The sequence below is a fragment of the Malaclemys terrapin genome, chromosome 15, assembly GCF_027887155.1.
Source record: "Malaclemys terrapin pileata isolate rMalTer1 chromosome 15, rMalTer1.hap1, whole genome shotgun sequence".
Lineage (NCBI taxonomy): Eukaryota > Metazoa > Chordata > Testudines > Emydidae > Malaclemys > Malaclemys terrapin.
Window position 1 is genome coordinate 7,638,545 of NC_071519.1, and position 63,890 is coordinate 7,702,434.

The 63,890-nt window shown below is 50.2% G+C and overlaps 1 protein-coding gene and 3 non-coding genes across 4 annotated transcripts; 3 read left to right on the plus strand and 1 right to left on the minus strand.

The window, feature by feature from the left end:
* Positions 1-7,297: 7,297 nt before the first annotated feature.
* On the plus strand, positions 7,298-7,370 carry TRNAV-UAC (transfer RNA valine (anticodon UAC)). The gene has a single exon. It is a non-coding gene; the product is annotated as a tRNA-Val (tRNA).
* A 4,141-nt stretch (positions 7,371-11,511) lies between these two features.
* TRNAS-UGA (transfer RNA serine (anticodon UGA)) lies at positions 11,512-11,593 on the plus strand. The gene has a single exon. It is a non-coding gene; the product is annotated as a tRNA-Ser (tRNA).
* A 7,759-nt stretch (positions 11,594-19,352) lies between these two features.
* Positions 19,353-19,434, plus strand: TRNAS-AGA (transfer RNA serine (anticodon AGA)). The gene has a single exon. It is a non-coding gene; the product is annotated as a tRNA-Ser (tRNA).
* A 3,963-nt stretch (positions 19,435-23,397) lies between these two features.
* Positions 23,398-57,809, minus strand: LOC128823064 (zinc finger protein 239-like). Its single transcript, XM_054005137.1, has 2 exons — positions 57,731-57,809; positions 23,398-29,111 (listed from the first exon to the last, which is right to left on the minus strand). The coding sequence occupies exon 2, from the start codon at positions 29,101-29,103 to the stop codon at positions 27,973-27,975; it is 1,131 nt and encodes a 376-aa protein (XP_053861112.1). The 5' UTR covers positions 29,104-29,111; positions 57,731-57,809; the 3' UTR covers positions 23,398-27,972.
* Between the last annotated feature and the right edge of the window lie 6,081 nt (positions 57,810-63,890).

A 63,890-nucleotide genomic window follows, 5' to 3' on the forward strand; every position in this document is an offset into this window, starting at 1 on the left:
AAGGGCCCTTTACATCGAAATAAATAGCGTCGTTGTGTGGACGGTTGCAGGGTAAATTCGAATTAAAGCTGATAAATCCGAATTAAAGTCGTAGTGTAGACCAGGCCTGTGTGTGCAGTGTGGAGGACAGTGGCAGTGTGTGTGTGTGGAGGACAGGGGCACTGTGTGCTCACATGGGAATTCATGGGGAACTCACCCCCCTTGCTGCAGCATTTGACTTGTGCTCGGCGTGAATGTAGCACTGTTGAGTGTCAGGCACAGGCTGCGTGACCCCCTCCATTTATCCTTGGCGCAGATACAGCCCAAGCAGCGCTAGTGCAAACTTCCCTCCTGCTGCCCTCCACCAGCATCCGCAGAGCCCATCTGTCGGGGCGGGGGGAAATGTCACTCCATGGATCCTGGTTCTCAGGCGGGACTGCCCTGGGATGAGGGGTGTGTGGTGTGGCCACATCCATTAGGTCACCAGACTGAGCCAACTAATACCCTTGGCATGCATCCACTGCAACGATGGGGCCTTTTAACACAAACCGTCCTGGCCCAGGGTGGGATCCGGCTGTCACTTCTGGTGTCTAGGCCCCAAGCACTGGGCGTCACTCAGAAGTCGTTGTTTTTTCTGATGAACGTGTGGGAGAGGGGGAAGGTGGGAGCCCAGCTGGATGGAGAAGAGGGATTCATTCTGCTCCCTAACGAGAGAAGGAAACACAGCCTTTGTGACACCCACCCCCCAACTCCTTCCTGGGGCTCTGGGTGAAGCCGGAACATTGGCCTGAGTGGCCAAGAAGAGGTTCCAGTGCTGAAGGGAGCAGGACTTTCAGCACAATGGTACAAGGACAACCACGGAGGGACTTGAACCCTCAGTCTCCTGATCCAAAGTCAGATGCCTTATCCATTAGGTGACGTGGTCACACAAGAAAAATCTCTCCAGGTACTTTAGAGAAGACAGACACTGTGTTTCTCAGACTCAGGTCACCCAATGAGGGGGGCCAAGACTCTCTGTGCACAAGACACATGTGAGACTTAATTCTCTGGAGCCAGGTGCAGGACTTTGGCAGGAGGGTTAGGCATGGGGGATTGGGGTGCAGCGGATGGACCGGCCGTCTAGGTGTGGAGATTTAGTTGCACTGAGGCACAGGAAGAAGGAGGAGGAGGAATCCTGCTAATAGGCAGTGGCTGTGGAGAAAAAGAGGTGGCGATTCCCCCATCCTAAACGGGCTGGCTGGCCTGACCCTTCTCCCCTCTGCAGAGTGTGGCGGGGGGTGCAGCTCACCCCTGTGGGGCAGGAGGGTGCAGGTACAGGGCACTGGGCTCCGATGCACCTGAAGGGCAGCTCCAGTGGGGCTGGGCAGGGCCTGTGGTTTCCGTTCTGCATTGTCTGGTTCTGGGCCGTTGCATAATCCCAAGCCACGCCGCACAGTGCGCCCCGGGAACGGGTGGGGGGCCAAGCAGATGATCCAGCATGAGGGGGGAGAGGATATGTGGTTGGAGGGAGGGAAGGCCTTGGACTGCAGTGGGGGAGTGCAGAGCAGAGGTGACACCCCAAAAACCTGCAGCAAAGGGATGGACAGTTGGGGTGGTGATAGAAGAGGCAGCGAGCCTAAAAGGGGAGTGGGGGTCTAGTGGTCAGAGCTGGTGGGGGCTGGGCGCCAGGACCCCTGGGTTCTATCCCTGGCTCTTGGAGCTAAGCGGGGTCTGGAGGTGAGAGCAAGGAACTGGGAGCCAGGACTCCTGGGTTCCATAGTGGTGGCTGTTTTTTTCCTGTGTCTCCCTCCCTAGAGATCCCAGCCCAGCCCCCTAGCAGAATCTGAGTGGGGGTTGGGGGTTGCCCTTCCACTTCAGACTCGTGATTTGAACCTCTCCGTCCACGGGCTGTGACATCACAGAATCCCCCCCCCCCAAGTCACAAAGTAGAAGCCCCTCCCTCCCATGCAGAGGAAGCTAGTGGGTTTCTTGGGGGTCTCTGGCAGAGGTGACAGCACCCACCAGACACCCCCTCATGGCTGCAAGGAGACCCCCCTGCACTCTCCTGGACAGCCCCCTGCTATGAGGGGCCTGGGCAACCAGCCAGGGTCAGGAGGTGAGGTGGGGTCGCAGTGGCAGGAAGGGGGCACAGCTGGGGGCTGGTGCCAGGTTGGGTGCTGGCTACACGGGAAAAAACCACATTGCTCTGTTATATATTTCCCAAGGTTACGGGTGAATACTGGGTTTGGAATGACTTCTGGGAAATATTTTGTTTCTAAACAGACTCCAGATACCAAACGAGAGTGCTAATATACTCCCCCTGCACCCCTCCCCCATTACCCCAATATCTGAACATCTTCCTAATCTGCAGGGTAGTTCTCCTCCCAGGCTCGTGCGAGGAGGGGAAGCACCACCAGCCCCATTTCCCGGACGGGAGAACTGAGGCCCAGAGAGGCTGAGTGATGTGCCCAAGGGCACCCGGGAAGTCTGTGGCAAGGCAGGGGGCTGGGACTGGAGGCTTTTTCTTAAGCATCTTTCTGCGTCCCGGATCTGCCCTGCTTCTGGGTCGCTGAGTGGTGCGGGGCAGAGCCTCGGGGGAAGGGGCAGTGTGAGGGGAGGACTTCAAGAAAGGGGCGGTGTGAGGGCAGGGATTAGAGGGGAGGGGCAGTGCGGGGGCTGGGATTATGGGAAAGGGGCGGTGCGAGGGCGGGGATTGGGGGTAGGGGTGGTGCAGGGGCAGGGTATCGGAGAGAAAGGGAAGCTCAAGGGTAGGGCCTGGGGGGAGGGGCAGTGCAGGGCCAGGGTCTCGGGAGGCTGGGAATGCGGGGAAAGGGGCAATGCGAGGGCGGTGCCTTGGAGGAAGGGGCGGGGCGGGACTTTGGGGAAAGGGGCAGCGATTAGGGGGAACAGGTGGTGCAAGTGCAGGACCTCTGGGGAACGGTTGAGGCTGGGGCGGGGCCTCAGGGAAAGGAGAGGTGCAGGGGTGGGGATTAGAGGGAAGGGGCAGTGCAGAGGTGGGGCCTCAGGGAGAGGCCCGGGGATATGGGGAAAGGGGTGGGGACTAGCGGGAAGGGGCGGTGTGAGTTCAATGAGGAAAGGCCTCTGGGGAAGGGGCGACGTGGGGATGGAGATTGGGCAAAAGGGCTGTGCAGGGATGGGGCCTCGGGAGAAGGGGCGGTGCAGGGACAGAGCCTCGGGAGAAGGAACAGTGCGAGGGTGGGAAAGTCCTGGCGCTGGCAGTACCGGGTTTACCGTGGCGCCGGGCCCAGAGTCAGGAAAGCTGCCCCCACCCCTGCTCTAACCCACCCTGCCTCTTCCCGCCCCTGCTCACTGGGAACCGCCCCGCACCTCTTGGGCTGGTGGCCATGGCCTCCACCTGTGGGGGTTCAGGCTCCACTCTGGCTACAGCAGCCATCAGGTGACCCAAGGGAGCCTGGCTAGGGCTGGTGGGTGCAGTGGCAGTTTAGGGGGAGGAGAAGCCCCGACCCCAGCAGGAGATGGAGCAGTGAGGTCCCCAGCTACCCTAGTGGCAGAAGCTGCAGGGCTGAAGCCCTGACCCCCCTCTTTGTGGAGCTGACCTGAGCCCCTCTCTCTCCTGCCCCCCTGTGCGGAGCTGGCCTTAGACCCTCTCTCTCTCTCACAGGGGTAGTGACAGTGAAGCCCCATATCTGAGTGTTATGACCCTGTGTGGTGCTGCCGTTCACCTGCCCCTCCTATGGTCTCATCTTTCATTGAATCCAGTATTTTTTAACCTATCATCACCACAGAGGTATCCCAGATGCCTCAAATACAGAGTGTCCCTCTTAGAGACACCGAGGACTGGAACTGATTTCAGCTGCTGGACAGCTCTGCTCGGTTTTTATACATTTGCATAGGAAAATGCTGAGTGTTTAAATTCATTTCAAGCTCCCCCCCCCCCCCCCACCCCGATTCAGCGAACTCCTGAACACACTGGAGATGAGTCTGGAAATCGATTTTCATTTGAAAAAGTTTTTAAAGTGAATCACTTGGAATTGAACTAGGAACCCATTGCCATGCAGGGAAATATTTAATCAGGGAACTATACTCTGAACGAAGAAGGCCATGTACAGACCAGAGCAGGAACAGTTTTTAAGCTGGGGATTAGTAAACTTTATCTCTATACAAACACCACAGCGTATAAACTCCCCACCCCGGCTCTGTGTCACCAGAGCACAACAACAACTTTCCTTGGCGCACACACGGCTCCCCAGCTCCGTGCCCATCAGCCTCTCCAGCATTGCTCCAATCCCTTACAGCAGGGGTCTCAATCTCAATTTACCTTAGGGCCAGTGCCAGTCCTCCAATCCTCCCAGTGGGCCAATAATGTCACTCATACCGCCCAGAGCCCACCCCCCAAAACTCTGCCCCGCACCTGCCTAAGGCTCTGGGAGGGAGTTTGGGTGAGGGAGGAGGTCTGGGGTAGGGTATTCAGGTGCAGGTTCTGGGAGCAAGTTTGAGTGCAGAAGAGGTGAGAGGTTGGTCTCTGGGATGAAGTTTGGGGGCTGGGGGGAGCAGAGGGAGAGGGGGCAGGCTGTGGGAAGGAGTTTGGGGGCAGGAGGGGGTATTTGGGGAGGTGGTGCAGACTCTGGGAGGGAATTTGGGGGCTGGGGGTGTGTGGGGAGGGGGTGCAGGCTCTGGAGGGAGTTTGGGGGTGTGGCGCTTACCTGGGGCTCCAAGACAGGGTGGGCCAGGGGGCCTCTGCACGCTGCTGCCCTCAGGCACCGCCCCCGCACCATATCACTGGCCGCAGGGGCACTCGGGGCAGGGGCAGCGCGCGGAGGCACATCCCCGCCCCACCCTGCCCTGTCCCAGGGCTGCAGGAAGGGGCTCGCAGTCACTGGAGCAAGCAGGCAGACCGCGCTGAACTCTGCTGTGTTGCCAGCGCCCCTGGGGGGGAGCGCCTGGGGAGGCAGGTGGGGCCAAGGGAGATACCCGGCCCCAAAACTGCTGGAGCCCCATAGGCCACATTGGGGAGGCTCACGGGCCACAGATGGCCTGTGGGCTGGGAATTTGAGACCCCTGATATAATTGGTTCAGCCTTGTAGTTTCCCAAGTGCGAAACTAAACTAGGGTTACCATTCATCCGGATTCCCCCGGACATGTCTGGCTTTTAGAGTTAAAAATAGCGTCCGGGGTGAATCTGTAAATGTCTGGACTCCCCCCCCCCCCCCATGCAGAGCGCGTGCTGCTGACAGGGCAGCCGGCCGGATTGTGCCACTTACAAGGGGCTCCGACAGCCAGAGAGAGCCCCTCCTCCTCTCCCCTGCAGCTGAGATCACTTACTCCCTCCCCCGCCCCCCTGTATTCGCAAATCACCAGCTGGCAGTTCGCACCGGCAGTCTGGAGCTCCTCCCGCTGCTCCTCCTCCCCGGCACGCTGGTCTGAGCAGCAGGGTAATTGGGCCAGGGGGTCAGAGAAGGGGCAGGGAGGTTCTGTAGGGGGCAGTCAAGAGACTGGGAACGGGGGGGTCGGGAGTTCAGGGGGGACTTTCTGGGGGGAGGGTGGATAAGGTTTTGGACCGTCATGGTACAGGTAGGGGGTAGGGTCCTGGGGGGGCAGTTAGGGTGGGGGGTCTCAGGAGGGGGCAGTTAGGGGACGAGGAACAGGGAGGCTTAGGTAGGGGTGGGGTTCTGGAGGGCAGTTAGGGGCAGGGGTCCCAGGAGGGGGCAGTCAGGGGACAAGGAGCAGGGGGAGGGTTAGGGGTTCTGAGGGGGGCGGGAAGTGGGAGGGAGTGGAAAGGGCAGGGGCGGAGCTAGGCCAGGATGGGGCGGGGCTAGGACAGGACGGGGGCGGGGCTCCCCCATCCTCTTTTTTGCTTGATGAAATATGGTAACCCTAACTAAACATCTCTTCAAATACAAGGAAGTGGAGATCAGTCAATGTTCTGAGTCATCCCACATAAAAGAACCATGTTGTAGTTCATGCTGGCCCCATCCTGTGCCCATCGCCTTTTCCTCCTCTCCCTTAAAAGTTTTGGTATTTTGCATAGAAACTTTCCTCCCTCAGAAGAGACCTGGGAACCAGGGCTGCCAGCCAAACAAACACCTTTAAGAGGAGGCTCCCTCTCCCTGTCAAAAAATGATCTCCCTCCTTCAGTTCAGTGACAGCGTGAATTGTTCCTTATCCCGGCAGAGCCAGAGGATTGAAAGCAGCAACATCAAACCCCTGTGTAGCTCGCAGGAATGAATATAAACACTCCCTGGTATCTGAGGAGATGTTTAGCTTTACCCTTGGTCACCTACAAGGCTAAAGGGAAAGGAGGTGGCACCAGATATAAAGAGTGAAACATGACACATCATAGTTATGCCCATAATGACTGCAAAATCTTTTTATATACTTCTTATTATCAGCAGTGTATTATTTTCTCTGGAGTCTAGACCTTGACTATACCTTTACCAAGAAGGTTGTATCTTGATAAAAGAATCGACTACCCGTGGTGAAGGCAATGGACTTGACACCCACTGGGTGTCCCTACACAGGTACAAGTACAAACAACATGGCTGCCTTTTAGCCATAGTTTTTAATCAGGCCAATAAATTGATACAAACCCCTGTTAAATCATTTCTCAGCCTGAGTCCTTCACCCACATTCCTTAGGGCATTGGACCACCACATGGACGTTTCATTTCCCTCCTCAATTTCACACACAGACTTTATTAATATGCCAAAATGCTGTGCTTATGAATATGTTTTGGTATGTGTTTGTAGATTTTCAGGGTGGGTAGAGGCTTATCCATGTGCTAAGGACAACTCCATAACAGTTGCTAAGAAACTGCTGCAGGAGTTTATTCCCCGATTCGGATTACCCCTTTCCATTAACAGTGACTGGGGAACTCACTTTATGGGCCAAGTCATGCAGCAAATTTGCAAGGCGCTAAGAATAACCCAGCACTTCCACTGCGCTCACCACCTGCAGAGTGCTGGGGTAGTGGAACGAATAAACGGAGTGCTTAAAAATAAAATTGCAAAGATCTGTGCAGAAACCGGCCTCAAATGGCCAACCTCTCTACCACTGGTCTTAATGCAGATGAAGAGCACCCCCGCCCAAAAACACGGTCTCTCTCCCCACAAAATTTTAATGGGAAGGCCAATGAGAATGCCCACAGCCCCTCCTGTGGCACCCGATTGTCTAGATACACAGCTCACAAATGAAAAGGTCTTAGCGTATTGTAAAAAGCTCATGAAATGTGTTAAGTCTTTACACGCACAGGTACAGTGTGCCTTTCCCACTCCGTTTATCTGGCCCGTAAAGTACTAGAATTGCTTGGTGGGCCTGGGGACCTGGAGCCTGTAACAACCCCTTTTCCCAAGCTATTAAAGGTTCCATTGTGTAGTGGTTATCACGTCTACTTTACAAGTAGACGGTCCTGGGTTCGTGCCCCAGTGGAACCACCACAGAGCTCCTTGATTATCTGGCCTGAAACTTTTCCCATTGCATGAGTTGGGCCAGCCTAATAGCTGCCCCCGTAGAACAGTTGGGGTGTAAAGAAGTTATTTGGTAGCTGGAGATGGGGAAGGAGAAGGTGGTGATTCCTATGGTGGATTGTGTTAAATGGTTGTGCTCTGCCCTCAAATCCCCACATGCCATACCCCTTTCATCTAAACCTATCTACTGTACAGGGTAGCCAATTTATTACTTGGCCTGCTAACCCCCAACTTTATGTAAACCTCCACCCTTCGACTGGACCTCCCTAATTCCAACCCAATACCTGAACTTAACTTACCTCCTTCCCCTAATCTCCAATATTTCAAGTCTGCAAGGCCAAATCCATTTGCTAGAAAATGAATATCGCAGTGAGGCCAAGGCATTTCAAACTGCCTACCGCGTGGGTACCTTATGCTCTTCCCATTATGTTTTGTGTTTTGCCTCCAAAGATATTGCCCAGGTCCCACCTAGTCTCTTAACTTCCACCGTTTTAAAAATATTAGCCAGTATAATACTTGCAATCAGCTGCTGTTTATTAATAGCGGTACTTTGCTGCTTATACAGGGCCTGCCGTTTGCCTACTACCACATCCAATCTCCACCCCAAGCTCTGCTTCTTCCTCTGGCTACCTCGGAACCAACTCTCTACTGTCCCTCAGAGGCCAAAATTAGTCATTTAAGTATTGTTTCCCCTAGTATCAACTCCCTCCCAATGGATTCCCCAGACTCTGTGATTCCCGAATTGGTTGATTTTCAGCCTGACCCCCCATACGTCCCTGACGCCCTTGGTTACACCCCTATGTACCCTTCAATAGCCAGGATAGTGATGCCACCACCATGGACGGGGCGCGAACCGCCAGCTGGGGGAGATTAACCCCCTGCCCCGCCCCTTCCACAAACCCTGCTGGAGCCCAGAGCCCCCCCCACCGCAGCACCCAGCTCCCGCCCCAGGCTAGTGCCCCAGCCCCATCGCGTCCTCAGCCTCCCTCCCAGCCCCAGAGTGGGCAGCGTGACCCCAGCTTCCCCAGCCCCGGAGCCCCAGGAGAGCAGGTTACGCGGCCCTGACTCGACCTGCCATTGACTCGCGTGGCTCTGCGCTCCGTCAGCCGGGGCTGGTCAGGCTGTGGATGTGACTCAGGCTTGGGCAGCATGGCCACGCTTCCCTGACGAGGCATGAGGCAGGCTAAGAGCTCTGCACAGCCTACAGAGAAGTGGGAGGGAAGCGTCTTCGAGCAGGGCAGAGGGCAGGGCTTCAGAGGGGAGGAGGCAGGGCTGACACTTCACTGAGGAGCTGCAGAGGGTGGGGCCACAGAGAGTGGCAGGGACTCATGGCGAGGGGGGGCGCAGCAGCCACAGTCTTCTATCTACTCCACCTCAGCCCCCGCCGCCAACTGGGAAGGGGCTGGTGCTGCCCCTGCTGGCCACAGCTTGTCACTTCTCTCTGGGAAACACTCTTTGTGTATTACCCCAATTGGCCACCAGGTATCACTGCTGCTCCAGGGCAGATGCGCTCTGTGCCCAGAATACCCCCATCTCCCGTTTCTTCCAGTACCGCATCCCTACAGCAGTTCCCTGGCCCCCAGTAGGAAAAATTCCAGTAATAAATAATTGGTTGAAACTTAATTCTGTCTATTTGTTAATTGGTGGGAGTGGCCCTGTGGCTGCAACCCTCATGACTACGGGTAACAGGACATGCGTATCCTTGAAGTGTTTTCAGCGTGAGGGCCAGAACATAAGAACGGTCAGACTGAGTCAGACCAAAGGTCCATCCAGCCCAGTGTCCTGTCTGCCGACAGTGGCCAATGCCAAGTGCCCCAGAGGGAGTGAACCTAACAGGTAATGATCGAGTGATCTCTCTCCTGCCATCCATCTCCATCCTCTGACAAACAGAGGATAGGGACACCATTCCTTACCCATCCTGGCTAAGAGCCATTAATGGACTTAACCTCCATGAATTTTTATCTAGTTCTCTTTTAAACCCTAATTTAAACCCTAGTCCTAGCCTCCACAACCTACTCAGGCAAGGAGTTCCACAGGTTGACTGTGCGCTGTGTGAAGAAGAACTTCCTTTTATTTGTTTTAAACCTGCTGCCCATTAATTTCATTTGGTGGCCCCTAGTTCTTATAGTAGGGAAACAAGTAAATAAATTTTCCTTATTCACTTTCTCCACACCACTCATGATTTTGTATACCTCTATCTTATCCCCCCTTAATCTCCTTTTTTCCAAGCTGAAAAGTCCTAGCCTCTTTAATCTCTCCTCATATGGGATCTGTTCCAAACCCCTAATCATTTTAGTTGCCCTTCTCTGAACCTTTTCTAATGCCAGTATATCTTTTTTGAGATGAGGAGACCACATCTGTACACAGTATTCAAGATGTGGGCGTCCCATAGACTTCTGTAAGGGCAATAAGATATTCTCCATCTTATTCTTCATCTCTTTTTTAATGATTCCTAACATCCTGTTTGCTTTTTTGCCTGCCGCTGCACTCTGCGTGGACGTCTTCAGAGAACTATCCATGATGACTCCAAGAATGTTGGCAACAATGATCTCTACATTCCCAATTCATATTAATAACATGACAGAAGCCTACAGAAAAGTCTTGTCCATTTCTCCCTTGCCGCTTCAGCAGGTTGAGGATTAAGCCCTAGCCCCCAGCATGGCTAGGTCGGCGTTGTCCCGGGCTCTGTGGGGGGAGAGCTCAGCTGAGAGAAGGGGCAGACTAGGGGAGTTTGTCTCTGATATATAAGGGCTTTGTCAGCAGGAAGATGTAGGTTACATGCTGGGGGTGACAGTGGGGTTTGAGCTGGGGCAGCAGCAGCGGGGGAGCAACTTGTGTGTTTGTGTGTGTCGGGGGGGGTCACTTGGTAAAAATGAACCTGACAAGCCCCTCCCTCTGCTGTAACAAAAGCCTCACATTTATCTCCTAAACTCCCTGCCATGAAAATCTCCACCTCTCCCCCGTGCTGAGAGACCCCCTCACTCCCATGGAGATTTGTAATTGTTCTAACTCTTCTTTGGCCTTGTCCAATTTCCCCAGAAAAATTATCAAGGACATTTCAAATGAGAAAAACAAAACAAAACAAATGAAAACCAGAGAAAACCCCCATCCCACACAGTTTGGGTCTGAATTTTTCTACTGATATTTGGAGACAATAAAACTCATCTCTCTGTTGGCCAGAAACCAAAGCTAGACCTCCCCAGCTGTATCTCTGACTTCTGCTACCGAACCACCAATGCTCTAACTCCTCTTGGGAGACATTTCTCTGCACAATACTGTGGCTATTCCAATTATTGACTCCAGGAAACATTTTCCTTAGCCTGGCTCCGTGTATCACTGGTTTCTCTAGCAAAGGTTAGTCCCTGGCCCCAGGGACGGTGCTACCATTAAGGCAAACTAGGCAGTTGCCTAGGGTGCCAAGATTTCGGGGCGCCAAAAAGCGGCACCCCCAATTTTTTTTTACAGCGTTCCTGGGCTGGGCTGCCGGCGGTGCGCTGACACATACAGCTCAGACTCTCTCTCAAAGCGCAGCGGCTGCTCCACTTCTCCTGCCTCCCAGGCTTGCGGCGCCAATCAGCTGTTTGGTGCCGCAAGCCTGGAAGGGGAGGAGAATTAGAGCGGGGGCGGCATGCTCGGGGCGGAGGTGGAGCAGAGGTGAGCTGGGGTGGGGAGCTGCCGCACAGCTCCTGCGGGGGGGAAGCTGCCACGGGGGTGGCACCTTAGGGCCGGGGGGGAACTGCCGTGGAGGGGCGCCTCAGGGGGGGGAGCAGGGAGCTGCTGCGGGGCTGGGTTGCGGGGCGCAAGGAGGAAGTTTTGCCTAGGGCACGAAATTTCCTTGCACTGGCCCTGCCTGGCCCTGTGGTCATCTACATTCACATCAAACTTCCAGTTCAGAATCATTTCCCATTCCCGCTCTGTGGGAGGGGAGACTTTTCAAAGCACTCTCTGTGCAACTGCACATGGCTAAGCAAAGAGAACAAACCATAAATCCCCCCTGTGCTTTAGGAGCCAGGTTTACTGTGTGAATTCTGGATTTCAGATGACTTCACGCCTGGGCATTGTGATTATTTACCAGTTTCTGTGGCATTGGTACAGCATTGGGCTCCCAGCTGTGATGGCCAAATGGTTAAGGCATTGGAGTTGAAATCTAATAGGGTTCCCCTGCGCAGGTTCAAATCCTGCTCACAGCGAGGCCTGTGTTTTAGCCAGTCTCTAACCCAGGCAATACCTCTGTAAAACCCCCTGAGACACTCTCAATTCTCTCCCCACCCCAAATAAATCCTCTTCTGCTCCTTCCATAGAGATCCCTGGGACACCACCTCACACTGTGTCCCCGAAGTGTCAGGCAAACTCTCAGCACCTGAAGCCTCTGCCACTCACCTAGTGCCCCATAGATCACGCACAGCCCTGGCTGCTGCTCCTCTCTATAGAGTGTGAAAGGAGTCAAGTCAATACAGCCAGAGGGGCCGACTCCATGGGTGTTATGGGGCTGCAGCACCAACAGAAAAAAAAATAGGTGCCCAGCACCCACTGGCAGCCAGCTCCGCCCCTGCACGTCCCACCTGCTAGCAGGCCTGGCTGACAAGCTCCTCCTCTTCTCCCTCAGCACCTCCAGCCTGCCAGTGATCAGGTGTGCGGGAGGAGTGGGGAGAGGAAGAGACTGGACAGGGGTGGGGGTTTGGAGTCAGGGCCTGAGGTGGAGCAGGGGTCAAGCAACCCCTGGGAACTCTCAAAGTCAGCACCTCTGAGTGCAGACGCCTTCCCTGAGTCTGAGCTACCAGGATCCCAGCCGCAGAGCAGGCGCCACAAGTCTCAGCCTCCCTGTCCCACACATGGCTCTGGGCACCACCAGAAATCGTTTGGCTCCTGGCACACAAGGCAACTTAAAAGCTGAGTCCCTGGACAGCAGCTCAAACCCTGGCCCCTCCCATTAAGAGCCCGATGGCTCTACGGACTGAGCTAGTCCGGCTTCCTAAGAGCCTCCACCCCTCCTCTTTTTCTCCACGGCCACTGCCAATTCCTCCTCCTCTTCCTCCCTCCTGCGCCTCAGGGTCACTAAATCTCCACACCTAGACAGCCGGCCCGTCTGCTGCACCCCAATCCCCCATGCCTGAGCCTCCCTGCCAAAGCCCTGCACCTGGCTCCATAGAATTAAGTCTCACATCTCACTGGGAACTCGACTTCTTGTGCCCAGAGAGCAGGGCCGGCTCCAGGCACCAGCTTACCAAGCAGGTGCTTGGGGCGACAACATCGGAGAGGGACGGCAAGTCTATCTGTTCGGCAGCAATTCGGCGGACGGTCCCTCACTCCCGATTGGAGCCAAGGACCTCCCACCGAATTGCCGCTGCAGATCGTGATTGCGATCGCGGCTCTTTTTTTGTTTGTTTGGCTGCTTGGGGTGGCCAAAACCCTGGAGCTGGCCCTGCCAGAGAGTCTCGGCCCCCTCAGTAGATGACCCGAAAACACAGTGTCCGTCTTTTCCAAAGAAGTGCTTGGAGAGGCTTTTCTCAAGTGGCTTTTGACCATGTGGCCTAATGGATAAGGTGTCCGAATTCAGCTCAGGCCATTGAGGGCAAGAGTCCTTTTGCAGCTGTGCTTGTGCAGTTTTCCCTTGGTGCTGAAAGTCCAGCTCCCTTCAGCGCTGAGAACCTCTTCTTGGATGCTCAGGCCAATGCTCTGGCTTCAACTAGAGCCCCAGGAAGGAGTTGGAGGTTGGGAATCACAAAGGCTGGGGCGTAAGCCCCACATGCTTCCAGTCTAGCCTTTGCCATTCCTGACTTGCCAAAGAAAATGGGCGGCTGCCCGGGCTAGTGTGTGGAGCAGTTTCCCTCTTCCAAATGTGCGCCTGTCCCTGTGCTTGAGGGGGCTTCCTAAATAGCGCCTTGGGAGCCTGGGTGTTTCTCTGCTTCTCGCCAGCTGAGGAAAAGCCTCTTGGGGTAAAATCTCCTGCGCACTGGAAAAGTGAGCACCATGAGTGGGAACGGTAAGAGGCCCCACTGGGGGGGCTGGCCCTGCTTTCCTACTGTCTTCTGATGTTGGCCATAGAGCATTAGCAGCTGCCCCACATGCTGGTCTGCGGGTGGCCTTCAGTGGGTGTTTGGCATGGCAGGGAGCAGCCTGGCTGGGGGTCTTGTTACCTGTCTGCTGGCACACATAGGCATGGTCCTCCCCTCGTCTTGCCTCGCCCTCAGTTGCTCTGTGGCTTATAAACCTTCCCTTGGAGCTGTCAGCACCAGCTGCCTCTGCTCTAGGTGCCCAGAGGAGGAAAGGTGTGCTGGGCTCCAGCCTGGGATTCTTCCTCCCTCCTGCCTATCACTCACACTCCTTTCTTCAAGTGCCATGTGGACAAGAGGAAAAGTGTGGCAGGAAACACAAGGGCCAAACTTGTGGGCATCAGGTGAAGCAGCAAGAATCTCAATCACAGGCAGCCATAGCCACTTCTAGACCCCAATCCATTGCAGCCATCCCAACCAAAGACCTGGCTCCAGTGGGCAGGCATCACCCAGCACAAGGTAAACAACTCACTCTTATACAGCTATAGACAGGAAAACACTTTGAGCACCAGGTCTCTACCACAAGGTCCCATTGAGATTTGAACTCAGATTGCAGGATTCAGAGACCTGAGTGCTGACCATTACACCATGGGACCAGTTTGGGCTACTTTTTCTGGACATCAATGACCCTCACAGGGCTGGCTTGTGTACGGGGACTGTTGGCCCTTTACTGAAACTTAGTGGGGTTTTTTGGTTGGCTAGTTCCCAGTACCAATAGAAGGGGGAAGGGCCAATGGGAAATCAGGACCCTGAGACTGACAGTCCCCAGGGGCAATGGTCACCAACTGGTAGGGAACAAGTGAGAATTTGTTGATGGAGAAAAATTCCTGGTGAAAATTGGCAAAGCTGTGGAGATTTCGAAAAGTGCCAGTGAATTTACACATGAAGATAGAAACAGAGAGACAAACACAGACAGAGAAAGAGAAAATCACACACTGCACAGGCCCACACAGACATAAACAACCCCCCCCCCACACACACACACACAGAGCAATATACACATAAAGGGAAAGCCACAGAAAACATAGAAAGAAGAAATCCACACCAAAAATACAGCAAAAGCACAAAAACCACATACCAAAAGAATACTAAGAAGTGCCACCGGACTCCTTGTTGTTTTTAAGCAAAAAATGATATTCATGCAAAAATCATAAATGCACGCACACAAAGCTATGCAAGGCATCCACCAAAATCACACAGGACCCACATGCACATCAACACGACAGACAAAAAACACACCAACATACAGAAAGCCAGACAGGGTTTGAGTCTCACAGCAAAGAGGGTGGCACAAAGGTGAGAGCAAAGATTGAGGGGGAGTCGGGGGATGAAGAATCACACGATGGGCCGTGCTCTGGGCTCTGCTTGACCCCTCCTGACACATGTGGCTGGTGGAGACCAGAGCCTGGTCGATCTGTGGAGTCTGCCCTGCTCTCTGTAAAGAAAGGGGACCTCAGTTTCTTCTGAGCTGCAATTGTATTTTCTGCAGGACAAAATGATTGGCAGAAACCATTTGCTTAAAGAAAATGAGTGCTCCAAGTGAGGTTTGAACTTACAACCTCAGCATTACTCCACACAACACTGTTCTATATATATTATGTACTATGCACTAACCCATTGCACCACTAATCCACACTGAGGGGATTGTCTCCTTGTTTTAGGGATGGATTAGGGAGTGAGGGGGTTGGATTAGCTAAAACAAATCCATATTAAAGGCTGCAGGATGGCAACAGCAGAGGTGGGGAGCCTCCCTCCATGTGATAGAGCTGGGTCCCCACTTCTGCTGCTGAGGGGAACGTTGGTGCTTTGAGCCCACCTGGTGCTGGAATGTCTCATGGGTGAGATTAACGAGACTCAAGAGAAGGGAAGGGAAGTCTTTTCTATTCCTGCCCAGCTCCATTGGTCTTCTGTGGCCCTTTCGATTCTCTGCTCCCCTGCTGGGGAGATGCAGAGACAAGCCCCCATCTGGGTGAGTCACCGAGAGGCTGTGTGCAGTGCAGTGTGTGGGGGGTAGGAGTCCGGGTAGGGGTAGCGTTGGTTGGGCTCAAGACAGGGCCGGCTCCAGGGTTTTTGCTGCCCCAAGCAGAAAAGGGAAAAAAAAAGCCGCTATTGTGATCTGCGGCATTTCAGCAGCAGCTCCACCGCGCCGCTTCATTCTTTGGCAGCAATTCAGCAGCAGGTCCTTCCCTCAGAGAGGGAGTGAAGGACTTGCCTCCAAATTGCTACCAAAGAGCCGGACGTGCCGCCCCTCTCCGTTGGCCGCCCCAAGCATCTGCTTGCTGGGCTGGTACCTGGAGCCAGCCCTGGCTCAAGGGGAAAAGGTTCTGTATAACAGTGTGTGGGGGAGCGGGAGGGTGTGTTTCTTAGGATAGAAATGATGGAAAACACAGGGGTAGTGACAGTGAAGCCCCGTGTCTGAGTGTTATGACCCTGTGTAGTGCTGCCATTCACCTTCCCCTCCTATGGTCCCATCTTTCATTGAATCCAACATTTTTTCACCTGTCATCACCACAGAGGTGTCCCACATGCCTCAAATACAGAGTGTCCCTCCTAGAGACGCCGAGGACTGGAACTGATTTCAGCTGCTGGACAGCTCTGCTCGGTTTTTATACATTTGCATAGGAAAATGCTGAACATTTAAATTCATTTCAAGGCCCCCCCCCCCCTTCAGCGGACTCCTGAACACACTGGAGATGGGTCTGGAAATTGATTTTCATTCGAAAAAGGTTTTAAAGGGAATCACTTGGATTTGAACTAGTAACCCATTGCCATGCAGGGAAATAGTCACCCACTGAGTTATTTCTTTCAACAAAGAATGTCATTACAGCCCAGAGCAAGAATAGTTCTTAACCTGGGGGTTAGTAAACTTTATCTCTATACAAAGCCCACAGCTTACAAACTCCCCACCCCCGCTCTGTGTCACCAGAGCACAACAACTCTCCTTGGCACACACACGGCTCCCCAGCTCCGTGCCCGTCAGCCTCTTCAGCATTGCTCCAATCCCTGAAAGGGACAGGGCACCGGTAACTAGAACCCCTTCATCCCCATAGAATTAATGCCAAATAATTCCATTTCGACCAGAAACGCAGAGCTCCTCTGAGCGTCAGCCCTGTCCCGGTGTAGCTCCCCAGCAGTGAGTGTGGCCTATAATGCAGAGGTGACATTTTTATAGTTTGAACATCTGTGGTTCTCTGGTAGAATTATTGTCTCTCATAGGGCAGACCTGGTTTTCATTCATGGCCAGTGAAGAGCTGAGTATTATTGTCCAATGTAGAAGTTACAGAATTTAAACTAGGAAGAAGGGTCAATTTTCCCATCATTTCACCCCTTTACATCCGAACAGGATGACTTTCTGAATGACCCATCCTCGTTCAACCAGAAGATGTTAGGGGGATGTATGGGTCACTGGGGGAATTCTCTGGGCTCTGTTACGAATCGGGTCAGAGAGGATGTGGATAGTGATCTAGTCTGGCTGTAAAATCTAAGAACCAATGCCAAATACGGTGTTAAATTAATCCTCAATATGGCTGTTCCCCATCCAGACCCCAGCAAAGGGCTCTCCAAGGAAGGGGGCTGGTCAGGAAGGAAAGAAGGAAGATGTCCTCCTCTCCCTGGAGGAATTGGGCTCTGTGCTTTGGACAGGAAGGAGGGAAGGAAATGGCCACACGATGGCACCAGAACCGGAACGATGGCACTAAGAAATGAAACACAACAGGCTGCTTCTGTGCACATTGATCTGGACAGTGAAGGACCCTGACTCCTGTATCATGAAAAGCCAAAATGCCATTTCTTTCTACAGCAGGGAAGACCAGGAGAAAAGAACTGCAATAACTGCTGCCTGGTTACTTGTGAATTCTTTTATATTATAAAGAAAATTCGTCTGAACTTGAGCTGCCTGTTATTAAAAGCTGGTTCCCCAGTTCAGTTCCAACGGCTCTGCTAGAAACACCCCCAGGTCCCTGCTCACCCCAGCGGGAGCAAAAGAGAAACCCCCAGTGGGTGCTGCCCTTAGCTCCAGGCTGCTGTCACGGGGGTGGGGGAGGGGACTGATTGTTCGGTGCTGAGGAGGAAGCTAGTATAGGCCTCTGGTGTCTGCTCTTAGGATCTCCCCAGCACAGTCTGTCCTCTCGCCTCCGCTGCGGCCCCCTCCACGCTCTAGAGTCAAACCTGCAGAGCCCCCAGGGGACAGAGGCTGGGGCAGGGCAGCAGCCTGGATTGGGCTGGGAAGATGCTGGGAGGTCTCGTTCCCCCACAACTGGCCTGGCTCCCTTCTCAACAGCAAACCAATCAATTCCACCCCCCTCCCCGGAAACATCAGCCTGGAGCTAAGGGCAGCACGGGACGATTCCCTTTAGTTCCCACTGAGGCATGAGGGAACCCAGGGCATTTCTGACCTGGGGAAACCAGCCGTTAATAACAGGCAGTTCAAGTTGCAGCTGAGTGTTTTTAACATTTTTTACAACACTAAATATCCCTTGAATCCTAGTGTCACCATCCATTAAATTGCTTCAGCCTTGTAGTTTCCCGAGTGCAAAACTAAACATTTCTTCAAATACAAAGGAGTGGAGATCAGTCAATGTTCAGAGTCAGCCCACATAAAAGAACCATGTTGTGGTTCATGGTCGTCCCATCATGTGCCCATTGCCTTTCCCTCCTCTCCCTTAAAAGTTTTGGTATTTTGCATAGAAACTTTCTTCCCTCAAGAGAGACCTGGAAACCAGGGCTGCCAGCCAAATAAACACTTTTAAGAGGAGGTGTCCCTCTCCCTGTCAAAAAATGATCTCCGTCTTTCAGTTCAGTGGCAGCCTGAATTGTTCCTTATCCCGGCAGAGCCGGAGGATTGAAAGCAGCAACATCAAACCCCTGTGTAGCTCGCAGGAATGAACACAAACACTCCCTGGTATCTGAGGAGATGTTTAGTTTTACCCTTGGTCACCTACAAGGCCAAAGGGAAAGGAGGTGGCGCCAGATATAGAGTAAAACACGACACATCATAGTTATGCCCATAGTGGCTGCAAAATCTTTGTATATGCTTCTTCTTATCAGCAGTGTATTTTCTCTGGACTCTAGACTTTGACTATACCTTGGCCAAGAAATTTGTACCTTGATAAAATAATCGACTGCCCCTGGTGAAGGCAATGGACTTGACACCCACCGGGGTGTCCCTACACAGGTACAAATACTAACAACAATGGCTGCCTTTTAGCCATAGTTTTTAATCAGGCCAATAAATTGATACAAATCCCTGTTAAATCGTTTCTCAGCCTGAGCCCTTCACCCACATTCCTTAGGGCATTGGGCCACCATGTGGACGTTTCATTTCCCTCCTCAATTTCACAGAGAGACAATTTCTTCTGCACAGATCCAGGAACAGCAAAATCTTCCTGTGTCTCTGGTCTGAGCCAGGGCGTTCGATTCCAGTGAACCTTCTCTCCTGCAATGGCGATGGTCAGACAGAGGGGATGTGGTACCTGCATCCCTGACAGGGAGATATTGGCTTGGCTCTTTCTTCGTGCTTCTGTTGTTAGTCCATGAAACATCAAGGGTGGAATGCAAGGCTGAGTTCATGCACCAACCCCCTGAAATATTTCAGTGCCCCAGAGAAATCCTGCCCCCTACTATTGGGATATGGGCTGGAGAGTTGAATGGGAAAGGGTCTGTCTGAATTGTCAGAGTGGGGAATGAAGAACGATCTACAGCAATGTCGTTAACTCAAACACACTCTCATCCTGCTCCAGCCGGAAGGGAATGGGCAGGAATTCTCGCTGTTCACCAAGGAGTCACTTACACTGATGAGCAGCCATGAGTGTGCTGGGGAAGCTGGTCTGAGCAAACAATCTGAAGTGACAATTCAGTGAGAACAGAATCATCATGTAAGAAAACAAACATACATCAAGTAGTCGTGGCTGAGTGGTTAAGGTGATGGACTAGAAATCCATTGGGGTTTCCCTGTGCAGGTTCAAATCCTGCTAACTATGGAAACATAAAACTGTTATTATTGCTGTGATCTTAGTGCCTGAGCATCCACAGTGCGAACTGGAGCCAGATCTAGTTTCACTCTGTCTACACTTAAACCGCTGCTGTGACACTGCTATAGCACTTTGGAGTAGACAGTGACTGGAGGGGTTTTCCCATCCCTGTAATAGCTGCATTGACAGAACAATTCTTCCTTTTATTTAGCACTATCTAAGCATGTCTTAGGTCACCTTAACTATACTGGTTTGGCGGGGATGCGTGTGGATTTTTCACACCCTGAGAGACGTCGCTCTGCCAGTTAAGTGCCCAGCGTCCACCAGCCCTTAGAGCCCTCTTGGTATTTCAATGCAGACACTGACCTGTGCGAGGAAAACATCAGCTCACAAACACAGAGACTGAATTCCCCACATTTAGTTTCTCTGCACTTTCCAGAATGTCACAAAATTCAATTCATTCTTGCTAGGACAGAGAAAAAATAAGTGACACTAAGTTTTAGGCTTGGTTAAATAAAATTAAGTGTTTAATTAATATAGAAAAACTATGTCCGGATTCCTCTAAACACCACCATAATGTGAAATAAGACCAGAGACAAATCTTGTCAGTGACGACTAATTTCGCAAATGATCTTCCCGTTATGAATTTCCACGCCGGCCCCATTGGAGGTCTGGGCACCTCCAGTGTCACTGCTCTGCATTCCCCTTCCCCTTAGAATTGTTCTCGGCCATTCCCAAATGTGGAACATTGGGCAGTTCAGAATGTGACTAGTGACCCCGGCTCCTTCCTCTACATTGCTCCACAGCAGCTTCTCCCCCTGCAGAGTCACCCCAGCACTGCAGTGCAGCCGCCCAGGGTTCAGCAGGGCCCTGGCAAGGACAGTGGGTGCAGCTAACAGCCCGGTGTGCCTGGCAGTGAGGCAGGGGCAGCCCGAGGCTGGAAGCTTTGAGTCAGCTGTAAAGAAGCAACACCCCCCACAAGTACAGAGATTGAATTCCCCAATGTTAACATCATGACACCCTGTACAAAGCCACACGTCAGTTGTGTTTTCATAGGGAGATGCAAAAATCAGGTGACATTATCTGATTAAAATATGACCATATAGATCATGATTGCAACCACTGTTATATATTTGCAACAAATCTTGTACAAAATGTGGCATGTAAAATGTCTATGAAAAGATTATGATTTGCTGAATATGATTATGCTATTTGTATGCATGTATCATTTTTGTATTTGAAGTTATGAGCATTGGCTCCATACCTGTATTTCAAATATGTTTGCTCCTGAGGTAACACCCACAAGTTAGTTAGCCAGTGAGTGGCCCATCAAAAGGTGACTTAGCTCACAATGGACCATGGGAGATGCCCATCTACACTGAACGGACTTTTCTGTGAACGTTCCATCTGAAGTGTCCTGCAAAGTATCAACCCTGCAATGACTGAGCAAAATCAGGAATGGACTGGGACTTGCCCATGTGATTCCAAGCTCCCATCTTTCACCTGTGATTTTCCATTGGTTGTGCTGAGGACTTTGAAACATGGGTTTCCCTCCACATGCCAGAAGCTATAAGAGGCCCCAGAAATATCTCCACTGTGCTTCTATCCTGCCCCAGCCTCTTTCCTGCTCAAACCTCTGGAAAAAGAAGAACAGGAGTACTTGTGGCACCTTAGAGCATAAGCTTTCGTGGACTACAGCCCACTTCTTCGGATGCATATAGAATGGAACATATATTGAGGAGATATATATACACACATACAGAGAGCATAAACAGGTGGGAGTTGTCTTACCAACTCTGAGAGGCCAATTAATTAAGAGAAAAAAAAAAAAACTTTTGAAGTGATAATCAAGATAGCCCAGTACAGACAGTTTGATAAGAAGTGTGAGCATACTTACAAGGGGAGATAGAATCAATGTTTGTAATGGCTCAGCCATTCCTAGTCCTTATTCAAACCGGAGTTGATTGTGTCTAGTTTGCATATCAATTCTAGCTCAGCAGTCTCTCGTTGGAGTCTGTTTTTGAAGTTTTTCTGTTGTAATATAGCCACCCGCAGGTCTGTCACTGAATGACCAGACAGGTTAAAGTGTTCTCCCACTGGTTTTTGAGTATTTTGATTCCTGATGTCAGATTTGTGTCCATTAATTCTTTTGCGTAGAGACTGTCCGGTTTGGCCAATGTACATGGCAGAGGGGCATTGCTGGCACATGATGGCATATATCACATTGGTAGATGGGAGCCTCTAACCAAGGGACTGAGGACCTTCCAGTGATTTGGAAGCAGCCAAAGACTTATCAAGCCAGCAGCTTATTCCATCACTGCTATAAGCCTGAACCAAGAACTTTGCAATTATTGTATTTGATTCCTTTAACCACTTTTAATTCTCACCTTTCTTTTTATAAATAAACCTTTAGAATTTAGATACTAAAGGATTGGCATCAATGTGATTTTTGGTAAATATCCAAGTTATATATTGACCTGGGTGGGTGCCTGGTCCTGTGGGATCAGAAGAACCTCTTATTTGAAGAGATTGGTTTTAAAGAACCACTCATTTCTAAGTCTAGTGTTTTTGGAGGTAATACAAGGACTGGAATGCCCAAGGAAACTGCTTTTCTGACTTCTTGTTAGCCGGTGTGGTGAAGCAGAAGTTTCCTTTTGTTGCTGGTTTGGTATATCCTATGGGGGATTAGACACCAGCCTCGGGGTGTATCTGCCCCATTTCTCAGCAGTTTGTCCTGAATTTGGCTCTCTCAGCTGTGGCTCACTGAGGCATGGTTACAGGCACTCAGCTCTCTTCACTGTGCAGTGATCTGAGAAGATTGCCAGTGGAAGGACAGATGGTGATGGACACACAGACACATGGCTAGGGCACCTGGTGAGGGAGAACTTTCTTATCTCTGTGTGAGGCAGGTTGAAGGGGAAAGGATGGACATTACTCATCTAATCGTAACCACCTTGAGACACTGAAGGGAGTAGAGCGAGGGGTTGTTACTAGCAGGAATCCAGCCAAATGGGCAGGAGTTAAATATAAAGAAAAGAGTCATGTGGAGAACAGGGTTTGCTCTCAGGGCCTTGGAGAGAAAATAAATCTGCCACTTTCTCCCTATGGACTCAATTTGCTTTTCTTGTTCCTTTCCCTTATAGTGAAGATACAGAGAATGGAAAATGGTTAAACTTCTCCTGAGGGAATGAATCACTTGGCTTGGTTTCCTCTCACCATTGCCAGTGCAGACAGGAGGGACATGGGTTGTTTTAAATGAGTCATGGACAGTGGATATTTTCATTGTTTTCTTTCTACGCATTTAGCTCGGGGCTCAGCCTCACAGCCCAGTTAGTACTCAGGGAGCAGTATTAATTAACGGGCAAAACATTTCCTTAATGCAGAGTTAAGATTGTCTGGTGCAATATCAGCCCCTTGCAGAACCTCTACAGCTGCCAACCTCAGACTTCTGAAAAGCAGGAGATGCAGTTCCAGTTGCCAGCACCACCTTCATCCTGTCCTCTTTCAGCAACGTCCCGTTAACACACACACATTTACTCTGCCAACACCCTGCTGGCTGAAATCTACAAGCTGTTCACGGCCTTTTACAGCCCTTCCAACCAGAGCGCCAACCTCCATCTTGGCCTGGCGAGGCCCAACCCCTTGGGAAACCAGACTGGGGTAAGGATTGGGCATGGCCATGACAGTGACTGCAGAGCAAGACCCCTGACCCCTACTCAGATCAGCCCCACCTCACTGATCTCTCCTCACTCGGACACACTGATCCCCCTCCTGAATTCCTGAAAGCCTGGGTAAGGAGCTTATTTTCCCTTGTGATGGTCTGAGCTCTCCCTCCCCACCCAGACACAGCTGGAGCTAAGATAGATCCCCCTCCATTGCTCCCCTTTGGGGGAAACAGCGTTAATTTACAGGTTTCAGAGTAGCAGCCGTGTTAGTCTGTATCCGCAAAAAGAAGAACAGGAGTACTTGTGGCACCTTAGAGACTAACAAATTTATTAGTGTTAATTTAGATGACTCTGAGAAGGCTCAGATGGGGAGTGGCTGATCTCCGCTCACATTCTCCACAGCTCCAGCCCCTGCTGCTTGTTAAAAGAAATGACTCAAGATCCCAGTTACATGTTTTATTAACATGAACAAATAAAACCAAGAATACACATCACTAAGGCTAAATGACTATAAATACTACTCAGCTAACGAAGGGTTAAACAATACAGTGAGAAAGTTCAGGGCAAATCAGTAAATCAATGAGTTAACAAGGATATTGCGTTGGAATCAAGTCATAAATTTAGTCAAACCATCAGATGAATACAGCAGAAAATCAGCCCTTATAAATCCTAAACCAGCAACCCAAGGAGGCAGGTGTATATTTAGTGATGCCGAAACCCCAATCAGAGATTTTCACCCGGGCAGTGCATCCCAGATTTAGCCAGCTGAATATTTCAATACCGAAACCAAATTATTGCTTACATTTAGCCCACAGCCAATTAACTTTCTCTTTAGATTTCACTATTGTGTTGCTAATACTTCTCCTCACTTTCTCGCCCCAAAACGCAGACAGACCTTAGAGAGACAGCAGGAAAAGAAGTTCAAACAGCTCTCCCTGAACAATGTATATCTGACAGCTCAATTCCTTGCAATGCTTCCATAGGGAAAGGAGCTGCCTGAAGTCATTTCATAGGGCAGAGTTTTAAGGCTATTAAGATTTGGGGAACTATTCTTAGCATCTTCCCTGTGTAGATTTCAAAGGTGTTCACACACACACACACCTACTGAGCGACACTGTTACACCCCAATCGAATAGACAGGCTGGAAGGCTCCACGTCCATAAAAAAACAATAGACAAAAATAGAAAAAGGAAAATAAATGTCAAAGATTACAAGGGGTTGGATCTCTGCAGCTCTTTGGCTTTGGAGTCACATGGAGTAGGAACTGTAGCTGCAGTTGAGGAACCAGGTAATGGCGTAGATGGCCCAGCACTTCGGGCTAGCAGGCTTTTCAGGTACAGGAGACTAGTGAAGGCTGCATAGCCTGTCGCCGTTGTGCTTCATTCCCGAGAGGGGATCAGTCCTGGGATCCTGGTAGTCAGTCTCTCTTAGATGACTTACATAAGAACACAAGACTGGTCATACCAGGTCAAACCAATGGGCCATCCAGCCCAGTATGCCACCTGAGAGTGACCAGTGCCAGATGGTCCAGACGGAATGAACAGAACAGGCTTGTTGATCTGAAAGCTGAAGGACTTCCACCCTTACCTTTAACTTTATTGTCATAGATTCCAGCTTACCCCACCTTACCACACCTCCCGCGAGGTCTCTGGGCAAATCAGGTGTGAACTAATCCTTCGATACAGATGTGGAAGAAAAATGGACTAAGGCCTAAACTTTGGTCAAGTGAAGTGTATGTAGGGTCAAGTGAACTGTATGTGTGACCTGGAGGGAAGGAGGGAGGTAAAAAGGAGAAGGGTAGACAGAAATCATAAAAGCAGAACTAACTGTAAAAATTATAAAAGTAGAATTAACCTTTGTAACAGACTATGAGTAATAGATGTCAGGTGACAGAGCAAGAAACCGCACAGGGCAAACTAAGAATAACAGGAAAGCTTGCTATGCTATATTCCCTTTTAAGGATATTGTATTCCAAATATGGCAATAATGTTGATAAGAAAGTATGTATTACTAATTGTGGTTTTATCCTATATAAGCTCTCGTATTTTATCTGTTGGGTGGGTGTTCGGCTGCCTTAGCTGACTCCCCCATGCATGCATGTTTGATTGATCAATAAAGGAGCCTCAGGCTGTCTGATCCAAAATCAACCGTGTGGTCAATTTTCCACAACACAGACATGTCCCACTCTAGATGAAGTGAGGCAGAATTTGGGCCAACGTCAGTTAGGAATAGCCCTGCTTAACCCAGCAGTTTTCTCAAAGTATCTGCTGCCGTAAACCACATGTAGAGTGCGAACCCCAAAGGTATCAAACATGAAAGAAACATAAGGCCAGTTATGGGGAGGTTTCCATGGACAGGTCTGAGGGTTAAACAGCTGGGCTCTAACAGCTGGCCTCCTCAAAAGGAAAAGGGGCCTCAGCACCCATAAAAATAACTGGTTGCAAAAATCAATCATCCTGCATCCATCACCATTTTAAATTCTGACCTCTCCTGCCTGATGTGTCTTTTTTAGCAAACAAGTGGATTGGGGAACTCTGTGGCTGTTACCCTCTAACTGAGTAAAAGGTTACCCATCTTGTTTCAAGCAATTTTCCTCTTAACAGAAAATTTATTTGAAAGTTTATCAAAATAAATTCCATTTGAAATAGAAATAATTACCATCTACATTGGGTCTCTATTTTCATACATGCTATTCCTCTCACATGTTCCCCCACTCTAATTCCTTTGGAGTGAGGTTTTACTTTTCAGGATTAGCCTCCATTTCCGATATAGTAGGAGGGGGCCAGGAGAGAACTAGAAGAAAACCTGAATTATATTGTAACACTGAAAGTTATCACATAATTAGCCTCTTACTTTACACTAATTAACTTCATGTTTAATTTAATTGTCGGTGGCAACAACTTATTCAAAGATTACAAAATATAAACCTGTAGGGCAGTTTTCTCTTAATTCCCATTTCCATCCTGTCAGCTTTGTGTGAAGTCACATTCTACAGCAACCTAGGAGCCTTCCATTTCTGTTAATTCATTTCTCCCTGGGTCTTCTCCCAGAAGTGTGGGTGGAAGAGGTCTCACACTATGTGGGAAGATTGCATCATGAGAAAAAGCACCTTTCACACTTTCTAATCTTTCAAAGTAGCAGCAGGTGGAGAAGTGATACAAATGCATAAGACTTAATAGCAAAGCTAAGAGACCAAACCACAGACTCTGGACTCAACATTCATGTATCCTGCAGTCTGAACTTGGAATCTGATACATTCCCTCATTGGCTACCATCATTTGCCCAGCATGGAAGTGCTTCTTGTCCAGCAAGTCAGCCAGATTGGGACCCATATTCATGGAATGGCTCTGAAGGAATCAGCTGTTTCTCTCTCTGCTTCATGAAACTTTGGATCCAAATGGTAAAAGACAGTTGTGCCCAATTTAATCACGGCATCCTTTAGGAGTGTGACCAATGCCACTTAACTAGGGAGCAGTGTTCTAAAAATAGTTTACCTGGGCCACAGGTCACCATAGCTTCCATCTCTGGGGTGAAAATCAACCACTAGTACCTGCAATTTCTACCTGAGTTCTTGTCCAATCTTTGACCTTTTTTGGAGTAATTTTACACTTCTCTGGCGTAGAATTCTTCACCAACCACACAATATATCAGTAGTGAGAATGAGGTATAACTCCCCCAAATATGCCCTTTTATTTCCTTAATCTGGTGGCACAGATTCAAATTAGGGACTAAATTCAGGAGTGATTTAGAATCCCTGTAAGACACCACATGTCAGGTATCTATTGAAAATAGGTATCTTTCTGCAGCTATATCACATTCAACACGGATTTCATTTTCTACACATTTGCAGCATCTGACAGCGGTGAGCTGAATAGAAATGTCACTTCCATTTTCCCCATCCCTACCTAGATAGGGATTGCATTTCCCAAATAGTAAACACATGATTCCTAACGGATTAGGAAGGAGATCTCTTCAGGAGTGACCTCCTGCAGGGCCTGGGCCACAACTGCTTTGGGAGCCCAATGCATGGGTACTTTGCCTAGTTCCAACTCATTATTAGGAAATTCTCTTCCCAGCCCTTAGGAAAAAATATTGACCTAACCAGTTTAACAACAGGGGGGTTGGGATGGTGATGGCGAATAAGGGAATCCCTCTGACTTACCCTATCTTCTTCTGTTCTTACAGAGGGTGAAATGACATTTTCCCTATCCGTGCCCTGTTCCTGCTCTCTGTTATAGTTCAATATATTTTAAGTGAGCAAAATGGTAATAAAAATATCTACTCTCCAGCACAACCTGAAGCAACGTCAGAGCAACTGGGAATGAAACAATTTGTTCCCAAAGGGGGAACTTGATACCTAACAATTGCTTTGAAATGGGGGGACAGTATAACTGTGATGCTCAGGGTTTGTTTAGACGAGGAAAAGTGATGGAGTTTAGGTCAGGTGAAGGGGAAAGCTAATGCCAACCACTGTACCTGGGCTGCATCTGCACTATAACTAGAACTGTCTTTTTACACCAAGATCACTAACGTGAGCAGCCAACGCCATGTACAGTCCTAGTGGATGTAAGGCACAGGTAGTTTTTGCCTCAGTGTAGCTTGTTGGGATCAAATCTCTCTCCCCCACCTGGAGCTGATGAACATTCCTGGCTGGAGGGACACACTCCTACGACTCAAAAGGAAAGGAGTTGATAGAAAAAAAATCACAGGACTGACCCCAAAGAACGGGGAGCTGCAAAAGGCAGACGCAGGCAACTCATCTAGGGGAGCTGAGAGACCACGGTGCAGATGGTGCAAAGGTCGCTATGTGGGAATTCGCAAATGTGATTTTTTTTAAAACAACCTTTGGCCAGCCGGAGTCGAGGCATTTATTACAGTTCTCTCATGCGTGGATTTTCTGATGTCTAATAAGGCTTGAGCTCTGCTTGAAGCTTTTCCCGCACTCAGAGCACGTGTAGGACGTCTCTCCACTGTGGATTCTCTGATGTGAGATGAGGGCTGAGCTATAACTGAAGCATTCCCCACACTCAGAGCAGGTGTAGGGCACATCCCCTGTGTGGATTCTCTGATGTGTGATCAGGGCAGAGCTCTGCTTAAAACTTTTCCCACACTCAGCGCACATGTAGGGCGTCTGTCCTATGTGGATTGTCCGATGTCTGATAAGGTTTGACCTCTGATTGAAGCTTTTCCCACACTCAGAGCACATGTAGGGTCTCTCTCCTGTGTGGATTCTCTGATGTGTGATGAGGGTTGAATTATCCATGAAGCGTTTCCCACACTCAGAGCATCCATAGGGTTTGTCACCTGTGTGAATTCTCTGATGTGTGCTAAGGGCTGATCTATAACTGAAGCATTTCCCGCACTCAGAGCATGTGTAGGGTGTCCATCCAGTATGGATTGTCCGATGTCTAATAAAGCTTGAGCTCTGATTGAAGCTTTTCCCGCACTCAGAGCATATGTAGGGTGTCTCTCCTGTGTGGATTCTCTGATGTGAGATGAGGACTGAGTTATAACTGAAGCATTTCCCACACTCAGAGCACGTGTAGGGTTTTTTTCCTGCATGGATTCTCTGATGTCTAATAAAGCTTGAGCGCCGATTGAAGCTTTTCCCGCAGTCAGAGCACGTGTAGGGCGTTTCTCCTGTGTGGATGCTCCTATGTCTGATAAGGTGTGAGCTCCGAGTGAAGCTTTTCCCGCACTCACAGCACAGGTAGGGTTTCTCTCCCCTGTGGATTCTCTGATGTGTGAGAAGGTCAGAGCTCCCATTGAAGCTTTTCCCACACTCGTGGCATATGTAGCATGTCTCTTCCACGTTGATTCTCTCGCATGTAATAAGATCTGAGTGGCTACTGAAGTTTTCCTCTGGCCTGTGCTGAGTCTCACAGGCTTTTTCTTTTTCTGGGAGTGCACAACTCCCGGACACATTCCCCTTGGATCTTCCTGATAACATCCCATGTGATTCTACTTGCTCAGCATCTTCCTGCTGGGGTGTCTCCTCGTTCTCACTCACCATCCCGTCACCTGATGGGAGACAGAGGGAATCCAGACGTAGGTCACTCCCTGCACCAGAGAGAAAAGAAATCTCAGCGGGAGGAATGGAAAAAGGTGTGAACAAACCAAAATATGTGTGGGAGAGATCAAACCTATCAGGAGCTGATTTTCCCCAAACCCTTCCCCCGAGGAGAGAGAGGAAGGGATCAGTTATGGGTGTGCATCTCACCAGAACTCTCAGGGGAAAGTGAGATTGGGGAGGGACCTGCTGCCAACTGTCAGTCAGGATAGGTGGGAAGCCATGAATGACATCTGCCTAATGATTCCACATCTGCAGGGAACAATCCTGAACTTGAGGAGCTTACAATTTGGAGAGTCTTTGTAGGGCATCTCAAATGTTTCCTCTATTCACGGACAGTTTTTGAGATGGTTTACCCAATTCCTCACCTGTGCAGGCAGCTCTCCGGAGCACTTTTTTTCAGAGCCATAGAGGTCTGAGACCCACGGCTGTTCCCCTCATTCCAGCTGCGAGATCACATCAGGTTTGGAAATTGGAAACCCTGGGAAGGCAAAGAAAACAAGGAAGGTCCATGGAATTTGTGGGATATTTGTCACAAGGAATATTCCATGGTTTTAACCCCAGCTCATTTTTAAGACATAACATCCCAAGGTCGGCTTCCTTGGCTCAAAGTGGCAGGAGAGTTATTATTATAAATCATATTCATTACCTTAGAGCCTAAGAGCCAACTAACTGTGGGCCCCTGTTGTGCTAGGCACAGTAGAAACCCAGACTAGTAGATGGCCCATGCCCTGAAAAATTTACAATCTAAATAGACAAGCCAGACACAGAATGGGGGAAGAGGTAGAACCCACCAGCAGAGTGAACTATGTGAAGGCAGAGTGACAGATCTGATGAACACAGGTCTATATCTTGAGACTATTGTATTTAATGTTATGACTAGGGCCAGTGTTTTCTGGAAATTGCTGCTATTACTGCATTTTTTCCTGAATTTACTCTTCGTTTCTGGAATCACCCTTCATATCCAGAATGGCTTAACAGAAGGTGGGTGGGGATACAGGGTCACAAACCCCAGATTTCTGCCTGGAGACACCTGACTCCTCCCCAGGGCACAGGCAAAGGCTGGGGGCTGGCTGCTTTTGAGACTTGCTGCCAATTTCTTCCCTCCTCATACAAGTCTGGGCTCAGAAAAAACACTGCGGAGCTTCCCCTTGGGAGGCGGGCCACTTGGCAGTGGGACGCTGGGCTCCCTCATCATGCTGAGGAGCGGACGGCGCTTGCACCTGCTCTCGACTGCGTCAACAGCACCTCTCCCCCGCTCATCTCCCCTGCACACAGCTGGTTCATGCCCCGTCTCCCCAGCACACAGCCGGCTCTAGGCTCTCAATGCCCAGTGCCTGGGCCCCACCTCCCCCACACAGCTGGCTCCTGTCCTCTATCGCAATGCACTTTCGGGCTGTAAAGGATTATATATTGCTCATGTTTGTCAATTACTCTCTGTTTTCGTTGCCAGCAAACACTGGCCCTACCTATGACTGTTATCTGTATCTCTGAGCCAGCCCTTGAAAGCACGAACACTTCACAGACTATGATGCTGAGATGGGCCAATTACTAGATGGAAAATGGCAGAATTACCAAAAATAATGCAGAAGAGGTAAAAGCGTTCAATAAATATTCCTCTCCTAGATTTGGAGAAAAACAGATGATTTACTCGTATCATAAGATGCTGATGACGACACTCTTTCCATTCCAACAATAACTCACGAGGACGTTAAACAGCAGCTATTGAAGTTAGACATGCTTAAATCAGCCGGTCCAGATAATTTGTAGCCAAGAGCTTTAAAAGACCTGGTGGAGGAGCATGGTGGACTGTTAATGCTGATTTTACTTAGGACTTGGAACACTGGGGAAATTCCAGAAGACTGGAATAAAGCTAATGCTGTGCCAATATTTAAAAAGTATAAAAGAGATAAACCTGGCTAATTACAAGAGTGTCAGTCAGGGACATCAATACTGGGCAAGATAATGGAGCAGCCGATACTGGATTTCATTAATAAAGAATTAAAGGAGGGTAATATAATTAGTATCCATTAACAAAGGTTTAGAGAAAATAGATCCTATCAAACTAACTGGATATTGTTATTGGATGAGATCAAAAGTTCGGTTGCAGCTAATAGTATTGATGTAATATACCTAGACCGCCTAGTGAAGGCCATCGACCCGCGCCTGGGAGATGTCACCGTCAACCGCGCCATCCCAGGCACCAACAGCCCGCTGCGCCCAGACATCGTCGTCACGGACGAGGTTGGAAAAAAGATCCTGGTCGACGTAACGATTCCATTCGAGAACAGGACCCCTGCCTTCCGTGAAGCCCGAGCCCGGAAGCTCGAAAAGTACGCCCCCCGGCTGACACCCTGCGGGCAAAGGGCTACGAGGTGCACACCGACGCTCTGCTCGTTGGGGCCCTGGGTGCCTGGGACCCATGTAACGAACATGTGCTGAGGACCTGTGGGGTGGGCCGTCATTACGCGCGGCTCATGAGACACCTAATGGTCTCGGACACTATTCGTTGGTCTCGAGACATCTACACAGAGCACATCACCGGCCACCACCAATACCGGGAGTGAGCCAGGGAGACCTCGTGCACCCACAAGGGGGAAGAGACCTAGAAACCCCCCCTGCTGGACTTTATCCCCTGAGCCCTGAATCCCACCATGTGAGGGTCACCCCATTCCCATTACCCAGCCCACTTACTTATACCCATGACTGTCTCTACTTTCTCTATGAATGATGGACCCTCACTGCTTGTCGGCTATATCTTGATCCCGCCCACCGCTTCACCCCCCCATTGGGGACTCAGACTCATAGACTTTAAGGTCAGAAGGGACCATTATGATCATCTGGTCTGACCCCCTGCATGCTGCAGGCCACAAAACCGTCCCTACCCCTTCCCTTGACTCTGCTGTTGAAGTCCCCAAATCCTGTGTTTTAGTGACTTCAATTGGCAGAGAACCCTCCTGCTAGCGATCCCTGCCCCATGCTGTGGAGGAAGGTGAAAAACCTCCAGGGCCTCAGCCAATCTACCCTGGAGGAAAATTCCTTCCCGACCCCAAATATGGCGATCAGTAAATCCCTGAGCATGTAGGCAAGAGTCTCTAGCCTGACCCTTGTTAGCCATTATACTATTTACCTGCCATTGCTCGGTATTCCTTGGCTAATATGTTTTTCCATTAAACCATTCCCTCCATAAACTTATCTAACTTAATCTTAAAACCAGACAGGTCCCTCGCCCCCACCGTTTCCCTCGGAAGGCCGTTCCAATATTTCACCCCTCTGACGGTCAGAAACCTTCGTCTAATTTCAAGCCTAAACTTCCCCACGGCCAGTTTATATCCATTCGTTCTCGTGTCCACATTAGTACTAAGCTGGAATAATTCCTCTCCCTCCCTTATATTTATCCCTCTGATATATTTAAAGAGAGCAATCATATCCCCCCTCAGCCTTCGTTTTGTCAGACTAAACAACCCGAGCTCATCTAGTCTCCTTTCATACGACAGGTTTTCCATTCCTCTGATCATCCTAGGCCCTTCTCTGCACCCGTTCCAGTTTGAGTTCATCTTTTTTAAACATGGGAGATCAGAACTGCACACAGTACTCCAAATGAGGTCTCACCAGCGCCTTATACAACAGAAGCAGCACCTCCTTATCCCTACTAGATATACCTCGCCTAATGCATCCCAAGACCGCATTGGCTTTTTTCACCGCCACGTCACATTGTCGACTCATAGTCATCCTGCGGTCTACAAGGACCCCTAGGTCCTTCTCCTCTTCCGTTGCTTCTAACCAATGCGTCCCCAGCTTGTAACTAAAATTGTTGTTAGTCATCCCTAAATGCATCACCTTACACTTTTCACTATTAAATTTCATCCTGTTTCTGATACTCCAATTCATAAGCTTGTTCAAGTCTCCCTGCAGAATATCCCTATCCTCCTCCGAACTGGCAACGCCTCCCACCTTCGTATCATCTGCAAACTTTATCAGTCCACTCCTGCAATCGGTTCCGAGGTCAGTTATAAATAAATTAAATAAAATGGGTCCCAAAACCGAACCTTGAGGAACTCCACTGGTAACCTCCCTCCAACCTGACAGTTCACCCTTCAATACGACCCGCTGCATTCTCCCCAGTAACCAATTCCTTATCGACCTCTGGATTTTCATATCGAGCCCCATCTTTTCCAGTTTAACCAATAATTCCTCATGGGGTACAGTATCAAACGCTTTACTGAAATCCAGGTATATTAGGTCCACCGCATTTCCCTTATCTAATAAGTCTGTTACTTTCTCAAAGAAGGAGATCAGATTCGTTTGGCACGATCTGCCCTTCGTAAAACCATGTTGTAATTTATCGCAATTGCCATTAACCTCAAGGTCCTCAACTACTTTCTCTTTCAGAATTTTCTCCAGCACCTTGCACACTACAGATGTTAAACTATCAGGCCTATAGTTACCTGGATCACTTTTTTTCCCTTTCTTGAAAATAGGAACCACATTAGCTATTCTCCAGTCTAACGGAACCACCCCCGAGTTTACAGATTCATTAAATATTATCGCTAATGGGCCTGCTATTTCCCGCGCCAATTCCTTCAACATTGCAGTCTGTATATATTATGTGTGCTGCCCAACACCAAAATACTAACATCCCCCTATACGCTGTATGTTACCCCCAATGACCAATAACTGACACTTCAAATTTTCTGTATCGTTTATTTTTCAAATATTATCTAATAAACTTTTATACCTAGACTTCTGTAAGGCAAATGACTTGGTTCAGCACAATATTTTGACTAAAAACTTAGAATGATACAAAATACACACGGCATACATTAAATAGATTAAAAACTGTGATTGTAAATGGGGAACCATGGTCGAGTGAATTTATTTCTAGCGGGTTCCTGCAAGGATTGGTTCTTGGCCCTGTGCTATTTAACATTCTTATCAATGACCTAAAGGAGAATATAAAATCATCACTGATAAAGTTTGAAGTTGCCACAAAGATTTGGGGTGGTGGTAACTAATGAAGTGTGAGTAGATTCAGGCTCCAGCACTGGGAGTCTGGGAAGTTTTCCCAGCCCTGGCTGGAGGGTTATTTCCTGTTCCACAAAGAGGGGAAGTTCCAGTCCCAACTCCTGTGCCTTGAAATTAGGCCCTATCTGATGCTACACCCCACATTCAGCATAGTGGTATGATTATAATATGATTAGGACATAATTATGATGCATTTTGTGCAAGATGCGTCATGTGCGGTGTCATTGGAAATATTATGATTTGTTGAATAGGATTATCCTATTTGTGTGCATGGATCATGCTGGTATCTGAAGTTATGGATATTGACCCTGTATTTCAAATGTGTTTACTCTGGGTAACCCCCACAACGAGCCTTTCAGGTACAACAATGAAGAAGCCAGACAGTGCTGATGGCTCATCAACAAAGACAATGGACCGTGGAAGAGCTTAGCCCTCCTGTGAATGTTTCAGTCAGCCTATGGATCATGGCTACTATGACTCAGCAAGACATGTAGGTCATGTGACCAGACCACATGACACTGAACTCCATTTTGGTACCTGTATTTTCCCACAAACTGGACTGGGAATTGAGTTTGGAACAAAGGGTTCCTGCCATATGGAAAAGCTACATAAGGTGGGGTGTGACATCATCTCTTGGCCTCATTTCCCAGACAAGAGAACTCCTGGAAACACCTGAGGAACAAAGACTGAACTGGGGGAAGTGCTGGTCCCAGGGTAAAGAGATTTCTAGCTTGTGTATGGAAACTTGGTGGACTGCTTGTATCATCAGTCAGGGTGAGAAATTGCTAATTCAAATTCTATCAATCTAGTATGTTAGCCTTAGTTTGAGTTTTTGGTTACTTGCTAAGTAATCTGCTTTGATCTGTTTGCTATCACTTATAATCACTTAAAATCTTTCTGTAGTTAATAAACTTATGCTTTATCTTAACCTGTGTATTTTGAGTGAGGTGTCTGGGGAAAATCTCAGCTTGGTTTGCACAAGCTTGTTGTGCATATCTTTCCCATATTGAGGGGAAGGCGAACTATATTAATGAGCTTACATTAGACAGATCCCTATGCAGTATACGATGGTATAATTCTGGATTTCTACTACAGCAGGTGTGCAAGGTTGGGGAGCTGGGAAATTGGCTGTTGTCTTCTATCTGTCCTTGAGTGGCTTAGGTAAAGCACTCAGGTACATTAGTTGGGTGTATGGCGCCACCTGCTGTCATGTTGGGTGATAACAGGGCCTGGAGAAGCTGGCTGAATATCCAGCAAAGGAGTGTGAGAAGGGCCAGCCCAGCTTGAGGGTTAGAGAGCACAGCGGTTCCCAGAAGCCCCCCAGACTGAACCCCGGGGGTGACAACTCATCACACCCTAGATTACACAAGTCTCAGCAGGTTTGTCACATGCTGTCCCCTCCCTTTCTCCACCCTAGAGATTTCCTGCCTCCCACCACCTCCAGCAGCTCCCACCCTCCTATGCATTTACTGCTCCTCTCCCTCCAAGCAGAATCCACCACCAGCTCCCTGATAATCCCTTACTTGAGCCAGCTCCATTGCAGCCATTTCCTTCCCCCTGGGAGGACGGGATGATCTGGAGCAAAATGTGGACGTTATTCTGTAGCCTGACAGGGCAAGAAGGGCAATGTGAAAGAATTCAGACAGGGCTTTTGTCCCTTTCACAAGCCAATTCCCCCCAGGATTTTCCCTGCTAATGGACATTCTAGGTTCTGCCTCAGTGTGAAGCACAGAGTGACCTTATTCCAGTACAGGACTAGCCTCCTCCCACCAGGGTGTAACCCTCTGAGACATTGTGAAACCCTCCCAGTAGCAGTCTCTCTCTGTCACACTTATCAAGTTTGCTGACAATACCAAGTTGGGAGGGGTTGCAAGTGCTTTGAAGGATAGGATTACAATTCAAAATGATCTGAAGTAAATAGGATGAAATTCAATAAAGACAAATGCAAAGTACTCCACTTTGGAAGGAACAATCAGTTGCACACATACAAAATGGGAAATGACTGCCTAGGAAGAAGTACTGCGGAAAGGGATCTGGGGGTCATAGTGGATCACAAGCTAAATATGAGTCAACAGTGTAACGCTGTTGCAAAAAAAAGCAAACATCATTCTGGGATGTATTAGCAGGAGTATTGTAAGCAAGACACAAGAAGTAATTTTTCTACTCCACATTTCAGGAAAGATGTGGACAAATTGGCAAAAGTCCAGAGAAGAGCAACAAATATTATTAAAGGTCTAGAAAACATGACCTATGAGGGAAGATTAAACAAACCCAATTTTTTTCAGTCTGGAGACGAAGACTGAGAGGGGACATGATCCCAGTTTTCAAGTACGTAACAGGTTGTTAAAAGGAGGAGGGAGAAAAATTGTTGTTCTTAACCTCTGAGAATAGGACATGAAGCAATGGGCTTAAATTGCTGCAAGGATGGTTTAGGTTGGACCTTAGGAAAAACTTCCTAACTGTCAGAGTGGTTAAGCACTGGAATAAATTGCCTAGGGAGGTTGTGGAATCTCCATCAGGGGGGATTTTTAAGAGAAGGCTGGACAAACACTTGTCAGGCATGGCACGCACCCCCTGCCACGCCAGCTCCACCATTTTTGCCGAAGCAAAAAAAAAAAAAAAGCACTCCTCCTGCTGCGCACCCCAAAGGATCCTCTTGTGCACCCCACTTTGGAGACCACTGGTTTAGATAATACTTAGTCCTGCCTTGAGTGCAGGGGACTGGACTGGACAACCTCTCGAGGTCCCTTCCAGTCCTACAATTCTATGAACCAAAGGCGAGAGAAGAGCAGAATCAAAGGAGGCACTTTGGGGGATTCTCCCTGTCGTTGTCCCCAGGGCAGCTGTCTCAGGTTTACAAAGCTGTTTGATGCTCCAGCCTTTATAGAGTCTCTCCTGGGAGTGCCCCTTTCATGGGCTAGGCCTAGTTTTAGCTTTTGGCAAGCGTGACCCCAGGAGCTCTGACACTGGGCCTTCTTGCCTCAGCACCTTGTTTCTTTCTGTGGCTTCCCAGTGAGTCCAAATGAGTAGATACTCCTGATAGAGACTGTGAACATAGGAATGGCCACTGCTCAGACCAATGGTCCATCTAGCTCAGTGGTCAATGCCTGCCCCCCGCCTCCCCTCAGAGGGAATGAACAGAACAGGGAATCATCAAGTGATCCATCCCCTGTCACCCATCCCAGCTTCTGGTAAACAGAGGCTAGACACACCATCCCTGCCCATCCTGCCTGTGACACTGGCAGATGAGGGGTTAGCTCTTGCAAAAGCCCCCATGTCTTAACTGAACATGGACAAATGCATAGCTGGAATCAGTCTGGCTCACCTGTACTAGTATTGTTAAGACAGGTATTAGAATGATGAGAATGTATTTAGACTTTATTGAATGCTTGTGGGTTGCTGCCTGGGTTAACATCTGACTAGTTGCATTGTGAGCCTCTGTGGCTATGTAAATCACCAGACAGGAGAGAGACTTTACCTATGAAGTGCTGATTGGCAACAGAATGCATTACACCCTGCCTGGCAGGAAAAGTCCATCAACATCAGAGAGAGTATTATGGGATGTTAAAGTAGGCAAACGACTGTTGCTGAGCTCTTGACTTCCCATTAGCTGAGTTTGCGGCTCAGAGCACATGGCAGGAAGGGGATAAAAACCCTATACAGAAGGAACTGATTATCTGTATGCTGCTTGGACTCTCAGGGGCAAAGTTTCTAGGCATAAGCAAGAGATCCCCAGCTGCTTAGCCTGGGTTAGTCCTAAAGAACATGTAGAGCTTGATTATTATAGAAGCTTCTATATCCTTTTGAACTTTAATACTAACTTGTCTGCATTTACATGATTACTTGCTTTAACTTTGTAAGCAACTCTCGTTTCCTTTTAAATAAATCTTAATACAGGTTATTACAGGACTGGCTACAAGTGTTGTCTTTGTTGTGAGATCTAGATTCAATTGACCTAAGTGGCTGGTTCTTTGGGACTGGCAGTAACCTGAACATTGCTGAGATTCGTGATGTAAGGCAGTGGTTTTCTACCAGGGGTCTGGGGCCCCGGGCGGGCCACAAGCAGGTTTATGGGGGGCTGCCAAGCAAGGCCAGCATTAGACTCACTGAGGCCCAAGGCAGAAAGCTGAAGTTCCAGCACATGGGGCTGAAGTCTGGGGCCCTGAGCCCAACCACCCGGGCTGAAGCCAAAGCGTAAGCAATGTAGCTTTGTGGGGGTCCCTGTAGCATGGGGCCCCAGGCAGTTGCCCTGCTTGCTACCCCCTAACACCAGTCCTGGTTTTATATGCAGAAAACCAGTTACTGTGGCCCACTGTGGAGTTTTTATAGCATGTTGGGGGGGCCTCAGAAAGAAACAGGTTGAGAACCCCTGGTGTACGGGACCATCTGTCACAAAGGTAGGCTCCCCTGCGTGGTGAGATATATGGGATGACCAAAAGGGACTGTCGGTGATCCCATGTTAATGCTGTTACAGTGCCTGAAGCATTTACACTGGATACTTGGTTGGTAAAATCTACATATAGACCTCACAACCAATTTGGGGTTTGTGCCCTGCTTCTTACCAGTCTGCCTGAGGCTGGTGCTCATGCTCTCGAGTCACTGAAGACAGCGTTACAGAGACTTATGGGCACAACGCCACCAGCAGCAATCTGCAGCAATGCAGAGCAGGCTTTACAGTGCAGTGTGGGCCAAATGGTCCATGGACTCAGTCAAGCCCCAGTTCTCCGCCAGTGCACGTCAGCCTTCAAGGGGGGGGGGTTAAGGCTGCCACTCCTTCAATCATGATGGATAGCATCACCCGTGCCCCAGAACCCGCCTTGTCTCCTGAAACAGAGGTGAGTGACAGAGGGTGCACTATGGATCCTGGGGGGAAAGGGATAACAAAACACACCTTCTGGGGGTCACCCTTCAGGAAGTGAAGGTGACAGGCATTGTGGTGGCAGTAAAGGGGAAGGGGAAGAAGTGGGAGCAGGAGGGAGCAGCACCCTCAAAGGCAATGCTGCCAGTGGGTTGCCCCACCACATCTGGCATGGGGCTGATAGGGGGCCATTCCCTGGGTCTGGGTGCCTGTGAAGGGCTATATAATCCCCACGCTGGCATAGAAGGGGTTAAACTGCTGCTCTAGTCTGGACTGGCCCAGCCCCTCCATACCTGCAAACCATGCCAGGATTGGAGCAGCAGTTAACAGGAGAGACCTACTCTACTCAGAGGGGAGCAACCCTAGGAAGGGAACAGTCTCTGGAGCATCTCCAGCCCCAAAGAGAGGGCTGGCAGCATTCGGGGCTCTGGCCTTCACTGAGGAAGGGTGGGGATCCCCGGAGCTCAAAGGGGGAGCAGGCTGAAACTTGCGATGGAGACCTAGTAAACTCTGCAAGGGACTGAGATGCTCCCAGGGCCCCCTGAAGTAAGAGGGGCCCATATCCTGATGGGATCTGTCCACAGTTTTTTCCCCCGTTTCTTTTCTTTCATTCCTTTATTTACCCTTGTTTGCCGACAGTCGGCTCTTTTGCTGTTTCACCTGGTACCCCGAGAGAGGAATAAGGTGCCCCAAGGCCTCAGCCAGAGGATGGAGCCCTGACACACTAGAAGGACATGCCCCTGTAGCACCCCTGGGGCAGGGGGCAATGGGACTCACAGAGGTGCACCCCAGAAGGCCTGAGGCCCAGCCGTTGGGCACCAGTTTGATGGGCTGGATGGCCTCTCACTGCGGGCTGCCAGCAGCCAGGCACATGGAGTAGATACGGGATGGCCTGCAGAGCAGGAAATGGGGCAGCACCCCGGCCAGCACACCAAGAAGGGAAATGGAGAAAGGACAAGGGGCACTGCAATGAACTCAGCACCCATCCTGAAGGCCATTGGCAGAAAGTTGTCCTCTCCCTGGCCTAGCGGGTCAGACAGTGACATAGCGATCCCTCGGCAAAGGGTCACTTGGCCTTTGCCAGCTGCTCTCACCTGAGACCTGACAAACCCATCACAGCAAACACATATCTTGGAGAATGGACATGTGAGGTGTCTACAGAAAGCTTATAACTGGCCAAGATTCAATGACAGAGATCAACGTATGGGTCACGTGTAAGGAACAAAGCATCTATACAGAAAATCTACTCTATGGACTTGGAATGGAAAATCAATCACCGAGAGGTAACAGGCCCCGGGACTGGCCCATCCACCCAAGAGGGAGTCGTCACTTCTCACTAGTCAGCTGCAAGGTAACGCAAGGCTCAAGTGACCAGCCTTGCTCCCTCCCAAACTATCCATGGAAAACCATCGGGGCACCACCAAACACCTGGAACTGGGGTGGGGGGAGCTGAAGGTAACACAAATTTAATCATCTCAAATCCAAAATATGAATAGTTTAAAGGCACATGTTACACGTGTATGGGGTGGAGGGGCAGGCCAAAGTGTATGGGGGCAGGGGGGCTGTTTGGAGGCGGGGCAGACTATGCAGAGCTAGGACATGGCTGGACCAGAGGCAGGGGGCCCAGCTGGAAGTAGCAGTGAGGGGCCCAGCTCAGGCTACACCACCAAGGTGGCATGTGCCAGACCATATGCTGCTGCTGCTGCCTGTAATACGTGTGCAGCAGCCTAGGGCAGGAGACAGCTACTGGCTCCTACAGCGCCCAGAGAGGACTGGAGGGGATGGACAAGAAGGGGAGGCCGAGCTGCAAACGGTGGCAGGAGGAGGAGGAGGTGAAGGAGAGAGACATTTGTAGCAAGACCATTATTTCCATTGCACTGTAACAGAAAGTACAGGAGAGGGGAGCAGCACTTCAGAATCACCCAGCAACTATGCGGTGAGGGCACTGGATGGGGACTATTCCTGGCTCTGCCACAGGCCTGCTGGGTGACCTTGGGTAAGTCATTGCACTTCTCTGTGCCCCTGATTGCAAACTTGTGAGAGACCCACAACTGCCTATAGGGCTGCTAACTCCTCCCGCCAACATTGCTCTGTGCAAAAGTTAGGAAATTCACTTACAAAAAACTTTATGAACGCAGGAGTTAAGGTTGCCCGGAGCTGTCTGGTGCCCCTCCAGAACAGACATCAGCAAAACTCAAACTTGTACTAATCAGGAAATGCAGAGATAAGGTACACACCAATGTAATCCTAATTCTGACCCACGTGAGCAATGACCCTTTCTTTACTCCTACAACACACCTGTGTGTGATAGGCCATTTGAGATCGTGCCCATCACTAAAGTACCAGGGAAAATGAATACCATGGTACAGAATCAAGCACTTTATCTTTGCTAAGACAGAATTGGGTTTTAGGTGAGCTGCATTGTACAGGAACTAGTGACACCTGTTCTACACTCAGACACTGAGTCTGCTCCCCAGAAATAGCTGCACACTTAGTCAATTGAACACCTCTTCACCCCTTTTTACAACTCTTTCCTCCTTACTTGCAGAAGTTCCAGCTAACATTCTACATTCACTTACCCATCATTAAGCACAGATTGCTCCCAGATCCCATCTCACTGCTGACCATTCCCATGGCAAACAGTCCCATTTCCTCCTGACAATATGCACAGCTCAGTGCAGAAACGACACAGACTGGAAACTCAAGATACACATGCACCTCTCTCCTTTCATTGCACACATGGGGTATTCAGACCCAGATCGTCTCATATCACAATCACGCTTCCACCAACCTGTTCTAACGCCTCTACCTTTCAGTGCAGCTACACCTAACACAGGGAGTGCAGACAGATACCGCCCAGTGGCTGTTGCCAGCTCCAGGGGGCAGAGTTAAGGTTGCATTGGCATGTACATTAGCTCTGTGTTTTTGGAGGTTTGACTTTTGCAAGGCCCAACATACTGCTGGGCAACCTTAACTCTGCATTAATGAAGGTGTCAGTGACTAGATGAATGTTCAGCAAATATACAGAAAGTGATGGCTCCCCATCCCTACCTGCCATTCACACAGGCAGCAAAGCCCTGGGCAAGGCAACTTGTAGAGGCAAAGAGAAGGGGCTAGAGTCAGGAAGGGGTAGCAGTGAGGGAAGACCGGCAGCTGACAGTTGGAGAGTGAAGAGGTTCGGGATATGGTAAGGGGGCAGAAGCGGCTGGGACTGGGTAACCTGGGGCTGGCCAGTCTCCATGGGGGACCACATGCTCCTCCTGTGCCCCCTTCCACACCCTCTTGTGAGTAGAGAATGACCACCCTGTCCTCACCCCCGGAGGCAGCCATGTCTCAGGACTCTCCCATGTTGCACCCACTAACTCTCTTCCCATTTAGGGTATAGCTCAGGGCAACAATTTCCCACCAAGATGAACCCAGCTGGCTGCGGGCTGTTCTGGTGCCACAGGGGCCTCTGGTGGGTGAAAGGCAGAACTGCAGCACTTCTCAGACAATGTATCTTCTTCAGGCAAAAAAAAGAAATTCTGCGCTGGACGTGAATTCTGTGCATACACAGTGGCGCAGAATTACCGCATGAGTAACTCAAACCCTGCACATAACATAACCTGCTCACTCCCATCTCTTCTCCCTATGTCTCTGAGTCCCAGACCTGCTGCTGTCATTAATGCACACAGGCTTTCACTCCCGTCAGTGCTGGCATGACCCAATCCAGTTACAGGACTGAACCCTTATTTTCCCATCACATGTAGATAAATCTCTGATAATTTTCATATGACTTTACATTGTGCCTCTTCATATAACCTTGTGGTGGGTCTACCCACGTGTGACCTCTGTTTTCATGGGACTTTGTATCAAAGCCTCATTTAAAAACTTTGCATTGCCCTTGGTATAATATTATAGCCCCTTAAGGATAGAATAAGATAGAAAAAAAATTTCTTTTTGCTAGCAGTAGAACAAGAGCTCTCCCCCCCCCCCCCCACTCTTAATCAATTGCCCTGTTGAATGAATGAGGTGTGGATGAGCAAGGCATGGAAGGCAGCACCTCCAGACAGCCTCAACTGTTGGAGAGGGGCTGGGAGCCAGACCCAAGGACAATAAAACGTGTCAAGTGGGCTCATTAAAGACAAGCAGACATACTGACGGCCTCGGGGGTTAGAAGCAAGCACCTTCTTTTGGAAACACCCTCTTTGCAGCATTGGAACAACGCTCAAAAGAAAGCAGCACAAAGGACCAATGGACACAGACAGAGAGTTTGAATCTGGTATAGATTTGCATAAGAGGAAAGCTGCTATAAAAGTGAGGTGTCTTGCAGAGGACCCCGGGTCTCATCTTGTCAACATGGGAGCATCGATCCGGATCGGCAGAAGCCCGGCTCCACCCCCTCCCCCATCTAACTCACCTGGCCAGTGAAGTTAAGGGGAGCAACTAATTGGTAACAACAAGACGGAGTGTGTTTGTGTGTGTGTGTGAGTGTAAGTGTAATATATTATATGCATATAATACAGGGTTAATGAATACATGTATTACTAATAAATGTGGCGTTTTGTCTTATTCCCCCTGAAAAGATCCTGTGCAGTACTTTAAGTACAACACACATGGGACAGTCTCAGCTGAGGGGGAGGTGAAAGTGGGAGGGGGTACAAAGGGAAAAGAGTTGTTGTAGCCATTTTGGTCCCAGGATATCAGAGAGGGGGATTTTTAATTGGTTCTAAAATAAATGACCTCACCCACCTTGTCTTGCCAAGAGATCTGAAAGTGGCAGAAGGAGACAAACAGGAAGACAGAGCTCAGGACTCTAAACCAAACATTTATAAGCCCCTGGAAGAAACTACATTTCCCTTCTGCGCCTGGGTATGTTTGTGTCCTATATGAGGGACCACCCCATTCCTCTCACAGCAGCAAGGGGAGACTGCAGCCAGTCCCAGATGGTCCTTCCCCATCCTGGGATGTGTGTTGTGAGGAAGTTTGTGTGTGATGGGTGCATGGGCGGGGTCCCCAAACAGCTGGACCCCTCTCTGATTGGAAAGCCAGGGCAACCCCAGCACAGCATGGTGGCTGTGGGCAGGGGTAGCAGTTCTGGAGCTGGGCCTCTGCCCACTCAAGGTCCCATGGCAGATGGCTCTGGAAGCATCAAGTGGGTCCATCACTGCAGGGGAAGGTTGGGGTAGTGTCTGAGATCAGGGTGAGGATTGTGCGGGGGGGGGGGGGGGGTGTCCACGCCCAGGAATGGGGGATGGAATTCACCTCCTCACCCTTCTGCAGAGCCCAGAAACCAGGGATTTATCCAGTGAAGTGAATTTCACGTTGGGTGACTAAGCCAGCCACGGAAAGATCCTTGTGCATTAGGTTCCACACTGGCCCCAGGAGTTTACTAGTACTCCCTCCCCAGACTCCCCGCGGCAGCCAGGGATAATTACTGGGTTATAGGAATTAGAAGATGAAAATTCATTAAGAACGATGATATTTGTGTGTTTATTATTAAATCCCCAGACACCCACCAATCCCCGTCCTTCTCCCAATGAGCTATAAATATCTAAGGGACTCAGCTACTGATCCTGCAGTGAGTTCCTGCCCCTCCCCACTTTCTCTAGCAGCACTTTTAAGAACAGGCCAGGGAAACATGGAAATACTTTGAACCAAATTCCGGAAGCTGCTGGGCATGCACAAGTTAAAATGAAACCAATGTTCCATCTCTACAAGGACCTGACCCTTAGTGCAAAATAATAGACACTCACCAGAAATCTGAAATGGCCACTTCATAACGGATAGAACGTTATTTATCTATTGACTTCTGGGAATTACCAATAAAAGAAACAACCCAGTGAAGGTGATACTCTGAGGGAGAGATCTCATGTGTCTTTACAAATTGGTATAATCTAATCTGGGACTTTATACACTAACATGCCTTATTCGTAGCCTTATGGTGATTGCCTGGTGTCACTATAGGGCAGAAATAAGGTTGGTGCCTTAGCTGTGAAATTCCATCCCCTAGCATATTGCAATTGCTGTTCAGTGGGTTTAGCAACATTCATTTTGTCAATTTCAATAGATGATGTATTTATTTTAAGCCCTTTTTTCAATGCTTACGATTTCAACGTTCAGAGCTGTGGGAAGTTATGGGGGTCATCAGACAACAATTATTTAATTACAGTAAATGAGATTCCCAAAGCCAAATCTTTATAACTGTTCAAACACAAATTGTCAATGTCACATGTAAAATATACAGTGTAAATATCCTTAAATCAAACTCGACTTTCTCCAGAAGCATTTCTGTATTTTACCTATATAAATTTTTTCATCTGTGTGCGTGTATAGTGAAGTCAACATTTACTGCAATTTATTAATAAAAATCCAGTCCTTTCAAGCGTACTTTTAAGTAACTAAATACTTGAATTCTTTCACTTCCTGGACTGTAGTGCTTCCTTTGAGGATAATTGCACCTTCCCTGTGATGTATTTTACTCTCAGTACCGTTACCCCATCGTGATCTAGCTCCTGTCTGGGAGCTCTGCTGAGGCCAGTGGCATTATGATCAGAAGGTGACACACTGACATACGGGCAGAGACATATGGGGGAGGGTGGAGGATGAGATAACATGGAGGTTACCAGGGTTGAACAGGGGCCTAAAGAGTGTGGGGAGCAAACACCCTCTCAGCCTCTCCTCTCTCCCACCTCCCAGAGTCAGTAACTCTGATAAATCACTCCCTGAAATCTAAATAGCCCCAGTATGTGAGACAGTGATTAAAGTAGGTGCCTTAGGGGCTGCAGTGCCAACCCCTGCCTGGACGAGGGGGATGAAGAAGTGCAGTAGAAATGGGTTAGGCTGGGAGAGGGCACAGCTGATGTGGGACTGGGAGCTGAGTTCACCAAGAGGCCAGAACTCATGGGGGGTTGGGACAAGAAGTGAACAGGACTGGGTAGAGGCACTTCTGTGTAATTTCCTCGTTTACCATCGTGCCATGTATTTAATTTAGAAACTTTTCATTCGCATTTAAGCACATTGGAGCTAAGCTGTGTTGATGCATTTCCACTTACAGTGGTACAGTTTGAATTAGGTGTTTAATCAGATGCTTATGCAACACAAAGCAGTCAATAATTGGTGTGTTTTCATGAATTAACTTGATTGTGTGCTGTGCATCGTTTTTAAAAAAAAGATGGTGTGAGCGAGTGTCAAAATTTCAGGCATTAAGAAATTTAAATTAGGTGTCAGTTCATTTCGCATGCGTTTATCTCGTAATTTTAATTTCAGTTTTGAATCAGTATTAATACTATGTTGTTTAAATAGCGTTAGAGTCTATTTGTATAATTGTTTGCAAGATTTCATTGGATATTGTGAACCAGCAGTCTTAACCTTTTATTTTGAGATTACTAAATACAATCCAGCGCACCACTCCTGAAAGACTGCAAGCCCTGGCCGGTGGCATGCTTCCTAGGCCTGGTCTACACTAGCAGGTTATGTCAAATTTAGCAGCGCTAAATCGAATTAACTCTGCACCCGTCCACACAACAAAGCTATTTAGTTCGACATAGAGGTCTCCTAAATTCGACTTCTGTAGTCCTCCCCAACGAGGGGAGTAGTGCTAAATTCGACATGGCCATGTCGAATTAGGGTAGGTGTGGATGGAAATCGACGCTAATAGCTCCGGGAGCTATCCCACAGTGCACCACTCTGTTGACGCTCTGGACAGCAGTCAGAGCTCAGATGCTCTGACCAGCCCTCAGGAAAAGCCCCGGGAAAATTTGAATTCCTTTTCCTGTCTGGGCAGTTTGAATCTCATTTCCTGTTTGGACATCGTGGCGAGCTCAGCAGCACTGGCAACGATGCAGAGCTCTCCAGCAGAGATGGCCATGCCATCTCAGAATAGAAAGAGGGCCCCGGCATGGACTGATCGGGAAGTCTTGGATCTGATCGCTGTGTGGGGCGATGAGTCCGTGCTTTCAGAGCTGCGATCAAAAAGACGGAATGCAAAGATCTACGAGAAGATCTCCAAAGCAATGACAGAGAGAGGATACAGCTGGGATGCAACGCAGTGCCGCGTGAAAATCAAGGAGCTGAGACAAGGCTACCAGAAGACCAAAGAGGCAAACGGACGCTCCGGATCCCAGCCGCAGACATGCCGTTTCTACGAGGCACTGCATTCCATCCTCGGTGCGGCCGCCACCACTACCCCACCACTGACCGTGGACTCTGAGGATGGGATATTGTCCACGCCCGCTTCCTCTGAGATGGTAGTGGACGGGGAAGAAGAGGAAGGAGATGAGGAGGACGAGGCAGTCGACAGCGCTTACAACGCTGATTTCCCAGACAGCCAGGATCTCTTCATCACCCTCACAGAGATCCCGTACCAACCGTCCCCAGGCGTTAACCCGGACCCAGAATCAGGGGAAGGATCAGCCGGTAAGTGGTTTAAACGTGTAAACATTTATTTATAAAAGAATATAAATATTAACTGTGGCTTTTTCATGATTAGATTGTCCTAGGCACTTAAAGTTCTAGTCTTTGGCAGTGCAACTGCTGCAAAAAAATCTAACAATGTCCAGTAAATCTTGATTGGTTTGCCCTAGGCACTGTACTGTTTAGCCCTTGCCAGTGCAGCTACAGTAAAATTCGCTCAATATATCCGGGTATAGAGCAGAAATCCTCATGGGACATCTCCATGAAGATCTCCTGGAGGTAACTGGAAAACCTTTGCATGAGGTTCCTTGGGAGAGCGGCCTTGTTGTGTCCTCCGTAGTAGGAAACGTTTCCGCGCCAGGCTACCATCAAGTACTCCAGGATCATTGCCTTGCACAGCATGGTGGCATACGGCCCTGGTCTTTGGAGGCTTTCCCGAAGCATGCGTTCTTTCTCGCTGTCAGAAATACGCATCAGAGTGATGTCGCTCATGGTCACCTGCTTTGAATTAGGGCAATGTTAGTATTGGGACTGCTTCCCTGTTCCTTTACAGAACTGTAACCGCCGGTTTACAGCCATGCGGTGGAGGCGGGAGAGGGACAGCATAGAGGGATCTTTCCCGGGGACAGCCGCGAGGGGGTGGGACAGGGGCAGAGTTCATGCTTGCCGGATTGCTGGCAGCAGGAACTGGACAACGCTAGGAGCATTGCTTTGAACATGAAAGTAGGGCAGTGCTATTATTACAGTTTTAAGCTGCCACAAGTCTACGGCTTACCATGTCAGCCCAATTCCGCTGTGCTGTTCCGATTCTGTGATCTGCACTGCAGGACCCCAGGGACTGAATGCGAAGGCCGAAAATTCGACCTTGTCCTGAGTGCGCATGTGATAGGTGCTGTGAATGGTCTTTTTCACAGAGAAAGACTATTTTCTTTGTTCACCCAAAAATTTATCTTTCTGAGGAATTCACTCCCTTTTTCCCATCCCACAGCTGTGGCTGTCTCCCGACCTACCCTGTCATCCCCCTCCCAGAGGCTGTCGCAGATTAGGCGTAGACGTAAAAAGACACGGGACGACATGTTCTCAGAACTTATGGGCTGCTCCCGAGCCAAGGCAACCCTGCAGAGTCAGTGGAGGGAGAACATGTCCCAATACCAGAGAGCACACAGCGAACGGGAGGAGAGGTGGCGGCAGGAAGACCAGCAGGCGACTCAAACACTGCTTGGACTAATGAGGGAGCAAACGGACACGCTCCGGCGCCTTGTGGATGTTCTGCAGGACCGGAGGCAGGAGGACAGAGCCCCGCTGCAGTCTATCTGTAACCACCGTCCCCCGCCACAAAGTCCCATACCCCCCTCACCGAAAGTACCAAGAAGGAGGGGCTGCAGAGCCCGTGAAAACTGTCACTCTATCCCTGCAGACTGCTCAAGTGGCAGGAGGCTGTCATTCCCCAAAATTTGATAAGTCCTTTTCTTCCCGCATCACCCAATCCCCCATCCCAGTTTCATCCCCTAACTGTCCATTTGCTAATAAAAAATACGTTTCTGTTAATTGCTGTTTCCATCATGTTTTTTTTTAGAGGACAGTCTGTTTTAAGGGGGGGGAAAGGTGGTTGGTACAGACACAGGGGCAGGTTCAGCAGCAGGTCACACACACAGTGCAGTCACTAGGCACCCTGGTCAGTCTGGGAGGTGGTTTTCATTGTCTGTTGGGGGCGGGGGGCTATGAGATTTTTTGGCGGTGGGAGGGCGGTTACAGATCTTATGCAGCGGTCCTTATCCTGGATCACAGAGCCACGCAGCAGGGAATCTGTAACCGTCCTCCCCCTGCCACAAAGTCACATAGCCCCCACACACAGAGTCCCGAACAGGAGGGGTGGCAGGCTCCGTTCAAACAATCAGTCCGCCAGTGCGGACCACTGTAGAAGCAGGAGCCTGGCATTCCTCGAGTTTAGAAGCGTCCTTTGCATGAGTACACTACACCCGCTCCCCACCACAGTCTGCGTCCCAGTTTCAACACTTTCCCGCGAAAACAGTAATAAATAAAACGTTGTTCATTAACAAATTTTCAGTGATTTTATTTTAAATGTGGATTGCAAGGGGGTGAACGGGGTATGAAACTGGAGAGGATTGTGAACAGTCACTGGGTAAAGAAACGGGGGCAGGTTCAGCTTCTCTGTAAACCAACAAAATTGTCACAGGTTACCCTGCTCACTCAGGAACCTAGCTTTCAAAGCCTCCCGGATGCACAGCGCGTCCCGCTGGGCTCTTCTAATCACACGGCTGTCTGGCTGGGCGTAATCATCAGCCAGGCAATTTGCCTCAACCTCCCACCCCGCCATAAAGGTTTCCCTCTTGCTCTCACAGAGATTGTGGAGCACACAGCAAGCTGCAATAACAATGGGGATATTGGTTTCGCTGAGATCGGAGCGAGTCAATAAGCTTCTCCATCTCCCCTTGAGACGTCCAAAAGCACACTCCACCACCATTCTGCACTTGCTCAGACGGTAGTTGAAGAGTTCCTTTTCACTGTCCAGGGTGCCTGTATAGGGCTTCATGAGCCAGGGCATTAGCGGGTAGGCTGGGTCCCCGAGGATCACTATAGGCATCTCGACATCCCCAACAGTTATTTTGTGGTCCGGGAAGTAAGTACCCTCCTGCAGCCATCTAAACAGACCAGAGTTCCTGAAAACACGAGCGTCATGAACCTTGCCCGGCCATCCGACGTAGATGTTGGTAAAACGTCCCCTGTGGTCCACCAGTGCTTGCAGCACCATGGAAAAGTAGCCCTTTCGATTAATGTACTGGCTGGCCTGGTGGTCCGGTGCCAGGATAGGGATGTGAGTTCCATCTCTGGCCCCACCGCAGTTTGGGAATCCCATCGCTGAGAAGCCATCTATGATCACCTCCATGTTTCCCAGGGTCACTACCTTTGACAGCAGTACATCAACGATTGCCTTGGCTACTTGCATCACAAAACCCCCACGGTAGATTTGCCCACGCCAAAGTGGTTCGCGACTGACCGGTAGCTGTCTGGCGTGGCAAGTTTCCAGAGGGCTATGGCCACTCGCTTCTGGACAGTCAGGGCTGCTCGCATCCGGGTGTCCTTGCGCTTCAGGGCAGGGGACAGCAACTCAAAGTTCAAGGAAAGTTCCCTTCCGCATGCGAAAGTTTCTCAGCCACTGGGATTCATCCCAGACTTGCAGCACTATGAGGTCCCACCAGTCAGTGCTTGTTTCACGTGCCCAGAAACGCCATTCCACGGCATCAACATGACCCATTGCCACCATGATGTCCACGGCGCGGGGTCCCGTGCTTTGTGACAGGTCTGTGCCACTCTCAGACTTCATGTCCTTATCGCGCTGCCGTAGCCTCCTCGCCCGATTTCTGAACATCTGCCTCTGGAAAAGGTGGCTGATAAGGTGCGAGGTGTTGACAACGGCCATAACTGCAGCGATGGTCGCAGCGGGCTCCATGCTCGCGGTGCTGTGGCGTCCACGATGTCACTCAGCAGAAAAGTGCGCGAACTGATTGCCCGCCGGCGCTTTCAGGGAGGGAGGGCGGGAGTGATGGATGGATGACGACAGTTACCCAAAACCACCCTCGACACATTTTTTTCCCCAGCAGGCATTGGGGGCTCGACCCAGAATTCCAATGGGCAGCGGGGACTGTGGGATAGCTGCCCACAGTGCACTGCTTCCAATGTCGACGCTTGCCCCGTTAGTGTGGACTCACGAAGTCGAATTACTGTCCTTAGTGTGGATACGCACGTTCGACTTCGTAATATCGATTCCACATATTCGATTTAAGTACAATCGAACTACTCTCGTAGTGTAGACATACCCCTAGAGAGCAAACACCTGATGAGCCCTTTCACCCTAAAATCGCTTTTGGCTCTTTGACATTGCTTTATGCACCACACCAGAAAATGCTACAGGTAACCAGGTAATTACAGCAGACCTTCACTAGGTATCGTTTTCAGCTTTGCAATTATTAGAGCTCATTTAAAAACTGGAACTGAAATAACCAAAGCAAGTTAAGAAGAGAGTGGCATCGGGCATAGGTGGGGGTAAAACACTAAAGGGAAAGAACTGACTATGGGAAAAGGAACATCCCAAACTATCAGACCCCCGGGCCCCCAGTGTGATGCAGCCGTGAAATAGGTGAACGCAGTCCTAAGATGCATCAGGCGAGGTATTTCCCGTAGACCCAGGGAAGGGTTAGTACTGTTATACAAGGCACTGATGAGACCTCATCTGAAATACTGTGGGCCATTCTGGTCTCCCATATTTAAGAAGGATGAATTCAAACTGGAACAGGAGCAGAGAAGGACTACTAGGATGATCCGAGGTATGGAAAATCTGCCATATGAGAGGAGACTCAAAGAGCTTGGCTTGTTTAGCCTAACCAAAAGAAGGCTGAGGGGAGATATGATCGCTCTCTAGAAATACATCAGAAGGGTAAATACCAGGGAAGGAGAGGAGTTATTTAGGTTAAGCACCAATCTTGGCACTAGAACAAATGGATATTGGCCATCAACAAGTTCTGGATTGACGTTAGGCGAAGGTTTCTAACTATCAGAGTGAAGTTTTGGAACAGCCTCCCAAGGGAAGCAGTGGGGACAAAAAACCTAACTGGCTTCAAGACTGAGCTCGATACCTTCATGGAGGAGATGGTATGATGGGACTGCCTACAATGGCATGTAGTCAGTCTGCAACTGCTAGCAGCAAATATCTCCAAAGGCCGGTGATGGGACACTAGATGGGGAGGGCTCTGAATTACTACAGAGAATTCTTTCCTAGGTGTCTGGCTGCTGGATCTTGCCCACGTGCTCAGGGTCTAACTGATTGCCATATTTGGGGATGGGAAGAAATTTTGCCCAGACTCAGATTGGCAGAGACCCTGGGGTTGTTTTTTTTTGCCTTCCTCTGCAGCATGGGGTATGGCATGGGTCATTTGCAAAGTTTAAACTAGTGTAAATGGTGGATTTTTTTTGTAATTTGAAGTTTTCAAATAATGATCTGAGGTTGTTAACTCAGCCAGAGGTTAGGGGGCTATTACAGGAGTGGGTGGGTGAGGTTCTCTGGTCTGTGTTGTGCAGGAGGTCAGACTAGATGATCATGATTTTCCCTTCTGGCCTTAAAGTCTGGGAGTCTATGAACTGCGCCTTGCGTTGCACAGACACTGGTGGAGATCAGGTCCCCATCGTGCTGCGCATGACAGAGAACCTGACTGAGATCAGCACCCCATTGTGCTGGGCACTGCACAGAGAGAGAGGGACAGTCCTTGCCCCAAAGAGATCACAATCCAAGTAGACAATGGGTAGGAGGAAAACACAGAGGGGCTGTGACTTCCCCAAGGTCACCAAGCAGGTCAGTGACAGAGCCAGGAACAGACCCTGGTAACACCAGAGCCCCATCACCCGCAGTTTGGAAAGGTCCCCAGACCCCAGCGTATTAGGCTGCAGGAAGAGGTGGTTTGTCCATGGAGGCACAGGCTGTCTTGGCAGAGCTGCTCAGCTGCCGTCCCTGCACACAGCTGGGGGTGCATCTCCTGGGTCAGGAGAAGTCAGTGTCCAGTCCTGTGCTCCTGGCTCATACCCCAGCACTCACTGCTGTCCCTCCGTTACCAGCTGCACTGTTCAGTCAACCCCAGGCCTCAGTGAGGTCACTGTCCCCCCGCACCTCAAAGCTTCAAACTGGGACATGGTGCACCAGTGCCAATCAGAGTGCACTAGTGTAAATTCTGTCTATACTAAGGGTTTGCACCAGTGCAGGGGCGGGCAAACTTTTTGGCCTGAGGGCCACATTGGGTTTCCGAAATTGTATGGAGGGCCAGCTGTGACTCCCCAAACAGCCAAGCGTGGCCCAGCCCCCCGCCCTATCCGACCCCCCCCCCCGGGACCCCTGCTCCATCCAACCCCCGCGCTCCCTGTCCCCTGACCACCCCCGGACCCCCCACCCTTGACTGCCCCCCGCCGCCCCATCCAATCCTTCCTCTCATTCCTGATTGCCCCCCCACAGGACCCCTTCCCCATCCAACCACCCATTCTCCCTGTCTGCCCCTGGAACCCCTGCTATTGACTGCGCCCCACCGCCCCATCCAACCCCCCCTCTTTCCTGAATGCCCTCACCGGGACTCCTACTCCCATTCAACCTCTTGTTTCCTGCCCTCTGACCGCTCCGACCCCATCCACATCTCTGTCCCCTGACTACCACCCCGAACTCCCCTGCCCTCTATCCAACCCCCCCCCTTCTCCCTGTCCCCTTACCGCCTCCGGATCCCCTGCTCCTGACTGCCCCATGCCAACCCATCCAACCCCCCCCTCCCTTCCTGACTGCCCCCCTGTTCCCTGCCCTCTCATCGCCCCAAACCCTATTCACGCCCCCGCCAACTGACCACCACCATGAACTCCCCTGCCCTCTATCCAACTCCCCCTGCTCCCTGCCCCCTTACCGGGCTGCCTGGAGCACCAGCGGCTGGTGGCTCTACAGCCACGCTGCCCAGAGCGCCAGGACAGGCAGCGGCGCCGCCTGGCTGGAGCCTTCCACGCCACTGCGCAGCACAGAGCACCGGGTCAGGCCGCGGCTCTGCAGCTGCGCTGCCCGGCAAGAGCTCATAGCCCCGCTGCCTAGAGCATTGCGCCAGCGGCGCAGTGAGCTGAGGCTGTGGGGGAGGGGGAGCGGGAGCAGCAGGGGAGGGGATGGGGGCTAGCCTCCCGGGCCAGGAGCTCAGGGGCCAGGCAGGAGGGTCCTGCCCATAGTTTGCCCACCTCTGCATCAGTGCCTAAAACACCAGCGTGGCAGAGACCTTCAATGCCTAAAACACCAGCGTGGCAGAGACCTTCAGTGCCTAAAACACCAGCGTGGCAGAGACCTTCAGTGCCCAAAACAGCAGTACGGTGGCACTAGAACTTGGATCTATTTCTAGCTCTGTCACGGGCAGCCTGGGTGACCTTGGACATGTCAATGTTTCTCCTCCCAATGTTAGTCTCTTTACCCAGCTGCCCACTCACTGAGGTCTCCTGTCTCCAGAGCTGCTCACCACTCAAATCTGTGTGGTGTCCCCAGAGCTAAGGTAGTTATGCTCTTGAATAGTCTTACAAGGGTGGCTGGGGAGTCTCGTTCCTTGGAAGTTTTTAAGAACAGGTAGGACAAACCTCTGTCAGAGATAATCTATATATACTTGGTCCTGCCTTGGCAGGAAGAGCTGGACTTGATGGCATCTTGAGATCCTGTCCAGCCCTACATTTTTATGACGCTATGCAATATATACATATAAAAACACAGCATACAGAAAGAAACCCACCACAACATAATGTCAGGCAATTCAGAAAAACAACAGAAACCAAAAAACTACACTCCACAGCATAAAATGACAATACAAAGGAGAAGAAAGCAACACAATGCAAACTAATACACCCTAGGACAAAAGTACACAACGCAAAAGAGCTCAACTCAAACCAACAGAACACAGACACCAAACAAGCTGAGGCAAAACAATGCACCATACAACTATGCAGCACAGCATGGGGCGATCACAGTTCCAAATGGCACCATGCAAAACAGCTCAGCGTAGAACACGACAGCACAAAAGAGAATGATTTCAATGTAGGCCTGGAAGGGATCTTGAGAGGTCGTCTCCTCAAGCCTCCTGTGCTGAGGTAGGACCAAGTATCCCTAGACATTCCCAGACTGGTGTACCTCTAACCTGGTCTTAGAAACCTCCAATGAGGGAAATTCCACAGGCTCCCTTGGAAGCCAATACAAGGCAAACACAGCCCAAAACAACGCTGTACACGCACACGCTGGGCTTGGGGTTAAGGGGAGAGGCCAGAATTCAAATAATCTGGGTTCAGTTCCCAGCTCTGCCCCAAATTCTCCATGCAAACTTGAGCAAATTACTGTACTTCCACTCTCTGAGCTTCAGTTTCCCCATCTGTAAAATGGAGAGTCACCTCCCACCATTGGCCTATTTAGCCTTTGAGCTTTTTGTGGCAAGGACTGTCACTGTGGGCATGTCTACACTGCAATTAGACACAGGGGGCTGGCCCATGCCCGCTGACTTGGGCTCACACGGCTCAGGCTGCGGAGCTGTTTAATTGTGGTGTCGATGTTCCGGCTTGGGCTGCAGCCCAAGGTCTGGCACCCTCCCACCTCACAGGGTCCTACAGCCTGGCTCCAGCCTGAGCCCAGACATCTACACTGCAATTAAACAGCCCCTTCACCTGAGCCCTGTGAGCCAGTGTCAGCTGCCATGGGCCAGCTGGGGGGTTTTAATGGCAGTGTAGACATACCCTGGGTGTCTGTTCAGCACCTGTCACAATAGGGACTCTGATCTTGGTCAGTGTCTGTGCAGAGCCCTGCACAACATGGGGCCTGATCTCGGTCAGGGGCTCTGCAACTCCTGGCATTACAGGATCCCTGATTTTGTTTGGGGTCCCTGCAGCACCTGGCAAAATGTTGGGCCAGGATCTTCATCAGGGTCTGTGCAGTGCCCAGTACAGTGGTGGGGCGTGATCTTGGTCGGGGTCAGTGCAGTGCCAGGACCAACGGGGACACAAATCTCAGTTGGGGTTTCTGCAGCGCCTGGTGGAACAGGGCCCAGATCTCACTTGGGGTCTGAACAGCACCTGTCACAATGGGAGCCTGATTTCATTTCATGTTGATGCAGGGCCTGGCACAACAGGGGCCCAGAGCTCAGTCAGGGTCACTGTAGCACCAGGCACAAGAAGGTCCTGGCTCTCTGCAGGGGTCTGTGCAGTTCCTGGCCCAACGAGTGCCCCAAACTCGGTCAGGGTTTGTGCAGTGCCCGTCCCACTGGGGCACCAGATCTCAGGCAAGGCCTGCGCCACGCTCAGGATGATAATAGCCCTGATGTTAATCAGACACCCTGGGAGAAAAGCGGGAAGATGTTTAAGAATTTGATATCAGAATTTCAGAACTGAGGAGAAAATGGGGCACAAACTAAATATTTGCCAATATAAGAGAGAAGCACCAACATCTGGGGAGATTTTATGTCACCATTCAACAGTTCAAGAGAAAAGAAGAGACATTTGAGGGGATTATACAGCGATATTCAAACAACAGAACAGGATGGATTCTTCTTGCCTCACATTCACATGGCCGGCAGGGAGCCCTGGGTGATGTGGCTTTCACAGAGGAAAGGAGTGGGGCTGGAGTCAGAAGGTCACCGGCTATGGGGAGAGCTGGCAGTGGGGTCTGGGAATGTGACTAGCAGGCGGTGGGGGGGCTGCTGGGTGGGGGAGTCGGGGAAGTAGCTGGGACTGGGAAGCCTGGGGCTGTTCAGTCTCCATGGGGGCTGCTTGCTCCTCCCTTCCCCTCTCGGGCCTTTCCATGCCCTGTTGCCAGCAGAGGGAGGCCCCCCAGCCCCGCTCAGCATATCCCTGTCTCAGGGCTCTCCCAGCGCCTGCCTATTTCAGAAATCACTCAGGGGACCGATTTCCCTCCTAAACAAAAAGAACAGGAGTACTTGTGGTACCTTAGAGACTAACAAATTTATTAGAGCATAAGCCCGCGGGGATGCATACCAAAGAAGTGGGCTGTAGCCCACGAAAGCTTATGCTCTAATAAATTTGTTAGTCTCTAAGGTGCCACAAGTATTCCTGCTCTTTGTGCGGATACAGACTAACACAGCTGCTACTCTGAAACCTCCTAAACAAGGACAAATCACTGCAGGCAAAAATGGGGCGGGGGGAGGGAAGTCACCCAAAACCTGGGATTTGAACTGGCCATTGGCGAAGTAGAGGGAAAATGGGGCACAATCAGGGAGGAAAACAGAGACCTTATCGGGGATTTGAGAGAACGGGGGGGGGTCACCGTGGATGTGGCTCGTTGCTGTCTAGGGAGAAAGGGGGAAGGGCTGGAGAGGATGGGGGGTCCCCACGGGAGGGGGCAGCGGTAAATACGAGAGGATCTCAACCCCCCCTTCTCTCCCCGCTCCTCGGGGGTCACCGGCTCTTCTCCTCCCCCGGCCATGTCCGGGCTGCACAGACATTTTCCATCCGCCCCTTTCCCAGATCCCCCCTCCCGGCAGCCCCCGCCCAGCCACACGCCGGGCCCCAGTGGAGCCGGGCCCCCCGATCTCCCCCGTGGGGCCCCAGGGCAGAGCCGGGCCGGGCCCGGGGGCGTTGGGCTCCTGCGGGGACAGCAGCTCCGAGCCCCCCGCGGGCGCTGCCCCAGGGAGCAGATCCCGGCGCTGCGAGATGCCGGGTCCCCCCCACGGACACTGGGGCAGAGTCACCGCCCGGCCCCGGCCCCGGGGCTCGCTCCGGTACCTGGCGGCTGCAGCGCCGCAGCGGGGGCGGCTCCGGCGGGCCGGGCACTGGAGGCGTTAACGGGTCTCCCCAGCACAGACGCCGCCACTCACCCCGGCTCCGCAACGATCTGCGCATGCCCAGCAGCTGCTCACACCCCGCCCCTCGTTCTCCCGCCCCCGGCCCTGGGCGGGGCTGCCGGACCCCAACGCCTGGGGGGGGCACGTGCCAGGTGGTCTGCGAGCGCTGCCTCTGCGCATGCGGGACCCCCCGCCCCTCGCGATCCGCTCCCGGGAGAGTCAGGAACTACATCTCCCAGCCTGCCCCGCGGCGCTTCCGCCCTCTGCAGCCCAGGTAAGGGCGGGCCCCGGGATCAGCCTGACCTCGCCCCCCGCTCAGCCCCTCCCCCCGCAGAGACCCCCCCAGCTCCGCGCCCCTCCCCCCCGCCGGCGCCTCTCAGACCCGCACCCCCAGCAACGGCCCCCCCGGCGCCTTCCCGCTTCTCAGGGCATTCACCCACGAAAGCTTATGCTCCAATACATCTGTTAGTCTTAAAGGGGCCACAGGACTAGGGTTACCATATTTAAAAAATAAAAAAAGAGGACACTCCACAGGGCCCTGGCCCCGCCCCTTTCCCACCCCCGACACCGCCTCAACTCCGCCCCTACTCCCCCCATTCCCTGCCTATTCCCCAAAGTCCCCGCCCTAACTCCCCCTCCTCCCTCCCAGCCACGCGAAAAGGGCTGCCCAAGCGCTACCAGCTTCACGGTTTGCTGGGCAGCCTCCAGACCCTGCGCCCCCGGCCAGCGCTTCCCCAGCACAGCTGGAGCCCGGGAGGGGAAGCGCCCAGCCGGGGGCGCAGGGTCTGGAGGCTGCCTGGCAAACCCGTGAAGCCGGTAGCGCTCGGGCTTTGGGCAGCCCCCCTTGCCTCCGGACCCTGCGTCCCCGGCCGGGCACTTCCCCTCCCGGGCTCCAGCTGCTCTGCTCCTCCCCTGACTCTTCGGCTCTGTTTAAGAGCCAAGCTGCCCGAGCCAGCGCTACCGGCTTCGGGCAGCCCCCTTGCCTCCAGACCCTGCGCCGCCGGAGCAGAGCAGCTGGAGCCCGGGAAGGGAAGTGCCCGGCCGGCGGCTCGGGGTCCGGAGGCAGGGGGCTGCCCGAAGTCGTTAGCGCTGGCTCAGGCAGCTCGGCTCTTAAACAGAGCCGAAGTCTGAGTCAGGGGAGGAGCAGAGCAGCCGCGGGAGGGGAAGTGCCCGTCCGGTATTTTTCCCGGACATGTTCGGCTTTTTGGCAATTCCCCCCGGACGGGGGTTTGATTGCCGAAAAGCCGGACATGTCCGGGAAAAACCGGACGTATGGTAACCCTACGTGACTGGTGCCCGGGGCCGGGAGCGCAGCTCCACCCCAGGGGGATGCAAATCCGGACAGTGCCGGCTCCCCGCAATATGCTGGTGTCCACAACCCCCCGGGGGCGTCCCCCAGCCCTGAGATGGCTGCTGAGTGGCACCCAGAGACATCCCCCACGCAAAGGACAGGGGCCCGCGCCCCCCCTCCCCTGACGGCTTGCTGCCTCTCAGGGGCAGGTTGGTCGCATCGCAGGGGCCGCGGGAAGTTGTAGTTCTCGGCCGCTCCCCTCTCTCGGCTCTCCCTGGAGCGTGAGGCCCGGCCGGACTACAGCCCCCAGCATGCCCTGGGCAGGAGCCAAGTGTCGCACCGAGATGATGTCACAGCGGGCGACCCACACACACAAATTCAGAGATCCTAGCCTCCCTATTTCCCCGGACATGTCCGGCTTTTTTTCAGTTCCCCCCGGACGGGGATTTGGGGACCAAAAAGCCGGACATGTCCAGGGAAATCCGGACGTATGGTAACCCTACACAGGACCCTCTGTTGCTTCTCCTATAGGTTAGTGTAGTAATGATCTCATCTTGGGGTCAGTTCATTGCCATGGCCCTCCTGTGGTCAGACATCTGTGGATGTTCTATCCGAAGGCCGGTGTTAACTCATGTTCCTCTGGTCGGCTGGTGTCTTTACGGATGAAATTCCCCCTTAGACACTCTATTTCCAGTTCCCCAAACCTTAGGGGTGACCCTTAGGCCAGTTATCTGTGCCAGAGTTCAAAGACCTCGAGCCTTATGCTAACTGCTGATGCCAGTGTCCTACAGGAGACGGGCCTGTGGGTTCCTTGCGTTACTGCTGCATAAAAGAAATGCTAAAGCTAGCTATATGGGCTACAGGTGATAGTTAATTTACCACCCAGTAATGTTTTAAAGTAGCTCTAGTTTTTCTCTCCAATGTGCATTGCTTTGCATTTAGAAAGATAAGGTGGGTGAGGTCATATCTTTTATTAGACCCACTTCAGTTGGTGAGAGAGATCCATTTCTGAGCTACACACAGATCTCTTCTTCAGGAGAATATCCTAAAAAATTGCCTTCCTTTCTCTCTAGTTATCTATTTCTAATTTAATATTCCCTGAGATTTTTTACATGTCTCACTAATAATAAATATTAACATAAAATATCCTCAGATTTTGACCTTTTCTCAATTTTGAATATATTTTAAAAAGTTTCCCATTTTCTTTCAATTTGTCAAATAACACTATGAAATTCACTCTCATTTTACCTCTTTACCTACTATTGACTATCGATATAAAATACTTCACATTTTTTCACTTTCCGCTCTACTTAGTGAAAATTGATCCAAAATTCTCCAGATTTTCACCCTTTTCTCTTTAATGACTTAACATAGATTCATAGATTCTAGGACTAGAAGGGACCTCGAGAGGTCATTGAGTCCAGTTCCCCGCTCTCATGGCAGGACCAAATACTGTCTAGACCATCCCTGATAGACATTTATCTAACCTACTCTTAAATATCTATAGAGATGGAGATTCCACAACCTCCCTAGGCAGTTTATTCCAGTGTTTAGCCACCCTGACAGTTAGGAACTTTTTCCTAATGTCCAACTTAAACCTCCCATGCTACAGTTTAAGCCCATTGCTTCTTGTTCTATCCTTAGAGGCTAAGGTGTACAAGTTTTCTCCCTCTTCCTTATGGCAGCCTTTTAGATACCTGAAAACTGCTATCATGTCCCCTCTCAGTCTTCTCTTTTCCAAACGAAACAAACCCAATTCTTTCAGCCTTCCTTCATAGGTCATGTTCTCAAGACCTTTAATCATTCTTGTTGTTCTTCTTTGGACCCTCTCCAATTTCTCCACATCTTTCTTGAAATGCGGTGCCCAGAATTGGACACCATATTCCAGTTGAGGCCTAACCAGCGCAGAGTAGAGCGGAAGAATGACTTCTCGTGTCTTGTTCACAACACACCTGTTAATGCGTTCCAGAATCATTTTGCTTTTTTTGCAACAGCATCACACTGTTGACTCATATTTAGCTTGTGGTCCACTATAACCCCTAGATCCCTTTCTGCCGTACTCCTTCCTAGACGGTCTCTTCCCATTCTTTATGTGTGAAACAGATTCCTTCCTGTGTGATTGTTCCTTCCTAAGTGGAGCACTTTGCATTTGTCTTTGTTAAACTTCATCCTGTTTACCTCAGACCATTTCTCCAATTTGTCCAGATCATTTTGAATTATGACCCTATCCTCCAAAGCAGTTGCAATCCCTCCCACTTTAGTATCATCTGCAAACTTAATAAGCGTACTTTCTATGCCAATATCTAAGTCGTTGATGAAGCTATTGAACAGAGCCGGTCCCAAAACAGACCCCTGCGGAACCCCACTTGTTATACCTTTTCAGCAGGATTGAGAACCATTAATAACTTCTCTCTGAGTACGGTTATCCAGCCAGTTATGCACCCACCTTATAGTAGCCCCATCTAAGTTGTATTTGCCTTGTTTATCAATAAGAATATCATAGAATCATAGAATATCAGGGTTGGAAGGGACCTCAAGAGGTCTTCTAGTCCAACCCCCTGCTCAAAGCAGGACCAATTCCCAACTAAATCATCCCAGCCAGGGCTTTGTCAAGCCGGGCCTTAAAAACCTCCAAGGAAGGAGACTCCACCACCTCCCTAGGTAACGCATTCCAGTGTTTCACCACCCTCGTAGTGAAATCGTTTTTCCTAATATCCAACCTGGACCTCCCCCACTGCAACTTGAGACAATTGCTCCTTGTTCTGTCATCTGCCACCACTGAGAACAGCCGAGCTCCATCCTCTTTGGAAACCCCCTTCAGGTAGTTGAAGGCTGCTATCAAATCCCCCCTCATTCTTCTCTTCTGGAGACTAAACAATCCCAGTTCCCTCAGCCTCTCCTCATAAGTCATGTGCTCCAGACCCCTAATCATTTTTGTTGCCCTCTGTTGGACTCTTTCTAATTTTTCCACATCCTTCTTGTAGTGTGGGGCCCAAAACTGGACACAGTATTCCAGATGAGGTCTCACCAATGTCGAATAAAGGGGAACGATCACGTTCCTCGATCTGCTGGCAATGCCCCTACTTATACAGCCCAAAATGCTGTTAGCCTTCTTGGCAACAAGAGCACACTGTTGACTCATATCCAGCTTCTCATCCACTGTGACCCCTAGGTCCTTTTCTGCAATACTGCTACCTAGCCATTCGGTCCCTAGTCTGTAGCAGTGCATGGGATTCTTCCGTCCTAAGTGCAGGACTCTGCACTTATCCTTGTTCAACCTCATCAGGTTTTTTTTGGCCCAATCCTCTAATTTGTCTAGGTCCCTCTGTATCCGATCCCTACCCTCTAGTGTATCTACCACGCCTCCTAGTTTAGTGTCATCTGCAAACTTGCTGAGAGTGCAGTCCACACCATCCTCCAGATCATTAATAAAGATATTAAACAAAACCGGCCCCAGGACCGACCCTTGGGGCACTCCGCTTGCAACTGGCTGCCAACTAGACATGGAGCCATTGATCACTACCCGTTGAGCCCAACGATCTAGCCAGCTTTCGATCCACCTTACAGTCCATTCATTCAGTCCATACTTCTTTAACTTGGCGGCAAGAATACTGTGGGAGACCGTATCAAAAGCTTTGCTAAAGTCAAGGAATATCATGCAAGACTGTATCAAATGCCTTACTAAAGTCCAAGTATACCACATCCACCGCTTCTCCCTTAGCCACAAGACTCGTTATCCTATCAAAGAAAGCTACCAGATTGGTTTGACATGATTTGTTCTATTCCCTATCACCTTACTATCTTCCAAGTGTTTGCAGATGATTTCCTTAATTACTTGCTCCATTATCTTCCCTGGCACAGAAGTTAAACTAACTGGTCTGTAGTTTCCTGGGTTGTTTTATTTCCCTTTTTATAGATGGGCACTATATTTGCCCTTTTCCAGTCTTCTGGAATCTCTCCCGTCTCCCATGATTTTCCAAAGATAATAGCTAGAGGCTCAGATACCTCCTCTATTAGCTCCTTGAGTATTCTAGGATGCATTTCATCAGGCCCTGGTGACTTGCAGGCATCTAACTTTTCTAAGTGATAGACATAGACATCAGCTGTCAGATTTTGTCTTTTTCCATGTCATTATTAAATGTCTGTTCAAAAGCATCTCGTGTTTGGAGACGTTCCCATGTTTAGTTGCAGCAAGTCCTCCTATTTTGGAGGGAATTTGTTGCCTTAGTCATTCTCCATCCTGGCGGTTGCAGGGAGTTAAATGGTCAACTTTCTCCACTCATTTGAAACTCATTTCTTTCCCCCTTTATCTTCATTAAAATGTTTGTTGAGGAAAGTGACTTGCTCCATATTTAATACACACCAAAGCCAGAGGCCTCCCCCTGTTTGGGGGAATGGTGTTGATATAAAATTATTCTGCTTAACTGCCAGGGGGCAAATTTGTCACGTACACATGGAAGATATACAGCACAGCTATGCTATATCTTAACTCAAGAAGTTCCTTCGAGAGGAAATGTAGCCAAACTCCAAACCTGGAGACAATGGAACTTTCTGTGCCTGCGTCCTGTAGATAACTAACTGCTTGGTTTGCAAAATAACGCAAGGGGTGGGGCAAGTAGATGAACAATAAGGGGTCATAAGAAGGGCAGATACATGTAGTTTGCTAATTAGGTATGGTAATGATAGCAAATTTTGGCCAATCATAGAGCGATAGATTATCATAGTCAACTGCATATAATGCTTTGGTGTAAGTGTTTTCTTTGTTCTTGCTGACTTATGAGCTCGAACCCAATTGCAATTGAAATAAATG

Coding starts and splice junctions, on each gene's coding strand:
- LOC128823064 (XM_054005137.1), bottom strand. CDS start 29,103: ATGGTGAGTGAGAACGAGGAGACACCCCAGCAGGAAGATGCTGAGCAA.